Here is a 72,089-nt window from a genome sequence, read left to right on the forward strand (position 1 = left end):
ACAATATTCTCCAAAGTTGATTTGCGTAGTGGTTACCATCAAATTCGTATGAAATTGGGAGATGAATGGAAAACAGCATTTAAAACTAAGTTTGGATTATATGAGTGGTTAGTCATGCCTTTTGGGTTAACTAATGCACCTAGTACTTTCATGAGGTTAATGAACGAAGTTTTACGTGCCTTCATTGGACGATTTGTGGTAGTTTACTTTGATGACATATTGATTTATAGCAAATCTTTGGAGGACCATTTGGAACATTTACGTGCTGTTTTTATTGCTCTACGTGATGCACGTTTGTTTGGTAACCTTGGAAAGTGCACCTTTTGCACCGACCGAGTATCTTTTCTTGGCTATGTTGTTACTCCACAGGGAATTGAAGTTGATAAAGCCAAGATTGAAGCTATTGAGAGTTGGCCGCAGCCCAAAACGGTCACACAAGTGAGGAGTTTCCTTGGCCTCGCTGGTTTCTATAGGCGTTTTGTGAGAGATTTCAGCACCATTGCTGCACCTCTCAACGAGCTTACAAAGAAGGATGTACCTTTTGTTTGGGGTACCGCACATGAAGAAGCCTTCACGGTATTGAAAGATAAGTTGACACATGCTCCTTTACTCCAACTTCCTAATTTCAATAAGACTTTTGAGCTTGAATGTGATGCTAGTGGAATTGGATTAGGAGGTGTGTTATTACAAGATGGAAAACCTGTTGCATACTTTTCAGAAAAATTGAGTGGGCCTAGTCTGAACTATTCTACTTATGATAAAGAATTATATGCTCTTGTTCGGACCTTAGAAACATGGCAACATTATTTATGGCCCAAGGAATTTGTTATACATTCTGATCATGAATCTTTGAAACACATTAAAAGTCAAGCAAAACTGAACCGTAGACATGCTAAATGGGTTGAATTCATTGAGACTTTCCCTTATGTCATTAAACACAAGAAGGGTAAAGAAAATGTTATTGCTGATGCCTTGTCTCGTCGTTATACTATGCTTTCACAACTTGACTTTAAAATATTTGGTTTGGAGACCATCAAAGATCAATATGTTCATGATGCTAAATTTAAAGATGTATTGCAGAATTGTAAGGAAGGGAGAACTTGGAACAAGTTCGTTCTTAACGATGGATTTGTGTTTCGTGCTAACAAGCTATGCATTCCAGCTAGCTCCGTTCGTCTTTTGTTGTTGCAGGAGGCGCATGGAGGAGGATTAATGGGACACTTCGGCGTCAAGAAGACGGAGGATATACTTGCTACACATTTCTTTTGGCCAAAGATGAGACGGGATGTTGAGCGTTTTGTTGCTCGCTGCACTACATGTCAAAGAGCTAAGTCACGACTCAATCCTCATGGTTTATATATGCCTTTGCCTGTACCTAGTGTTCCTTGGGAGGATATATCTATGGACTTTTTTTAGGTTTACCTCAAACAAAGAAGGGGAGGGATAGCATATTTGTTGTCGTGGATAGGTTCTCGAAAATGGCACACTTTATACCATGTCATAAAAGCGATGATGCTGTTAATGTTGCTGATTTGTTCTTTCGTGAAATTATTCGCTTACATGGTGTGCCAAATACTATTGTTTCAGATCGTGATACTAAATTTCTTAGCCACTTTTGGAGATGTTTATGGGCTAAGTTGGGGACTAAGCTCCTTTTTAGTACTACTTGTCACCCCTAAACTGATGGACAAACTGAAGTAGTCAATAGAACATTGTCTACTATGCTTAGGGCTGTTTTGAAGAATAACAAGAAAATGTGGGAAGAATGCTTGCCTCATATTGAATTTGCTTATAATCGTTCATTGCATTCTACTACTAAGATGTGCCCTTTTGAAATTGTGTATGGTTTCCTACCTCGTGCACCTATTGATTTGTTGCCTCTTCCATCTTCGGAGAAGGTTAATTTTGATGCTAAAGAACGTTCTGAATTGATTTTAAAAATGCATGAGTTAACTAAGGAAAACATTGAGCGTATGAATGCTAAATATAAACTTGCTGGAGATAAGGGTAGAAAACATGTTGTGTTTGCACCTGGAGATCTTGTTTGGTTACATTTGCGTAAAGATAGATTTCCTAATCTGCGCAAATCAAAGCTAATGCCACGTGCTGATGGTCCTTTTAAGGTTTTAGAGAAAATAAATGATAATGCATATAAACTTGAGCTACCTGCAGATTTTGGGGTTAGTCCCACTTTTAATATTGCAGATTTGAAGCCTTATTTGGGTGAGGATGATGAGCTTCCGTCGAGGACGACTTCATTTCAAGAAGGGGAGGATGATGAGGACATCAATACCATTGTTACACCCACAGCCCCTACTGTTACATATACTGGACCAATTACTAGAGCTCGCGCACGCCAATTAAATTACCAGGTACTTTCGTTTCTTGGTAATGATTCTAATGTTCATGAGATTATGATGCTGCCTAAATTGGATACATTTGTTTTGCTTTCAAATGAAGGGCCTAGCTTGGAGAAGGATGAACATTGGAGCAAGAACACGCATGAAGTTGATGGCATGCGCAAGGGGATCAAGAACGGAGTTACAAGTGATGATTTCAGGACTTTGAAGCCGCCATAAGGAGTGCATGAAGCCATGGACGAAATATACAAGATGCCACTTCATAATATTCGTCCATAGGCTATTCTAGGTGCTGCGTCACCTTATTAATGGGCCAGGCCCATGTAATTTCGAAATACTTAAGTATAGGCTATTTTTAGAGTCCGTATGTGTGGGGAAACAAGAGTTAGGGTTGGTTTCGGACCCCACCCTCAAGGGCCACGAAATTCCCCTCTCTTCCTCCATATATACAGCCCTTAGGGCGTCGTTTAGACTTTGGGTTTTGTTTAGATTAAAAGTTCGCCATAGCTGCAACTTCGCGTACTTCGTTTGTGTCCAACGACCAGACCAAGACGTCACAGAACCCCACCTTGATCAATAAAGCTTTCATCTTATATTCGCAATATCCAGATTGCAATCTCAGCTTCTTGCTTGTTCTTCGTTTGCTCGCAGGAAACAGGCCCTCGTGGTCAGGTTGATCGTGCTCCGGCGTGGTCAATAACCCCTCGGAAGTTGGTTTAGCGATTGCTAAGGCGCGACGTCTCGCACGTTCGTAGTCGGATCGTCAAGGTCGACTCCCACAGAAAACGATAGCCACCATCTCATCGAAAGATCGGGACACCTTTGCCTCTATCAGCTGAAAGCTTCATAGGAGCCCAACATGCCAACATTCGTCGGGCCCATTCCAATTGGGCTAAAAACGATTACGGTCCGAAATTGGCATGTAGCCCACTAAAAATATCTGGGCCTAAATCAGCATAAGCTTTCATATTTTTCAGGTAGGCATGTGCCCATAGTGGGCCTTTAACAGGCCTAAACATAATTTGGGCCCTCAGTAAAAATAGGCCGTTTATAGGTGTAAATATCTCGAGCCCATAAAATACATGGGCCTTTAATAGACCAAAAGTGAGATTGGGCCCTAATTGTGCCAAATAACCCACTGGACTTTAACAGGCCGAAATTTGGACGGGCCGTAAATGCGCCGACCTAATACACGGGCCTTTAACAGGCCGGAACTTCGGCCAGGCTAGATTATCGTCATTTTTATATGGGCCGTTAATGGGCCCGATATGACGTTGGGCCACATATGGCCCATGGTTTACGTCCGGCGTTAACAGACCGAAAATGACAACATGTCGAAAGTGGCCCAAAGCTATAGTGGGCCTCTAACAGGTCGAATGTCAGACATGGCCGAATATGACCCAAATCCTTCACGGTCGTTTATGGGCCGAAAGTTTTGATGGCCTGTAAATGGGCCCAAATGAAGCCGGACCTTTAACAGGCCGGAAATACACCAGGCTGTAATTCGGCCCAATTACTTAGCGGACTGTTAACGGGCCAGAAGTGACCATGGGCCGCGTTGATGACAAGTTTAGGACAGGCCGTTCACGGGTCGATTTGACAGAAAATGTTGGGCCTTTAGCTGGGCCAGCCCATTATGGTTGGCAGAATCTTGTGGGCCTTTAGCTGGGCCGGCTGAGGGAGTCCTGGATTAGGGGGTATCCGCACAACCCGATTATATCCTTTGGCCAGACTGTTGGACTATGAAGATACAAGATTGAAGACTTCGTCTCGTGTCCGTATGGGACTCTACTTGGCGTGGAAGGCAAGCTAGGCAATACGGCTATGTATATCTCCTCCTTTGTAACCGACCTTGTGTAACCCTAGCCCCCTTCGGTGTCTATATAAACCGGAGGGTTTTAGTCCTTAGGACAACATACAATCATACCATAGGCTAGCTTCTAGGGTTTAGCCTCTCCGATCTCGTGGTAGATCAACTCTTGTAATACTCATATCATCAAGAATAAATCAAGCAGGACGTAGGGTTTTACCTCCATCAAGAGGGCCCAAACCTGGGTAAAACATCGTGTCCCCTGCCTCCTGTTACCATCCGCCTTAGACGCACAATTCGGGGACCCCTACCCGAGATCCGCCGGTTTTGACACCGACATTGGTGCTTTCATTGAGAGTTCCTCTGTGACGTCGTCGTAAGGAAGGATGCCTCATCTCGTTGTTAAAAGCAACATTACCGCCGGGGGAGCTCTGGCTGTCGGCCAAACTCTTCGGCTAGGCAGTTCCGCCATGACTACCAGTTCGGCCGCTGCACCGACGATGACTTCTCGGGTCATCAAAAACAGCCTCCACGTCGGCTCGGAATTCGCCGAGCAGATGGATCCAATGGAGCTCTCTTCCCTAAACGAACTCTTGGATTGCATCGCCGCCTTGGGAGTCGCTATGGACTATGATCGGATTGGGCTTAAACCCGATCAAAGGGAGATTAACTCTCCATCAGTCACCCATCACGTTGCGGTGGTGGAGGAACAATGCGGCAACTCTTCCTCTATTTTGAGGACTAACTATGTCCGGATTCCTGAGCTCTCCGAGCCGGATACCCGCTTACGGGAGGACATCACCCAAGCCCTGAACCTAGAATCAGGCAGCGGGCCAGACTTATCGGGCAACAATCCAGAACCCGAACTTCCAAGATTGGAAACTCCTCGGCCCCTGGGTCTCAGATCGGGTAGGGGTTCGGACTCAAATGAACCCACCTACCCAGACATAAACGATCTTTCCCACATCAGGCAAGAGCCCCATGAAACAGTACATCATTATTGGGCCAGATTCCTCCTTGTGATGAACAAGGTTAAGGACTGTCGCGAGGAAGATGCAGTATCACTTTTCTGCAATAATTGCACGGACAAGGGAATCCTTAACGCCTTAAGTCGCCGTGACATATCACGCTTTGCTGACTTGGCGTCCATAGTACAAAAGTACTGTGCCATGGAAAGCGCCTGGAAAACCGAAACGAAATTTTGGGATAATACGGCTCCGAATATACACCCAGTCCGAAGTAAAAGGGTGCACTATTATAAGACACACGAGCTAGTTGCAAAGAAACAAAAACCCTCTACAGGGCATGGAACCGTACTGGAGGGATGGCTTAACGGACCCTGCAAAATTCATAGTACAGCGGATACAATACCAACGCACAACCTTAGAGCATGTTGGATACTCCGGCAGGTGGCCAAAAGTGGTGAGGATCTTCTTATCCCAAATGCCACAGAGCACCATCCCGTGGATAACAATACGGTGTTAACAGTCTTTGAGACCTTTGCGTCAAATAATAGGCGCAAGCGAACACTCCGCAGCATGGACGAAATCTACCACGTAGCAGCAATAAATCCATGGAGTGACACGGCTATTACCTTCAATGCCAGTGACGAACCTAAATTCCGAACAGCCCGAGCACCAGCCGCACTGGTCCTCAGTCCAATTGTGGACGGCTTTTGACTCACCAAAGTACTCATGGACGGCGGCAGCGGATTAAACCTCATCTATGAGGAAACTCTTCAAAAAATGGGAATAGATTGGAACCGCATTGAGCAAAGTAGCACAACCTTCAGGGGAATCATACCCAGTTGGGAGGCACGATGCGCTGGGAAAATCACACTAGATGTGGTATTCGGTATGCCAGAGAACTATAGGTCCAAAGAAATTACATTTCAAGTGGCCCCGTTCAGCAATGGATACCACGCCCTTTTAGGACGTGAGGCGTTCACGATCTTCCAAGCCGTACCCCATTATGGGTACATGAAGCTCAAAATGCCCGGGCCCAACGTAATCATCACCCTCGCTAGTGATCCGTACACAGCACTCCGCGCCGAAAACAAAACAGCCGCACTGGCCCTCGAGGCATTATCCGAAGCCCTCTCGACCAAGGAATTAACCACGCTACGCTCCACAGTGGACAGGGATGACGTGATACTCGATAAGAGATCCAAGTTCACCTCTTTTAAACCAGCGGATGAAATAGTCAAATTCCAAGTCCACCCAACGGACCCTACAAAAATAGCCTCCATCGGGGCACAGTTAAACCCCACCGTGGCCGTCGCACTATGGGAGTTCCTGCGCGAGAATTGGGACATATTCGCCTGGCATCCCTCAGACATGCCAGGAATCCCATGCAGGCTGGCCGAGCATAGCCTCAATATCCTAAAGGGATTCAAGCCGGTCAAGCAAGCTCTTCGGCGTTTCTCCGAACCCAAGAGACAGGCCATGGGAGAGGAACTAGCCAAGTTTTTAGAGGCCGGATTCATCAGAGAAATAAAACACCCGGACTGGCTAGCAAACCTGGTGATGGTACCAAAGAAGGATAAATCCTGGCGCCTTTGTGTCAATTTCAAGGATCTCAATAAAGCTTGCCCAAAAGATCCCTTCCCCCTCCCCCGCATCGATCAAATTATCGATGCTACCGCAGGACACGAGTCATTGTGTTTCCTCGACGCATACTCCGGTTACCACCAAATCAAGATGGCGGAGTCTGACCAAGCCGCAACAGCATTCATCACACCATACGGTCCCTTCTGTTTCAACACAATGCCTTTTGGGCTCAAAAACGCCGGCGCAACATATCAGCGCATGATTCAGACATGTCTCGAGAAACAAATCGGCAAAACAGTAGAGGCATACGTAGACGATGTGGTCGTCAAAACCAAACACGTCGACTCTTTGATAGACGACTTGAGGCTCACATTCGACAACCTCCGGACATATGACATCAAGCTCAATCCGGAAAAATGAGTTTTCGGCGTACCGGCCGGAAAGCTCCTGGGTTTCATCGTCTCCAGTAGAGGTATTGAAGCTAATCCAGCCAAAATCCAAGCTTTGTCACAGTTGGCTACCCCAACAGACCTCAAGCAAATCCAGAAGTTAACTGGATGCGTGGCGGCTCTAAGCCGCTTTATCTCCTGCTTAGGAGAAAAGGCTTTACCCCTTTATCGCCTCCTTCGGCGCACCAAACACTTCGAGTGGACGGACGCTGCCACAACCAGATTGGAAGAAATAAAGGCCATTTTGGCAACCAATCCAATCCTGGCCACGCCAAACATCGGCGAACCAATGTTGTTGTACATTGCGGCAACTCATCAAGTTGTAAGCGCAGTGCTCGTTGTCGAACAAGAAGCTGACGGACATAAATTCCCTCTTCAAAAGCCGGTATACTATGTATCCACTGTCCTCACTCCATGCAAATCACGGTACCCACATTATCAAAAGATAGCCTATGTGGTATTCATGGCATCCCGGAAGCTGCGACACTACTTTCAAGAGTGTTCGATTACAGTAGCCTCGGAAGTGCCACTTAATGATATTATAAACAATCGCGACGCTACGGGCCGGATTGCTAAATGAGCCATTGAGCTCCTCCCGTTCGACATAACATACAAACCTCGACGAGCCATTAAGTTGCAAGTATTGGCCGACTTTGTCGCCGAATGGATGGAGGCCGAACTCCCTAAAGAGTGCGGCGCATACTCCAATTGGATCATGCACTTCGACCGTTCTAAAATGCTGGCTGGTCTAGGGGCTGGCGTCATCCTGACGTCCCCAACCGGAGATACCGTTCAGTACGTACTGCAAATATTGTATACAGACTCCAACAACACAGCCGAATACGAAGCTCTGTTGCACGGATTGGTGGTGGTATATGGATACTGATCGGTGGTGGTTGATGGCAGGGGCGATGATGATGGTGCAGCGGCGGCCTGACAACTTATGACCAGAACTCGAAACTCTAAAAGACTAGATGCTAAGACCAGCAACTAGACACGACGAGGCAACCTCAAATTCAACAAAGCAAAAACCCTAAAAAGATTATGCAAAGGCTCAGGTTGGTTTGGATACGATGAACTAACCCTAATTTTTTCTGTGGCTTTTTCGTGGACTATAGGTATGAAGAACAGACTCAATCTAAACTACGAAAAACTATAAAATCTCATCGAGCAACCTGAAAATCTGATACCACTTGATAGAGGCAAAGGTGTCCCGTCTTTCGATGAGATGATGGATATCGCTTTGGTGGAAGTCGACTTTGACGATCCGACAACGAACATGCGAGGATGTCGCGCCTTAGCAATCGCTAAACCAACTCCGAGAGGTTATTCACCACGCCGGAGCACGATCAACCTGACCACGAAGGTCTATTTCCTGCAAGCAAATGAAGAACAAGCAAGAAACTATTGCTACAATCTGGATATTGTGAATACAAGATGAAAGCTTTATTGATCAAGGTGGGGTTCTGTGACACCTTTGTCTAGTTGTTGAACACAAACGAAGTACGCGAAGTTGCAGCTATGGCGAACTTAATCTAAACAAAACCCAAAGTGATGAGGACATCAATACCATTGTTACACCCACAGCCCCTGCTGCTATACATATTGGACCAATTACTAGAGCTCACGCACGCCAATTAAATTATCAGGTACTTTCGTTTCTTGGTAATGATTCTAATGTTCATGAGAATATGATGCTGCCTAAATTGGATACATTTGTTTTGCTTACAAATGAAGGGCCTGACATGGATAAGAGGGATGAACATTGCAGCAAGACCAAGCATGGAGATGATGGCATGCGCAAGGGGATCTAGAACGGAGTTACAAGTGATTATTTCAGGACTTTGAAGCCACCATAAAGAGTGCATGAAGCCTTGGACGAAATATACAAGATGCCACTTCATAAATTTTGTACAGAGGCTATTCTAGGTGCTGTGTCACCTTATTATTGGGCCAGGCCCGTGTATTTTTCAAATACTTAAGTATAGGCTGTTTTTAGAGTCCGTATGTGTGGGGAAACAAGAGTTAGGGTTGGTCTCGGACCCCTCCTCCAAGGGCCACGAAATCCCCCCCCCCTCTTCCTCCATATATACATCCCTTAGGGTGTCGTTTAGACTTTGGGTTTTGTTTAGATTAAAAGTTCGCCATAGCTGCAACTTCGCGTACTTCGTTTGTGTCCAACGACCAGACCAAGACATCACAGAACCCCATCTTCATTAATAAAGCTTTCCTCTTTTATTCGCAATATCCAGATTGCAATCTCAGTTTCTTGGTTGTTCTTCGTTTACTTGCAGGAAATAGACCCTCGTGGTCAGGTTGATCGTGCTCCGGCGTGGTCAATAACCCTCGAAAGTTGGTTTAGCGATTGCTAAGGCGTGTCATCTTCGCACGTTCGTAGTTGGATCGTCAAAGTCGACTCCCACAGTAAACGATATATATCTCATCAAAACATCGGGACACCTTCGCCTCTATCAAGTGGTATCAGATTTCCAGGTTGCTCGGTGAGATTTTACAGTTTTTTGTAGTTTAGATCGAGTGTGTTCTTCATACCTACAGTCCACGAAAAATCCAAAAAATAGGGTTAGTTCATCATATCTGTACCAATTTGATCCTTTGCATAATCTTTTTAGGGTTTTGCCTTGTTGAATTTGTAGTTGCATCGTCGTTTCTAGTTGCTGGTCTTAGTGTCTAGTCCTTTAGAGTTTCGAGTTCTGATGAGGAGCGAACCTCGAGGCGAGGGTTGATCCGTTGTTGGCCCGATCTTTCACGGCACAAAAATCCATCACAGCAAGAACTCGTCGCGGGTTTACGAAGAAATTCACAAACTCCGCAAAAACAACACGCCAACCCCTCGATCTGAAGGAATAACGTGGACGAATCGTATAGGTTCAGCTTGTAATCTCCTACGCGTCGCGTCGCAGGGAGTCACACGCTAGTAGAGACTTTTGACAAGATTTCTCAAAACTCGATAATGGCCAACGGCCGAAAACACACACACGTGTCTAATTCATCTCAAAATAACCTGCCGTTACATGACATAGACTTGCCTTATATTGTGGCCGAACACCCTAAGCTAACTTGGAAATCAAGCAATGGAAATAAACTAATCTGGACTCTATGTAGTTTTAAACTACTTTGCCTTTTACATCTCGGCAAAGACCTACTAAAATATGCTTTGACTCTTTATTTGTGTGCCTGTTGATCCGTTTTTCTCAATCAGGTGGCCCCCACCCAGATTCCTTTAAACTGACGACCTTCCACGTGAGAACCTTCTTTGTACATTTGACTATCGATTGTTCAGGTGGCCGTAATCGCCTAAAGAAATAGCCAACGTAATTTCTGTCTCTTGCATCCGAAACAAACCTTACTTTCCTTATGATTTGCTGGACCGTGTCTCCATATTGTAGATGCACATGCATGTTGCATGCATATAGGACTCCACCGTGTGCAATAGAAGCCCAACTTGCTAATCTCTTGGCTGCATGTAATTTAAAACTACCAAAACAGTGACGTACACCAAATGGATCCCATGTACGTATGATTGCATGCGATTCTTTTTCTTGTACTACTTTTAGTTCGTGTATCTCTTGATATTCTTTCGGCTGAATAGAATCCATCACACATATTGTAGCTACAACTCTAGCATTAGATATGGCTGTATCATCCTCTCCCTCTTCAAGCGAAATCGTCCTTGATTTTGGGTTATTCTCTTGAGCGATGTTATCCTCCACAGACTGGGTTGCCGCTGCAATATTTCCCACAGCTATCGCTTCATTCTGCTTTGCTTGTTGTTGCTCTTTCAACTTCTGCCATCGCTCTTTCCTCCGAGCATTGAACAGCTTCTTCTCCATAGACATGAGAACATACTTTTTATCCCGGTCGACAATGTACGTGTTGACGAGATAGTCATGTGTAACATTGTTTTTCTTGTACCATGGCTCTCCCAGTAGCATATGACACGAAATCATCGGTGCCGATATTATGTCACACAAAACCTCACAAGAATATTTGCCGATTGAAAACAATACCGTAGTTTGATGCGTGATGGCGAGCTTGTCGTAGCACCTCCTCAGTGAGTATGGTCGTGGATGAGGTGTCATCGATAGCTCCAGCTTTTCCACCATGTCGATTCCGACCGCGTTGACCGAACTGTCGTGGTCGATCGTCATGGCGCAAGCTTTCTCTCTCACTTTACAGTAGGTGTGAAAGAGTTCAGCACCATAGCCTTTCTCCTCCAGCAAAGAGTCACCGGATAGCCTCCAATAGCTCCTTGGTGACGGTGCGCCGGCCGTCTCCTCCGAAGTGCCGTGAGAAACGTCGGTCCCTATTACCACTTGATGAGGAGCGAACCTCGAGGCGAGGGTCGATCCGTTGTTGGCCCGATCCTTCACGGCACAAAAATCCATCGCAGCAAGAACTCGTCGCGGGTTTATGAAGAAATTCACAAACTCCGCAAAAACAACACGCCAACCCCTCGATCTGAAGGAATAACGTGGACGAACCGTATAGGTTCAGCTTGTAATCTCCTACGCGTCGCGTCGCAGGGAGTCACACGCCAGTAGAGACTTTTGACAAGATTTCTCAAAACTCGATAATGGCCAACGGCCGAAAACACACACACGTGTCTAATTCATCTCAAAATAACCTGCCGTTACATGACATATGGACTTGCCTTATATTGTGGCCGAACACCCTAGGCTAACTTGGAAATCAAGCAATGGAAATAAACTAATCTGGACTCTATGTAGTTTTAAACTACTTTGCCTTTTACATCTCGGCAAAGACCTACTAAAATATGCTTTGACTCTTTATTTGTGTGCCTGTTGATCCGTTTTTCTCAATCAGGTGGCCCCCACCCAGATTCCTTTAAACTGACGACCTTCCACGTGAGAACCTTCTTTGTACATTTGACTATCGATTGTTCAGGTGGCCGTAATTGCCTAAAGAAATAGCCAACGTGATTTCTGTCTCTTGCATCCGAAACAAACCTTACTTTCCTTATGATTTGCTGGACCGTGTCTCCATATTGTAGATGCACGTGCATGTTGCATGCATGTAGGACTCCACCGTGTGCAACAGAAGCCCAACTTGCTAATCTCTTGGCTGCATGTAATTTAAAACTACCAAAACAGTGACGTACACCAAATGGATCCCATGTACGTATGATTGCATGCGATTCTTTTTCTTGTACTACTTTTAGTTCGTGTATCTCTTGATATTCTTTCGGCTGAATAGAATCCATCACACGTATTGTAGCTACAACTCTAGCATTAGATATGGCTGTATCAAGTTCTGTTCACAAGTTTTCATGCCGCCGCACCATTGTCATCACCGTTACCATATACCACCATCGTCATCATCGCTGCCATATACCACCATCGTCATCACCGCTACCATAAACCACAAAGTCATCACCGCTGTCATATACCACCATCGTCATCACCGCTGCCATATACCACCATCGTCATCACCGCTGCATTTACCACATATCCACCGCCATCACGATAATCCGAGTCCACCTCCATCACCGATTCGCCACCAGTCTGAGTTCCACCGCCCTACATATATCCGCCACCAGTCCGAGTTTCCACCAGATTCATCTCCGCCACCAGTCCTAGTCCGAGTCCAGTATTTGTGGCATTGCTTTCGAGTTCCAGATCACGCCATACTTCGAGTCGTGACAGAGTATGACTCCCGAGATTCCGCGCTACCCGCAGTGGAAAAATAGTTCCAAACTCAAAAAAAAACTAAGTCTGGAAAATTCTGGCTAGCAGTTTTTAGACCATTTGTAGACTTCTTCAAAAAAAAATTGTTGCAGAGCAAAAAAAAGAGGAAAAAAGTGAAGAAAAAAATTCAGAGCGTGCTCCTCCCTTGTTTACGTGCAGCACCGTGATTTTGTTAGTGTTCTAGGCTCACGTCTTTAGCACGGTCTAGCCTAGGACCAGCACAGTACCGTCATTGAGTGTTTATTCAACTTTGCATCTCTGAATTGATTATTGCTGGCCCTTTTTGCTACCATATTATAAGCCTTCCCAGCTCCACATACATCTACGTCGTGCGTTTGGCTCTCCTTGGTAATCGCTCTATCCAAGCTTTGAGAGTTTTGACTACGACGGTTGCTGATCACCACCTGTTGCTGGGTAAGAACTGTTAAGAATTTGAGATTTGCTTGACGGATTTGTGACACCCACCACCATCTCTTGTTCGTAGTCTGTAGGATCATATTCTTGTGTGTTTCTATTGCTGCTAACCATGGAAGGATCACAAGCCGACGAGACTGACTGGGAGAACATGACGAATAAGGAGTTGCATGATAAATTTCAGCAAATGATGAGTGGACAGGTGCAAGATGTACTAAACAGATTTGAAGAGGCCATGGAGAAGATAGATGGCATGGAGAAAACGTTTGAAACAAAGCTCGATAACAAGTTTAATGAATTGCTCGCGCGTCTTCCACCACCACCACCGGTTGCACCTAACGTACCTCAACAACAACAACAACAACAACAACAACAACAACAACAACAACAACAACAACGACAACAACAACCACGACGACGACGACGTCGTCGTCGGCAACAATGGCAACAACAACAACAACAACAACAACAACAACAACAACAACAACAATAACAACAACAACAACGACGACGACGACGACGACGACCGCAACAACAGCAACAACAACAACAACAACAACAACAACAACAACAACAACAACAACAACAACAACAACAACGATGACGACGACGACGACGACGATGACGACGGCAACAACGACAACAACGACGACGACGACAATGACAACAACAACGACGACGACGATGACGACGACGACGACGATGACGACGACGACGACGACGACAACAACAACAACAACAACAACAACAACAACAACAACAACAACAACAACAACAACAACAACAACAACAACAACAACAACGACGACGACGACGACGACGACGACAAGAACAATGACAACAACGACGACGACGATGACGACAACAACAACGACGACGATGACGATGACGACGACGACGACAACAACGACGACGACGACAACGACAACAACAACAACAACAACAACAACAACAACAACAACAACAACAACAACAACAACAACAACAACAACAACAACGATGACGACGACGACGACAAAGACGATGACAACGACTACCTCCACGTCGCGAAATAGCCCTCCGCCGAGCGAGCCGTGTCCCTCTTGCGCCTGGCCAAACTGTTGATGTTGTTGTTGATTCTTCTGTGGCTCCTGCTGCTGATGCGGAGGAGGATGATTATGTGGGAGATTACGAGGATGAGGTTGATCAAAATCAGAACTACGTGCAACCACCAGCACCACAACCACTAGGTCGTCCACATGCAAATAATGGCAATGATAGGGCTCCCCCTCAGGTACGAGATCATGACCATCTCCCTAAACTGAAATTGAATATTCCACCATTTGAGGGTAGATATGTTCCTGATATATATCTTACTTAGGAGTTAGAAACTGAACAACGATTTACATGTTTACAATACCCCGAGGAGAGACGTGTTCCTGCTGCTGTTTGTGCTTTCACTAGCTTTGCATGTGTTTGGTGGTCTGAACATTGTAGATTATATCCTATTCCAGCTACTTGGGTTGCTTTGAAAACTGCTATGTGTACTCGTTGGGTTCCACCATATTATCAACGTGAATTACTTCAAAAATTGCAGCGTTTAAGACAAGGAAAAAATTATGTAGAAGAATATTATCAGGAATTACAAACTGGCATGATTAGATGTGGTATTGTTGAGGAGAATGAAGCTATGCTTGCATGTTTTATGGGTGGATTAAATAGAGAGATTCAGACCATTCTAGAGTATAAGGAGTATACTAATATCACTCGTTTATTCCATCTTGCTTGTAAAGCTGAACGTGAAGTGCAGGATCGACAGGCATTGGCCCGAACTAACTTTTATGTAGGTCGATCTTCATCATGGACACCACGTGCATCCTCTACTTCGACTGGACCAGCACCTCCATTAGGTGCCACCTCCAGCCGTGATACAAGTAAGTAGGCACAAGCACCACTATCTGCCAAGAGCACACATGTTGGGCCTGCGCAGAGCTCTTCTTCTTCCATGGCATCAACAGGGCACACAAGTGATATTATTTGTCGTCGTTGTAAGGGAAGAGGACATTTTGCGAGAGAATGCAAATCTCAGCGTGTGATGATTGTTACTGAGGATGGTGGGTATGAGTCCGCTAGTGACTATGATCAGGACACTTTGGCTCTTATTACACATGAAGAACACGGTGGAGATGATTCTGATCGTGAGACGCAATACATGGATGCTGAAGATGCTGAGAGGTATGAATGTTTAGTTGCTCAACGTGTTTTGAGTGTGCAGGTTACACAAGCTGAGCAAAATCAGAGGCATAATTTGTTCCATACAAAGGGAGTTGTGAAGGAACGTTCTGTTCGCGTCATCATAGATGGAGGGAGCTGCAATAACTTGGCTAGCATGGATATGGTGGAGAAGCTATCTCTCACCACAAGACCACATCCACATCCTTACTACATCCAATGGTTCAACAACAGCGGCAAGGTTAAGGTAACACGTACTGTTCGTGTGCATTTTAGTATCTCTACATATGCTAATTATGTTGATTGTGATGTGGTACCTATGCAAGCATGTTCCTTATTACTTGGTAGACCATGGCAATTTGATAAAAAAAATTGTAAACCATGGTAGAAACAATCAGTATACTCTTGTTCATAAGGATAAAAATATTATTTTGCTTCCTATGACTCCTGATTCCATTTTGAAAGATGATATTAATAGAGCTAATAAAGCAAAACAGGAGAAAAATAAGAGTGAAAATCAGATTGTGGCAAAAGAATTTGAGCAAAAAATGAAGTCTAATAATAAACCATCTAGTGTTGCTTCTGAAATTAAATTGAAAAGTGCATGTTTACTTGTCACCAAATCTGATATTGATGATCTAGATTTTAGCAAATCTGTTTGCTATGCTTTTGTGTGCAAAGAGGCATTATTTTCATTCGAGGACGTGTCTTCCCCTTTGCCTCCTGTTGTCACTAACATTTTGCAGGAGTTCGCTGACGTCTTTCCACAAGACATGCCACCGGGATTACCACCTATTCGAGGGATTGAGCATCAAATTGACTTAATTCACGGTGCATCATTACCCAACCGTGCACCGTACCATACCAATCTAGAGGAGACAAAGGAGATTATGCGTCAAGTATAAGAATTGCTCGACAAAGGTTATCTACGCGAATCCCTTAGTCCTTGTGTTGTTCCTATCATTTTAGTGCCGAAAAAGGATGGTACGTCGCGTATGTGCATTGATTGTAGAGGCATTAATAATATTACTATTCGTTATCGTCATCCTATTCCTAGGCTAGATGATATGCTTGATGAATTGAGTGGCTCTACAATATTCTCCAACGTTGATTTGCGTAGTGGATACCATCAAATTTGTATGAAATTGGGAGATGAATGGAAAACGACATTTAAAACTAAGTTTGGATTATATGAGTGGTTAGTCATGCCTTTTGGGTTAACTAATGCACCTAGTACTTTCATGAGATTAATGAACGAAGTTTTACGTGCTTTCATTGGACGATTTGTGGTAGTTTACTTTGATGACATATTGATTTATAGCAAATCTTTGGAGGAACATTTGGAACATTTACGTGCTGTTTTTATTGCTCTATGTGATGCACATTGGTTTGGTAACCTTGGAAAGTGCACATTTTGCACCGACCGGGTATCTTTTCTTGGCTATGTTGTTACTCCACGGGGAATTGAAGTTGATAAAGCCAAGATTGAAGCTATTGAGAGTTGGCCGCAGCCCAAAACGGTCACACAAGTGAGGAGTTTCCTTGGCCTCGCTGGTTTCTATAGGCGTTTTGTGAGAGATTTCAGCACCATTGCTGCACCTCTCAACGAGCTTACAAAGAAGGATGTGCCTTTTGTTTGGGGTACCGCACAGGAAGAAGCCTTCACGGTATTGAAAGATAAGTTGGCACATGCTCCTTTACTCCAACTTCCTGATTTTAATAAGACTTTTGAGCTTGAATGTGATGCTAGTGGAATTGGATTAGGAGGTGTGTTATTACAAGATGGCAAACCTGTTGCATGCTTTTCTGAAAATTGAGTGGGCCTAGTCTGAACTATTCTACTTATGATAAATAATTATATGCTCTTGTTCGGACCTTAGAAACATGGCAACATTATTTATGGCCCAAGGAATTTGTTATACATTCTGATCATGAATCTTTAAAACACATTAAAAGTCAGGCAAAATTGAACCGTAGACATGCTAAATGGGTTGAATTCCTTGAGACTTTCCCTTATGTCATTAAACACAAGAAGGGTAAAGAAAATGTTATTGCTGATGCATTGTCTCATCGTTATACTATGCTTTCCCAACTTGACTTTAAAATATTTGGTTTGGAGACCATCAAAGATCAATATGTGCATGATGCTGAATTTAAAGATGTATTGCAGAATTGTAAGGAAGGGAGAACTTGGAACAAGTTTGTTCTTAACGATGGATTTGTGTTTCGTGCTAACAAGCTATGCATTCCAGCTAGCTCCGTTCGTCTTTTGTTGTTGTAGGAGGCGCATGGAGGAGGATTAATGGGACACTTTGGCGTCAAGAAGACGGAGGATATACTTGCTACACATTTCTTTTGGCCAAAGATGAGACGGGATGTTGAGCGTTTTGTTACTCGCTGCACTACATGTCAAAAAGCTAAGTCACGACTCAATCCTCATGGTTTATATATGCCTTTGCCAGTACCTAGTGTTCCTTGGGAGGATATATCTATGGACTTTGTTTTAGGTTTACCTCGAACAAAGAAGGGGAGGGATAGCATATTTGTTGTCGTGGATAGATTTTCGAAAATGGCACACTTTATACCATGTCATAAAAGTGATGATGCTGTTAATGTTGCTGATTTGTTCTTTCGTGAAATTATTCGCTTGCATGGTGTGCCAAATACTATTGTTTCAGATCATGATACTAAATTTCTTAGTCACTTTTGGAGATGTTTATGCGCTAAGTTGGGGACTAAGCTGCTTTTTAGTACTACTTGTCACCCCCAAACTGATGGACAAACTGAAGTAGTCAATAGAACATTGTCTACTATGCTTAGGGCTGTTTTGAAGAATAATAAGAAAATGTGGGAAGAATGCTTGCCTCATATTGAATTTGCTTATAATCGTTCATTTCATTCTACTACTAAGATGTGCCCTTTTGAAATTGTGTTTGGTTTCCTACCTCGTGCACCTATTGATTTGTTGCCTCTTCCATCTTCGGAGAAGGTTAATTTTGATGCTAAAGAACGTGCTGAATTGATTTTAAAAATGCATGAGTTAACTAAGGAAAACATTGAGCGTATGAATGCTAAATATAAACTTGCTGGAGATAAGGGTAGAAAACATGTTGTGTTTGCACCTGGAGATCTTGTTTGGTTACATTTGCGTAAGGATAGATTTCCTAATTTGCGCAAATCAAAGCTAATGCCATGTGCTGATGGTCCTTTTAAGGTGTTAGAGAAAATAAATGATAATGCATATAAACTTGAGTTGCCTGCAGATTTTGGGGTTAGTCCCACTTTTAACATTGCAGATTTGAAGCCTTATTTGGGTGAGGAAGATGAGCTTCCGTCGAGGACGACTTCATTTCAAGAAGGGGAGGATGATGAGGACATCAATACCATTGTTACACCCACAGCCCCTGCTGCTATACATACTGGACCAATTACTAGAGCTCGTGCATGCCAATTAAATTATCAGGTACTTTCGTTTCTTGGTAATGATTTTAATGTTCATGAGAATATGATGCTACCTAAATTGGATACATTTGTTTTGCTTGCAAATGAAGGGCCTGACATGGATGAGGGGGATGAACACTGCAGCAAGACCAAGCATGGATATGATGGCATGCGCAAGGGGATCCAGAACGGAGTTACAAGTGATGATTTCAGGACTTTGAAGCCACCATAAGGATTGCATGAAGCCTTGGACGAAATATACAAGATGCCACTTCATAAATTTCGCCCAGAGGCTATTCTAGGTGCTGCGTCACCTTATTATTGGGCCTAATGTTCATGAGAATATGATGCTACCTAAATTGGATACATTTGTTTTGCTTGCAAATGAAGGGCCTGGCATGGATGAGGGGGATGAACACTGGAGCAAGACCAAGCATGGAGATGATGGCATGCGCCAGGGGATCTAGAACGGAGTTACAAGTGATGATTTCAGGACTTTGAAGCCACCATAAGGATTGCATGAAGCCTTGGATGAAATATACAAGATGCCACTTCATAAATTTCGCCCAGAGGCTATTCTAGGTGTTGCGTCACCTTATTATTGGGCCAGGCCCATGTATTTTTGAAATACTTAAGTATAGGCTGTTTTTAGAGTCTGTATGTGTGGGGAAACAAGAGTTAGGGTTGGTTTCGGACCCCTCCTCCAAGGGCCACGAAATCCCCCCCCCCTCTTCCTCCATATATACAACCCTTAGGGCGTCGTTTAGACTTTGGTTTTTGTTTAGATTAAAAGTTCACTATAGCTGCAACTTCGCGTACTTCGTTTGTGTCCAACGACCAGACCAAGACGTCACAGAACCCCACCTTCATTAATAAAGCTTTCCTCTTTTATTCGCAATATCCATATTGCAATCTCAGTTTCTTGCTTGTTCTTCGTTTGCTCGCAGGAAATAGACCCTCGTGGTTAGGTTGATCGTGCTCCGGCGTGGTCAATAACCCTCGGAAGTTGGTTTAGCGATTGCTAAGGCGCGACGTCTTCGCACGTTTGTAGTCGGATCGTCAAAGTCGACTCCCACAGTAAACGATATCTATCTCATCGATACATCAGGACACCTTCGCCTCTATCACAAAGTCTAAACGATGCCCTAAGGGCTGTATATATGGAGGAGAAGGGGGTTCCATGGCCCTTGGAGGAGGGCTCTGAAACCAACCCTAACTTTTATTTCCCCACACATACGGACTCTAAAAACAGCCTATAATCAAGTATTTCGAAATTACATGGGCCTGTCCCGAAAATAAGGTCACGCGGCACCTAGGATAGCCTCTAGACGAAATTTATGAAGTGGCATCTTGTATATTTCGTCCAAGGCTTCATTCACTCATTATGGTGGCTTCAAAGTCCTGGAATCATCACTTGTAACTCTGCTCTTGTTCCCCTTGCACACGCCATCATCTCCATGCTTGAACTTGCTCCAAGGTTCATCTTTCTTGTCCAAGCTAGATCCTTCATTTGTAAGCAAAACAAATGTATCCAATTTAGGCAGCATCACATTCTCATGAACATTAGAATCGTTACCAAGAAACGAAAGTACCTGGTAATTTAATTGGCGTGCGCGAGCTCCAGTAATTGGTCCAGTATGTATAGCAGCAGGGGTTGTGGGTGTAACAATGGTATTGATGTCCTCATTAGACTTGAAGTACCAGAAAGAATGCCCGGAAATTGATTGGAATGCTCAAGCCATTTCGTCCTCTGATCCACGTACACAAGAGACCGAACTCCAAGTTTGGAAAATCATTAATTTGCAACATCTTGCAAATAACCTGCCAGGTTCATTTACTGATCTAAAAGGTATTACAAAGTCCTTAAATTCGGCCAGAAATGTGCCCGAAAGAGTGGAGGTACTAATAAAAAACACTCAACTCCCTATTCCTAAAAAGAGGGGAAGTAGTACGACTTCTAACCTGGAACAAGCTTCCAGCAAGCAACAAAGGAAATCGGGGAGAAAAACCTCGGAGTCAGTAAATGCAAGTCAGCTCAACGTTGACAAACACCTTATGGGTAGTATACACCCAGTGGAAGGGCAACCTTCACGACCTAGCTTCAGTTTGCACACACTGGCTGGGCCATCGAAACACCCAAACTCACGCGTATTGGGAAATCATGAAGAGTCACTAGGGTTGCAGGAAATTTCCATCAACTATATCGATTCTGGAGAATCTTTCGATCGTAAGTCTACGATTGTCGACATTTATTTTGCTGAAAAAATTACAGATATCCTTCTCACTGATCATGATCCAAAGACTATCGTTGAGTGTCAAAAACACTCCGACTGGCCTAAATGGAAGGACGCAATACAAGCAGAAATTGCCTCGCTTAACAAAAGAAAGGTATTCACTGAAGCAATACCGACACCTCCCAATGTTTTCCCTTTGGGATTCAAATGGGTTTTTCTCTGAAAACGGAATGAGAACAATGAGGTGGTGAGATACAAAGCAAGGTTCGTAGCACAAAGGTTCATGCAGAGACCGACATTGATTTCAATGAGACATATTCTCTTGTAATGAGTGGAATCACTTTCTGATACCTTATATCTTTGGCAGTGCAAAATCATCTATCTATGCAGTTGATGAACGCTGTGACCGCATATCTTTATGGGTCACTAGATTCGGACATGTATATGAAGGTTCCTGCCGGAATCTCTATCCCGAATACAAGCGCAAAACACAACATGTATTGTGTAAAACTGAATAAGTCATTATATGGCTTAAGACAGTCGGGACGAATGTGGTACAACCGACTCAGTGAGTTCCTTCTATAGAAAGGTTACTCCAACAGTAGTGATTGCCCATGTGTTCTTATAAAAAGTCTTCTACTGGATTTTGCATCATTTCAGTGTACGTCGATGATCTCAACATCATTCGCAACACACAAGACATTGATCAAGCACGCAATCACCTAAAGATGAAATTTGAGATGAAGGATTTGGATAAAACCAAATTTTGCTTAGGTATTCAACTTGAGCACCTTACCTCGAAAATCATGATGCATCAAGCTGCTTATATCCAAAAAATATTGAAGAAATTCAATATGGACAAATCCTACCCATCTAAAACTCCCATGGTGGTTCGCTCTCTAGATGTACAGAAAGATCCGTTCAGGCCAAGGGATGACGGAGAAGAAATATTGGGACCTGAGGTTCCATATCTCAGTGCCATTGGAGCGCTCGCGTATCTTGCAAATTGCACGAGACATGACCTCGCATTTGCCATGAATCTACTTGGTAGACATAGCGCAAGGCACAAAGGATCTTGGCCCATTTTTCCAGTTCCAGAGAAATCGAGACTAATATGATTGGATACGCCGATGCTGACTATTTATCTGATCCCCATAATGCCAGATCACAGACCGGCTTTGTTTTCCTACGTGATGGAACTCCCATATCATGGAAGTCTTCTAAACAAATTCTGGTGACAACATCTACCAATCATTATGAAATAATTTCATTATTTGAGACATCACACGAATGTGTATGGCTAAGCAGAATGATAAACCACATACAACAGTCACGTGGAATTGGTTCTATAGAATCACCTACCATTATGTACGAAGATAATGCGGGTTGTGTTACACAGATGCAAACAGGATACATCAAGAGTAATATCACTAAGCATATTTCTCCTAAGTGATTTTTCCCCATGATCTTTAGAAAAGGGGAAAAATAAACATCTTACAAATTAAATCATGCGATGCTGATTTATTTACCAAGTCTACCAAATTCTACATTCCAGAAATATGTTCATGAAATTGGTATGCGACGACTTCGGGACTTGCAAGAATCAGGTCTCCCTGAATTATACATGTTTGAAATATCATAATACATTTCTTTCTGTCTGTGAGTTTTATGTTTCAGGTTCTCATCAAGAATATTAATGAAGAATTGCTGGAGAAGAATCCTTTTGAGGTGACGATGCAACCTATGCAGTCTTTCATGATGACGATTCTACCTGATGATCATATGGCAATTTAGTATGGACAAACATAGATTAGGGTGAGTGTTGTGATTAATTAGCATGTATTAATTGGAGGGAAAATCTCCACTTGTTTGAACAGCATAGCAACGAACGCGTCTCTCTTTCTAACTGTTGCATCCCTGTAATTAGCAACGGACCTACGATATGACTGTTCGAACCATCGAGCCTGTTCGACGCATCTCTTCCAGTCATATATCAATACAAGTTGATCTTTTGACTTAACATTAACCCCGCCGCCCCATCTAGATGGCTCGCAATCGCAGCCCCATCTCGCCGGCTCACCACGGAAGTGGCACGCGCCCATGGGCCGTAGCTAGAGGAAGTACCACCTGGTCAGAACTCATCAAGCAAGGGGCGCACCGAGGTCGCAGGCAAGCTTGCGGACGGGCATTCCTTTCTTGTCCCATTTCTCTCACCAAGCAAGGTTTAACCTATGGTGGCAACTCGAGAGGGCAAAGGGAAGTGCCCTCCCCATCAAATTTATCATTGCTTTCTTGCAGATCAGTTCTGCTCGGTCTTAACCGAGGACTGAAGCAAAGTTCCAGTGGACTGAAGTCTCGGTTGTACTTTTGGAGGAAACCGATCAGTCTGCAATTTCAGTAAACCAAATTTCTCAATTACCCAAAGCACCGAACCAATCAGTTCGGGGGAACCGAATGCCCAGCCCTAACTGTTATATGTAACATTTTGATGTGGATGGATTCTTCACCCTCCTTTAATATATGATACGCATGCTTGCATATTCAAGAAAAAAAATGCTGCAAGAATCTGGTTTTTCACAATTATTTACCACAATACCAAGTTTAAAACCATCTTTTCGTCATTTTGTACACAACCACAACTTCAGCAGGTCATTCCTATGATAGTCCAGCTAATCCAATGTGATCGTCTTCTTCAGCACTGGGTCCATGGTGTGCTACAGTGCCCCGATTTCGACCTGGATGTGAAATAAAGCAATGTTTGTCAGTGCATGGCAGAGTAAACTTCCAAAATCCGCTCTAGATTTATTTCACAACACAACATAGCATCACAAACAAATCTAGTAAGCGAAAGAAAATGCTTACTGTAGATGGAAGAATGAAAAATGCTAGTCACAGAAATATCACTAGAAACAGAAAAGAGTTCCATTAAACCAACTCTCAATAACAACAGACTAAAAAACTACAGATGGGAAAAAGAAAAGGTGCTGTTTTTTAACTATGTACTGATAAAATAATTGACTCGTCAAATATTATGCAATAAAAATGAAAATCATGTGATTCAGTTTGCTCACTTGTAACATTGGTGATAATATTGGTGGTCTTTTGAGAGGCAAGAGCTTTTAACTTGTTCCCTGTAGCTAGCAGAAGTAAGTTCCTCATATGTTGCTTCTGCTCTTTTGGACTAGCAGTTTTGCTCAAACAATCATCAAAAGCTAGCAAATCTTCCTGCTTCATGTCTGAGAGGGATAGAAGAACCTACATGCAAGTACTTATTATAAGTCTGAATGCTCAACAGTCACAAGATTAAAATGCTCTACTATTAGTAATGAAAAGAACAGTAGTAGCAATCAAGGCACAAGAACATGGCAAATTCAACGTATTTTCACTTACACTGTACCGGAGCCCCTTAAATGTTTCCACATAATCAACCTCTAATAAGGTTTAACCAATGTCATGGCAAGGTCTACAAACACAACTTGCAGCTTACTCACAATAGTATTTATTATTACTCAAAAGTGCAGGATTGTTCCTGTATTTCATAAAGAACCAGGAATGACCCCATTTATAAGAAAAAAACCAGGCCAAAAACCTTACAAATGACCAGTTTATTAAAAAAACGGCTTAACCTACCTCATGTTCCCACCGCAATGTTCGAAAAAACCACACCATGCAAGATCATAGACGACGCCATACCGCAACAGTAGCTGCCTAGGATCCGGGGCATGCTGCCTCACCTCGCGTGGTCGTTGGTATCACGTTTCATGAGTTACGGCATCCCCCCCTATATAGGAGGCTTGGGGTGCCAAGTGTCCGGCACGGACACTGACTTGTACGCTATCCACATGATTATAACTCAAGTCCAAATATAACCCCACATTCTCTACCACCTTGAAGCCATCCATACGTCAGACCTGCACATAGACCGGGCTTTGGTTGTGGAACATCCATGTACATATATCGGACTTTGGGTTGTCTTCTTTGTAGCCCTACCTGGAGGATTTATTTGGTCTCAGACCTGCAGCTACTGTGGGACGCCATTGCTGCTCCTGCAAGTCAACTCTTCATGGCTCCAGTTGCAGTAGTGCTCCCTTGCAACTTGTAACATCATCATGGTCACCTCATCTTTTGACGAGTATTGTTGTAGTAGTGTTGTACCAGGACCTAACTGTAAATACAATACAAATAAAGGTTGTGTCCAGGAGAGGACATGGAGAAAATTCCTCATTTACAACTTAGTAGGGGTGCAGGGCGGCGCCCGAACCCGTCCCGCTTCCAATTCAATGGCAATAGTTCTAGGCAGATTGAAGTGCGTCACATTAATTTATACTAGCTGTGTACTAACATTAGAGGGGAGCAAGAACTGGCAAGGTTGCTCCTGAGCTGAAGCTGAAGTTAATGCCAAATGAGGTCGTCGAGTTAGATGGGAGCAAGAACTACTTGAGTTGGTCTAAGGGCCAAGCTGATCCTTGGGACAAAAGGAGTGGAGCACCACTTGCAGGAAACCTGTGTTGAACCTGTTGATAAGATAAGTACTGAATGGCGTATGTGGAATAGCACTAGTCCAACCATGGTTGCATGGCGAATGGTATCTGTTTCACCATATCCATCGCTAGGATGGTGGAGGCCAACACAAATGCAGTAGCAACATGGGAGACATTGGAAACCATTTACTCTTGGAGCTTGGTGTGATGATGATGGTGGAGGTCCAGAGAAAGGTGGAGGCACTGAGGCAGGAAGAGAAAATTATCCTGTAGTACCCAAGGGCGCAACCACAGCCGCTTAACACTTTGCTAAGCCAACTATGCCCAGGCGGGTGAAGGTACTTAGGCTTAGGCTTAGGGTGTGTTTGGCATTTTGATGCGCAGGTTGAGACATGATGTTCCTCTTTGAGACATGTCAAGTCTAGACATGCTGGGTACACGCATGTGCAGTTGTTTGGTTGTGATGTATGTGTTGAGACATGCTCTGTCGAGACTGTTTGGTAGGCTGTATCTGAGGTAGGCTGCATCAACAAAGTTTTTTATGCTAATACAATTTCGAACAATATTTCTAAATTTCACTAATCATTCAAGCAATAAAACATCACCGTTTCAACATAATCTGAACAATGAAAGATTATTTCGGCTATATATAAATATGAAGAAACAATTACTAGATTCATATCTCAGCATATTGGAGCAATAAACATAATCTCAGCAATATAACATCACTAGATTCATATTAGATAGCTTCATTGGATTCCAGTTAAACAATAACAATTGCATAAAACTGAAGAAATCGATTTCTTCTTGTGCTTCAGTAGTGCTGCTACTACTACTGAACCTACTGAACCGGACGAATGCATCAAGCAGCAGAACTATTACCAATTCCAATCAAAATCAAGAGGAAGGAACAAGTGAAACGGAGTGAAACGGAGTGAGGAATGGATCAACGGGGAGTGTGTGAGGTGCAACGGCGGCAGCATCTCCAGATCGAGGACCACTGTCAGGCACTACGGCGGCACATAGCGCGGAGCACGCGGTCGACCTCCATCCTGTTGACCAGCAGCAGCAGCTCGTTGGCGAACTCCCGCGTCTACTGCGGCCCCACGTCACGCCCGCGTCCGCCGTGAGCGCAGCCCCGCGAGGCCTCGCTCGCCGCCAGTCGCCGTCGCCACGGGGGTGGACGAACTGGCCGGAGCTCAGGCGTGGCAGCTGGAGGAGGAGGGGGTTAGTGGAAGTTAGTAAGGAAGGGGGGAGGGAGAAGGAGGTGAAAGAACGGAGGAAGGGTGGAGGCGCTATCTCCACGGCGGCGGCGACGAGGTTGAAGAGGGGCGGCTAGGACAAAAAATGGGGTCACGAGGGAGCCGGGGTTCGGGAGGGGTGGTCGTTCGAGGGGGGTCGTGGGTCGAACGCAGCTTAGCTGACCCCGGCTCGCCTCGCTTGGGGTGCTCGAGCGAGCATAGTTGAGGGCCCTTTTTGCATCAGTTGAGCACAGCCCACAGGAGCCCATGCACCCTACCAAACAGCGAAAAGTGGGTTCGATGTTGAACTTTTAGGCTCATGCACCCTCCATGCAGGCTACCAAACACACCCTTAGGCTCTTGCTTCAACATACATACAGCCACATGTAGACTGGATTGTAGCTTCAGAAGCTTCTAAGCATGTTACAGGTACCCTTGATGCTTACTCCGTCCGCCCACAAATAAGTGTACATCTAGCTTTTGTCCTAAGTTTTAAAACTTTGACCAACTTTTTAGGGAAAAGTAGCAGCATTTATGGCACTAAATTAGTATCAGTAGATCCGTTTTGAAATGTACTTTCATAATATACCAATTTTGCGTCATATATGTTACTACTCTTTTCTATATAGTTTTTCAAAAATTTAAAACTTTGACTTAGGACAAAAGCTAGATGTACACTTATTCGTGGACGGAGGGAGTATAAAACATATATCCCACTTACTCGGAAACAATTCAGATGTCTGATAGAACATGCCAACTGTTAGATATATGCCCTAGAGGCAATCATAGAAGATTATATTTCAGTATAGCCATGGTTTATTGAATGTTCATTGAATAATATTACTAGTATCCATGGTTTATTAGATGTTCCTTGAATAATATCAGTTGATAGATATATGCCCTAGAGGCGATCATAGTTGCTTGTGAAACTCTATGCTTGAGTGATTATTCTAAACTAGTCCCTAGTCAGAATTCATGTGAGGACACATGACTATTAGACTAGCACATGCATAAGTTGATGGTCATGTTTCACGTCATGGAACAAATAATGTCGAATAAATAATGTTGACATGTGATAAGGAACATGAGGTTCCACTGAAGGAATGTGCGCCCCCGGGTCTAATACCTGCAATGCTCTTCATCCCAGAATAAAAACATCCTGCTTATACAAAAGAAACACAATAAGCCGACCCTTGCGCAATTGAGTATATTTTAACAGGGACATTGTGGGCACCTACTGGAAAAAACAAAGAACCGCCATGGCTGTTCCCCTCTCCAGAAGATCACACCCCAAGTCCCCAATCAAAAAAAGGTGAGCGAGAACGGCGAGACATGTATACAAGGAGGTAGAAGGGTTTGTTGTACTCGGAGTAGCAACCTAGCTTTCGGACTAGATAGAACAATAAAATCGTCCTACTGAGACCCTCCTCTTTCTCGCTAACTTACGAGTCTTTTTTCACATCTGCCCAAAACAGCACCTCGAAATCACCCCAAGTCCCCAATCAAAAAAAGGTGAGCGAGAACGGCAAGGCATGTATACAAGGAGGTAGAAGGGTTTGTTGTACTCGGAGTAGCAACCTAGCTTTCGGACTAGATAGAACAATAAAATCGTCCTACTGAGACCCTCCTCTTTCTCGCTAACTTACGAGTCTTTTTTCACACGTGCCCAAAACAGCACCTCAAAATCTCGAGGCATGCCACGATAAGACATTCCTGGAACACAACTAGTGCTTCAGCTCCGATATCAGACAACATTCGAGAAGAGGATGGGAGGGCTAAGAGGTAAACTACCCTATACTTTCATCCCTACCTTCGGCTGGAAAATGATTGCCCTCGGATAGCTGACGAGAGTGAACCACGGTAAAACATACTGCAGGCAAACTAGCTGTGGAGCGAAATCGGGTATTGCAAGAGCCTTGGGATGGCATCGAAGCCACAACAACCCACTCACGTTCCTCGTGGGACATTAACCACCAAAACCTAAGTATCCTTTGCCCTTACGCTCAGGTGGCCTGAGGCTAGGAGGAAGCACTAGATACACGCTCAGGCATCACCAAGAATCCCAAGGTAAAAATTAAACTCCATTAATCTTTCCTACTTATAAATGTTGGAGTTGGTGGTGAGTTCACATGTGGGATCACACAAATAAACAAATGCACTGCCCACATGTGGGAGTAGCAACCTTCCAAGAGACATAAATAAACAAATGTTACTTCTACTAGGTGTGGGAACCATCCCAAGTAAACAAATACACTGCTACCCTATTGTGATAATAACATTCTTATAGGAACACAAATTATAAATGCAAGTATGCCTCCAATTCAAAATAATCGCCGTGATTTTAGTTCCTCTGCCCAACAAACTCTTTCGGTTCCATGTCATAGCAGAAGAGGGCAAACAAATTACAATTCAATGCAACGATAGATTTTGTCCTCCTATCTAATCTTTGATCTTGTGCATTCAACTTACTCACGCCCATTCTCCTATGTCCCGATTTCAAAATGCATCTCACTAGAATCTTGCAAAGGACCTACTATGGTCGCTCGAGACTCTTTAGCGACTGCAACATGATCTTCTGTTATATTTGCACTCTCTTTTTAATCGTGAACCATGCAATAGGCGCAAGACACCATCATCTTATCATGATCTCCTAAGCCATTGGTGATTCATTGTTTTTATGGCTTCGTAGCAACGCACGGGCATTGCGCTAGTCTAATTAAAATACAAGTGTGCATCATTAATATTAGATTAGCAGGACTTGACGGCCCTTACCACAAACCCTGCTTCTACACAATGATGGCCCGCTCGACGATACCCTTGCGCCAAAGATTGATAGCCCAGGAGGGGCATGCTAGCTCAAGTTGGAAAGGTTGATTGTCGGATGGGCCTCCAAGATATAGCGGCGCAGGGATGCAAGCATGGAGCGGTCTAACCAATGCACGTCGCCCAAGTTGCTTGAGTCCCACAGGGGCTCCACCTAGCGAGTAGAGACCAACGCGAGACAAGAAGGCCGTGCGTTGAGAAGGCCATGGTACCTACAGCGGCCAGCTTTCGCAAGTCTACAAGCAAGGTTTCGAACACTCTTTAATGTCACTTTCGTTTTAGCAGGTCATGAGTCATGACCAAGAAACCACTGGCTTCGCTTGGTGGTAAATTTGCGGGTTCAGTTCCTGTTGGATGCACGCGAAATGAGTTTGAACTCATGTTTAAACAAGGAAATGTACAATTTATCTTCTTATCCCGACTTGAGGTAAGGGGCCAATGGACTTCACTACTCAATCTGCTTTATATAGTCAATAACTCAAGCATTGTATACATCATTAGTCTGATTCTTTGTAGGAACTACCCATAATAACAAACTCGAGTTTTTACTGGCAACTACATACAAGAATTTGTATCTTGGATAGGTCAACCTGCGCAGCATAAAAAACTTCTACAAGAAAGGAAAAAAGACCTCTTACTAACAACGGCTCTTGGCGTTAACGGAAGGGTGTCTACCGAGTCAGTTGATGGATAGTTGGTTAGTGGTAATTATGCCACCATATACCACCCTGATCAATACAGGACAACAGCTATGGATGCTTTAGCGAGTGAACTAGGTTGGTGGGCACTTTCACCATTCAGCCAAGGATGCTTTAGCAAGTGAACTAGGTTGGTGGGTGCTTTCACCATTAAGCCATCGATGCGTTACCGAGTGAATTATAGGTTGGTCGACGCTTTCACAATTCAGCCATGGATGCTTGGCAAGTGAACTAGGTTTTTATTTGAGAGAGAAGTAGGTTTTTAGCAGTATTCCTTCTCAAGCTTCTATTTCTTCGGTTAAGAGAGATCTGGAATACAAAGAACCGGAGAACATCATGCATGGGAGAAGATTTAGGGAAAGGTACCCACCTTTTAACGGGAGAAAGGACAAGTCATTAGAGCAAGCATAGTTAGATACAAGATACTATCACTACCGCCTCGACAATTAGATAGTCAACCCATAACCAACAACAACAACAAGAACAACAACAAAGCCTGTAGTCCCAAACAAGTTGGGGTAGGCTAGAGGTGGAACCCATAAGATCTCATGACCAACTCATGGTTCGGGCACATGGATAGCAAGCTTCCACGCACCTCTGTCCATAGCTAGTTCTTTGGTGATACTCCATTCCTTCAGATCTCTCTTTACGGACTCCTCCCATGTCAAATTCGGTCTACCCTGACCTCTCTTCACATTCTCCACACGCTTTAGCCGTCTGCTATGCACTGGAGCTTCTGAAGGTCTGCGCTGAATATGTCCAAACCATCTCAGATGATGTTGAACAAGCTTCTCTTCAATTGGTGCTACCCCAACTCTATCTCGTATATCATCATTCCGGACTCGATCCTTCCTCGTGTGGCCACACATCCATCTCAACATACGCATCTCCGCCACACCTAACTGTTGAACATGTCGCCTTTTAGTCGGCCAACACTCAGCGCCATACAACATTCCAGGTCAAACCGCCGTCCTGTAGAACTTGCCTTTTAGCTTTTGTGGCACTCTCTTGTCACAGAGAATGCCAGAAGCTTGGCGCCACTTCATCCCACCGGCTTTGATTCAATGGTTCACATCTTCATCAATACCCCCATCCTTCTGCAACATTGCCCCCAAATATCAAAAGGTGTCCTTCTGAGGCACCACATGCCCATCAAGGCTAACCTCCTCCTCCTCGCGCCTAGTAGTACTGGAACCGCACATCATGTACTCGGTTTTAGTTCTACTAAAGCCTAAACCCTTCCGATTCCAAGGTTTGTCTTCATAACTCAACTTCCTATTTACCCCCGTCCGACTATCGTCAACTAGCACCACATCATCTGCAAAGAGCATACACCATGGGATATCTCCTTGTATATCCCTTGTGACCTCATCCACCACCAAGGCAAAAAGATAAGGTCTCAAAGCTGACCCCTGATGCAGTCTTAATCGGAAAATCATCAATGTCAACATCACTTGTTCAAACACTGGTCACAACATTACCACACATGTCCTTGATGAGGTGTCCTTGATGAGGGTAATGTACTTTGCTAGGACTTTATGTTTCTCCAAGGCCCACCACATGACATTCCGTGGTATCTTATCATAGGCCTTCTCCAAGTCAATGAACAACATATGCAAGTCCTTCTTTTGCTCCCTGTATCTCTCCATAAGTTGTCGTACCAAGAAAATGGCTTCCATGGTCGACCTCCCAGGCATGAAACCAAACTGATTTTTGGTCACACTTGTCATTCTTCTTAAACGGTGCTCAATGACTCTCTCCCATAGCTTCGTTGTATGGCTCGTCAGCTTAATTCCACGGTAATCAGTACAAGTCTGAACATCCCCCTTGCTCTTGAAGATTGGTACTAATATACTCCGTCTCCGTTCTTCTGGCATCTTGTTTGCCCAAGAAATGAGGTTAAAAAGCTTGATTAGCCATACTATCGCTATGTCCCCCAGGCCTTTCCACACCTCAATGGGTATACAATCAGGGCCCATCGCCTTGCCTCCTTTCATCCTTTTAAAGCCTCCTTGACCTCAGACTCCTAGATTCGCCGCACAGAACACATGCTGGTCTTATCAAAGGAGTCGCCCACTTCAATGGTAGAACTCTCATTCTCCCCATTGAACAGCTTGTCGAAGTACTCCCGCCATATATGCTTAATCTCTTCGACCTTCACCAGGAGTTGGTCTGCTCCGTCCTTGATGCATTTGACTTGGCCAACATCGCAATTAAAATAAATTTTAAAAATCCTCCTTATGCCCACGTTTAGGCCTTATCGAGACACAAGAGAGGGGGTGTTAAAGTATTTGTGGATTGCCCAACCTTCCCCGTCCGATCGATCTTTTGGTTATACTTGTTGGTGCATGAGATTTAAATAGCGAAGTCGTCCAAAAAAAGAGCAATAGTTATATAAACCGTAGTTATTTACACCAAGTAATTAGCTATAGCTTTGATAGCACTCAATCTTATGTATAGCATAAGAATCACTTCCAGGGTCTAAATACCTCTTGGAGAGGTAGAAACAGTTGTCTAAGATATAATTCTCAAATCACATATTTTCATCAAGTAACTAGATACTCTGTCATGATCTCAGAAAAAATACCTGTTTAGGTGCAGAATCTTTGTCTGACAGATAAAGATATATTTCTCGACAAAGTCCAATAAGCTCTGCACTAACAACGGCATTCAACTCAACAGATAAGCCCTGTATTATAGACGAAAATAGATCGTTCCCAACAAACTGCCTCAGCTCAGCCCGGTTTGTTGCAACGGCAAGGTGAATCAATGCACCACAAAAGGGTATTACTTTAGTCACTGCTTCACTATCTGTCCAACTGAACACTTCAACAGTTATTCTCAAAGCAGGAAGGGCAGTGCCAACATTAAGCATAAGAAATCTGCAAATGATTAGTACCAGTCAGTCTTTGTTCATTTGTTGAGATGTTACTCGATGAAATTTCAGAACTAAGGTAAACACATATATGTGGCAAGAAAATTTCCCAGTACCCGGTAAGAGAGCTGGAAGCAAATGACTCCAGACTTTTAAGAGAAGAATCAATCCGGTTGACAGGTCCAAGTTGTTCCAAAGATGGAAGTCCACTGTTCAAACCAGGTAATGCTAAAACCCAAAGCACAGAACAAACTTCACGAGTCAAGTCTCGTAACAGCTTCTCTTCCATCACCTCAACCTTAAGTTCTGACCCAGAAAGATTACCGAAGCTATCAGGAACCTTAGCTCGTCCCTCGCGTAGAAGACTGGACCATGAATAATCAAGAGCTTGCTGACAATGAACAAATATTGGCTGCAAAAGGTTCGCTGTCCATATCTGCCATAGTTCAGCAGGGCAATATTTAACCAAAGGAACAACAGCAAGGTGCATGAGTTGGCGCAAATGACGAAACTCCATAACTTGCACATTCTCCATAAGAGCAAGGATGACAGAGGAACCATCTATGCATCGGAAAAATGCCTCACCAAGAGTAGCTGCTAATCCTATAAGATTGTACCTGTAGTATGGTATTCTCACTTGGGTCAAAGATGGATTACAGGAGCAATGGCTATTTAACATGCAATATGAAAATTTCTGGTAAGCGTAGCTCGACTGTTCTCGAGTCATCAAGGATTATCAGAACATCAAATTGATGAACAATATAGATGGTACCAATAATGCTCTTTAAGATTGAACGGGGAATCAACAGAACTTCAAAAATACAAAGTGAATATTTGCAGTACTCGAATTAAGAATCCTTACCCACTGTCACGGACGCCTCGTAACCAGTTTCTTATGTTATTTTCCTTAGACTCTCCCTCCCTTTGAACATCCAGTAATCCATCAGCAGGTGCAACCTGGCCCTTGGTAGGTTTACTTGTCTCTCCCAGCAGACTGGCCTGCTCCGAGATAGTCATGCTTTTGGCCGCTTTGATTTCTCCTGTCAGCGACTGAGCAAATGGCTCAGCCCAAAGTGCATGTATACATCTCAGCAGCTGAAGATTGGGCAACAAAAGGGAAACAGAAAGTATCAGATTAGCCTATGTATAATGGCTAAAGAGAAGTTAATGAAAATCTGGTGAAGAGCATGTATAGTCAGCCACCACACTACTGAAGATCATCCAACAAAAGAGACAAATAAAAACTGAGTCCAAACTATAGTCAGTCATCAGATTACTCAGTTCATAAGCTACAGAAGAATTAATAAAGGATCCTGGTTATAAAACTTCCATCCTTGATGTCTTGTCCTTATTATCTAAGCTGATAAAAACAATGTGTCAAATTACCCTTAAGAGAGGGGGCAGAATCCATGATAGATGTGAAGACATCGGATGCAGATAACCAGTTGCTGTTGTTGTGGTGATGGCTGCTTGCGGAGCTGTTGTAGACCTTTTGGTACCGCTCCGTTTGAGTGCCTTCTCAAAGAACGTAACCGTGTGATAAATTGACCACATAAATTGGGTGTCAGCGAACATGTCTGTCAAGCCAGATGGGTCAGACAAGTATGCAGTTTGCCATTCCACTTGGGTCCATGTTTTGTTAAGAGGTTCAAGTAACCAGGCCAGGACTTCCTGTTGCTGTTGAATCCTACAAAGATGTTAAAATATATGAAACTAGTGGAAGCAACATCATGTTATCATAGTTGCAAAAATATATGTGAAAAAGGTGTTACAGCGAAATACCCAGACGAGGAGGCCATAATAAGAAACGCTTCACATAGGTGATCATGCTCAGCCCGTAGTAAGCGGCCCTCTCCTTGAAGGTAAGCCATGGTATCGGCAATGTTCTGCATCATTGGCAAAGCACTTTTAGCAACCAAATTTCTGAAAGAAAACAGATGCGACAGTGAACTGCATTCTGTAAAGCAAATATACATGACGCTGCCGAAATAGGTTAGAATGCAGATCATTCTAATCCAGTTCACGTACTTTTTTCCACCTAGTTGAAGGCTGGCTACAAAGTTCATCGACTTATAAATTGCTGCCAGACGGCCAGCAAGGCGTACAACGTACAGGGCATGCGGTGATGTGTGAATCATGTCCAAGAAATAAAGAAAATCAAGGTAAGAGTCAGCCAGAGGAGAGTCCAGGAGGTGGACGAACTGAATCAGGAACTTGAGTTAAGAGACAGAATTAGGAAGATGACTTGGGAAGAGTTCAGGAAGCATGTATCAAATACATGTTTCAGGATGTTTCCTGATTAGAATACAGCAGGTCAAATTAGGATGTGGTAGTGTCAGCTGTGTAACTTTTGAGGGAATCAAGCAAGAAGAATCACTCTATTCTTCAATCATACCCTATGTATACCTCTCCCCTTGCAGCCACAAGGTAAGGTCCGCACCACTATAATTTAATGGTATATCTTTACAAATTGACTGAACTATACCAAACTGGACGGCCATCAACAGAAATCACCTACACGGCGAGCATGTTTTCCTCATATATACTTCGAGATTATGGAAACCCAACTATTCTTCTTCTACAAACTGGCTTATCCACAAAAGATAACTTTAATCCAAACAACACAAGTGCAATTAACAACTTCAAGATGGTACTGTAAGTACCCTGTCGTAGATTCGCAAATAGATATAATCTGCCATAGCCTCACAAAAATAGTCTGCGTACAAATGTTTTTAAGGCCGCGGTAACCTAAGGCGAGCACCCGCCGTCCTGATGCCTAGGTGTCATAATTGCAAGGCTTAGCTTGCGCTTGCCAGGGTCCTTGCCGCCTAAGCGTCACCGAAGCATCTAAGGCGGGTCACCTTAAAAACAATGCTGTGTAGTGCAGACCTTCATGTAAGATCAAATGGTACTCCTTCCGTTCCAAATTAGTTGAAGTTCTAGCTTTGTCCTGAGTCAGACAAGTTAAAGTTTGACCAACTCTATAGAAAAATGTACTAAAATCTACATATATATTACGAAAACATATGTTAATAGAGAATCAGTCAGTACCGCCATGCTAGCGCTAGCAGCAGCACTGTCAGGTAAGTACAAGCTAAAGGATGTGGCAGATTAGCTGGCCCAGCAGGAGCTTGCGTGCATTTGAAGTTGGAGTATAGGCTTGGGTGTGTGCTGGATAGTGGACTTTTTGTGATAGCCATTGAGGCCCATGGCCCTGTAAAGATGGCACTATAAAATGTACTAAGAAGAGATGACTCGGTACCTAATGAAATGACAAATGAGAATCATTGCCTCGTCTCTCTTCTCTGTTCTTCCCCAGGTTCAAATCCTTCCCCTAGTCCCTGATCTGCTGGATAATCACGGCAAGGACGCTAAAGAATCTAATGAATGTTCTATATGCTATATTTTGATATATTTTCCTATAGGCTTGGTTAGACATAAATAAGTTTGACTTATGACAAAAGTACAACTTCAATTAATTTCGAACGGAGGGAGTGACAGAATCAATTGTGAACAGAGCCTAACCTTCATATGAGGCAGAAGTGCTTTATCAGCAGCTCTTGATATGCGAATGAATGATGAGCAAATCTGTAACCTAGCTTGCCGGGAATTATTTGATGGACCCTGTTGCTACAACAAATGACACAAAACTAGAATTAAAACATAGAATTGTACCAAAACAATTTAAATAGAATGAACAACAGAAGGGAGATAAAATGCATGAAATGGTCGCACGTGGAGATAATTGTTGAGCTCAATATAGCATCAGCATATTACGATTGAACTGGGTGAAGGATTTACATCCAGCATAACATCCTCACCGAATAACAACATCAGGGTAGTTCATTTTATTTCACTGCCATGACGAAAATGACAAAGTACCTGAATTGTAATCGGGAGAGATGTCAATAGTTCAAAAAGCTTGTTCACAACACTAGCAACTACATCTGGATAATGTCTCAAGTACAGACCCAGAGAATCCAAATAATGACCATGAATAACTATGAGGCTAGGTTCTGTCCACTTCAAAGAAAGAAGCTGCTGAAGTAAGCCTGGTTCACAAGCAGAAGAAAGTAAGAGGGCTGTAGAACCAACAATAAATCAGCCATAAAACACAGATCAAACCTTCAAAAGTCCTGTGAATTTGGAATTTTGCCTCATGGTCAGTCTTTGCATAATCACCCGAGCCATCAAATATGGCACTAACAACTGTTTCAAGACCCAGCTGGGCACCTACCATAGCGTCAAGATCCTGAAACAGATAATTAGATAAAAACATGAACTAGAAGGTTACTTTCTTTGAGATAAAGTGGCAAAAGACAAATCATTGAGTTGAAATGGTAAATGTATGCAGGTATTCGACCTGGGGGGATTTTGTTGTTTGATTAGCATCTCCAGAAACAACATTTATTCTCTGTACAATGTTTGCTGCAGCAATAACAGGCCTTTGAGAAGCAATAACTCTTATGAGATCCAGCTGCAGGAAGAATCAAAATACGTGTTTAGTAAAAAGCATCATATGCAGGTTTTATCAGAACATACAGTAAGTAGACTTGTGGCAAATATATTGCTGTTACCACAAATTACAAGGCTAAGCTGAAAGGATGAAAAACGATAACAAGGCAGTAGGCAAATGAATATGATATGCTCGAAGGTAAATGATTACAACTAGCATGCCTTGCCTTGGCATATGTACAAGGTATAGCTGATAACAATTAATAATCATGTCTTTTTAATAGGCATCCTATGGAACCCATGACCTTCTGTTAAGTGTCTCGATGAGAAGATACTACCACGCCACCCATCATTCATTTTATGAAAACACAATTTCTGATTCCTGAGCTCCATCTTTAACATGGAAGAAATTTGCTCATTCAAAATAAACAGATCAATTTGCAACTGTGGAAATTCTGCACTTTTTTAACATAAAGGAAAAAGGAATTGATTTCATCCAGATAAAATTTTGACATTGAACTCGAGCAAGTCAACTATAAATTGCGGTAATTCAGCATTTTAACTAAAATAATGACTTTTAGGTTACGGAATTTTCAATTCAAAATTCAGCTCTCAAACAGAAAACTTTGGTTTCACCTGGTAATTTTTTTTAGCTTCGAATAGCCCACAAAAGGGCAGAGGTCAAAAATTATGGTGCAACAAATCAAAAGGAGGCATATGTAGGGGGCCATTAATAGCACCAGAGAAGAAGCAAGGCAGCTGTGTCTAGGGTTAGGAAAGAAACCAGATAAAAGAAACAGGAAAGGTGGTGTGCCGTGGAAACATGGTGGCAGACGAGCCAGCGGTTGAACAAGTAGGAGGATATGACAGGTCGAGAAGAAGAGGAAAACACAACGTGCGAGCAACAGTACTGGACATCCACAAGGCCATAGCATCCTCTACCCAGCGAACTGAAGTCATGTGTGGACATTGATGTTACGAGCACGCGAGCATCTATTGGAAGGTGATACCGCAGCGCAACAGAGCAAGGGGCATTAACGGCGCCAGGGAAGAAGCAAGGCAGTTCCGCCACAGTCGAGCATGAGTTTCATCTAGGGTTTGGAAAGATATCAGATAAAGGAAACAGGAGGTGGTGTGCCATGGCTTGGCTGGTGGCGGCAATATGGTGGCAAACGAGCCAGTGGTTGAGCGGGTAGAGGGAGAGAATGGCAGGTGGAGAAGAGGAAAAAACGACGTGCAAGCAACAGTACTGGACACCCATGAGGCCATGACATCCTCTACCCAGAGGATAGATGTTACAATCACAGGCGTATCGACTGGCGGTGATGCCGTGGACTCCACAATCTCCTTCACTGAGGTTAATGGACATACATAAGTGTAAACCAGGTGAATGTGTTTCAGTAGACAGTTATACTAACATTTGACACAGAAAAGTTTTATTTGATTTTCACTAATTGTCTGAACAAATATGGTGAAGGCAAATACTGAAAATCAATACTGAAAATCGTTGACGGCAAGGGGCAAGGGCCATATTGAAGCAGCACAAAGGTTGTGAAGGAGCAACTCCACCTTGCTGCTACAATGTGTACAGCACAAGTGTTGAAGGAACAGCTTCAACGTGCTGCGCTAGATATCGCTCTAGAGGCAAATGTAGGCTGATAGGGCAGCAAGAGTTCAATCAGAACTCCTAGGGCACAAGATCTACTCCAAGATCTTAGATAAGAACAACAAGTTCTATTATAGGTAGGGGTACATAGTCTGGGTACAAAGTAGAGGTGAGGACCTCTATTTATAGGGCTTTGGGAAGCCTTCACATGCTTCTACTTATAGCTGGAATACTCTAGAAAACATTATGTAAGTTTCACCATTCTACTCATAGCTACTCACAACTAGAAGACTCTAGAAAACAGTAGGTAGGATAGAAAAGAAAAGGAAAGAAATACTACACTAGAGTGGAAGCATCTAGAAGTAGCCAAACAGATCTGGCATGTGTTTTCTTTCTTCTCATCTAGTGTTCCTCATCATTCTCCCCTGGTTGTTTGGAACTCGCCCTCGAGTTATCTTCATAGAGCGCTTCTTCCGGGTGGTAGAGAGTCAAGTCCGCAACATTGAAAATGTTGGAGATACCCATGTCACTTGGAAGATCTATCACATAAGCATTATCATTTATCTTCCTCACGATAGAGAAGGGCCCATACCTTCGCTGCCTAAGTTTCCCTTTAACACCTAAAGGCAGCCTCTCTTTTCGGAGGTAGACCATCACCTTATCACCGACTTGGAATGATTTTGGCCTCTTTTTGCAATCAGCAAGTTGTTTATATTTCTGATTTTGTGCTTCCAAAGCGCCGCGAATCTCTTCAAATAACTCGATGTAATTATCAGCAAAGGACAATGCTGATTTTGAGTTTCCCCTTGATGACAGCTTCACCAGGTCGACCACATGTGTTGGAACTTTAGTGTAGACAATGGGAAAAGGGCTCCTTCCTGTGGATCTATGCTTGGAGTTATTGTAGGAGAACTCTGCAAGAGATAAAGCCAAATCCCATTGTCCCTTTCTTTCTCCACAAATGCAACGGATCAGATTACCCAAAAACGTGTTCACCACTTCCGTTTGTCCATCTATTTGTGGATGAGCAGTGCTAGAAAATTTCAATTCAGTGTTGAAATGCTTCCACAAAGTGAGCCAAAATGCAGCAAGAAACTTGCTATCACGGTCTGAGACAATGGACCTTGGAACTCCATGAAGTCTGACCACTTCTCGAAAGAATAGGTTTGCCACATAATGAGCATCCGTTGTCTTGCGGCATGGGATGAAATGAGCCATCTTAGGGTGTGTTTGGTTTGAGAACGAAGTGGAATGGAATGTCATGATTCCATTCCATCGGAATGGGTCGGTTCCGTTCCTGTGTTTGGTTGAGCACAATAGGTGGAATGGAACGGTTACATTTAAGGGTTTGGTTGAAGAGATGAAGTGGAATGGATTTGGTTCTTCACCATTTGTGAGATTATTCTCACATCCATTTGAACAATTATAACTTTTTTATGTTTAACAGCAAACTATACAAATGTGCAATAATATTAGAATTGTATTTGTAGTATAGATTATTCATAAATTCACTCACAAGCAAAAATAGTTATCAGCGACAATGATTTATCATCATCATATAACCCGCTTTTTATGTAAATTTTGTAGTCACAACAAATTTTCTGAAAGTAGACAACAAAATTTGTCACAAATCTGAATAAAGAGAACATAGATCTACCATCAAACAAGCTGCTGACCCTGCTGTTATCTGCTTCATGACGCGTCGCTGCTAGCCCAGGAGATCTGCTGCTGTTGCACGCCCTGCCTCCCACTGATGCATGCTGCTGCTATCCCGTTCTCGCGCACCGCTGCTAGCCCAGGAGAGGGACGGGGATGGGATGCCTATTTTCTGCTCGCCGCCGCCGTTGCTCCGCCAGGGATCGTACCTTCTGCCGCCGCTGCGACCTGAGCCGCCCGCCGTCACCCGCCTCTCCGGCCGCCGCCGACCATCTTACCGGCCATGAGTCGCGCGCCCGCCGGTGCCACCAATGTAGGCCGCCGTCGCCCGCGTCTCAGGCTACCGGCTGAGCACTGAACGCCGCCGCCCGTATCCCCGGCCGTGAGTCGCGCAACCGCTGCAGCCGCTGCTAGCCGGCTTCAAGACGACCACCCGGCAGCCGATTGAGGAGACAAGGGAGAGGAGCAGCCGGTAGTGTCAATGGAAGAAGAGGAGCAGCCGAGGAAAGAGGGAGAGGCTCGGTTCCATGTAATTCCACCGATTCGGCGGTACCACTCAATTCCGGATATCAGGGGTATATTCGCTTTCGGGGAACGGATGAGTTCCGGTTCCACTTGACTACCAAACACTAGAACAAAGGTCAGGGACGGGTTAGACCCGTTACATTCCACCCCATGACACAAAGCAAACACACCCTTAGAGAATCTATCCACGACCACAAATACAGCATCACTTCCTGGTCTTGTTCTTGGCAAGCCCAAGACGAAGTCCATAGAGATGTCCTCCCATGGAGCAACAGGAACAGGCAAAGGCATGTATAACCCTGTGTTCTGGACTTGGCCTTTGCAGGCTTGACATATTGGGCACCGTTGAACAAACTTTCCAGCATCTCTCTTTAGTTCTGGCCAAAAGTAGCGAGCTTCTAGGTTAGCGATAGTCTTGTCCCGTCCAACATGGCCACTAAGATCACTTGAATGGAGCTCTCTAACCAACTTGTCACGTAGAGAACTTCTTGGAATGCACAAACGATCATTTTTGAAGAAATATCCATCTTGCATCAAATAGTCATCACCTAATGGTTGGCCCCTTGCGTGCTTTACCCAAACATGGCCAAAGTCTTCGTCACCCTCATACAACTCCTTTATTTGATCCATGCCCGAAAGTTCAGTTCAAAAGAAGTCAAGAGGCATGCACAACGACTCAAAGCATCGGCCACTTTGTTAGTTATTCCAGATTTATGCACGATGAGATAGTTAAACCTCTCCAGATATGCTGCCCATCTTGCTAGCATGCGGTCAACATGCTTTTGATTTCTAAAATGCTTCAAGGATTGATGGTCGCTATAAACAATGAACTCTTTAGGCAGCAAATAGACTTCCCAAGTTTTCAACGCTCTGAAAACGGCGTATAATTCTTGCTGATAGGTTACTTCATTTCTGTCTAGCTTCACTTAACTTCTCACTAAAGAAAGCAATGGGCTTCCTTTCTTGAGATAGGACAGCTCCAATGCCTACTCCACTTGCATCACACTCCAACTCAAAAGTCTTGTTGAAATCAGGTAGTACCAAGACAGGAGCTTGTGATAGCTTTTATTTAATCTCATTGAAGCTAGCTTCAGCTGCTTCTGCCCATTGGAACCTTCCTTTCTTCAAACACTCGGTAATTGGTGCCATGATAGTGCTGAAATTCTTCACAAATCGCCTATAGAAAGTTGCAAGGCCATGAAAGCTTCTTACCTCAAAAATGGTCTTAGGAGTTGGCCATTCTCGGATTGCTTCAACCTTAGAATCATCAACACGAATGCCGTCACATGTTATGACGAATCCTAGGAAAAGAAGTTGTGTTTGCAGGAAAACACATTTCTCCAAGTTGACGTAGAGCTCATTTTCCCTTAGTACTTCTAGCAGCTTCCGAATGTGATCAAAGTGTTCATCCTCATCCTTGCTATAGATCAAGATGTCATCGAAATAGACCACAAGAAAGTGGGATAAGAAGGGTCTACGGACTTGGTTCATTAAGTGCATAAAGGTACTTGGTGCATTTGAGAGTCCAAATGGCATGACTAGCCATTCAAACAACCCTTCCTTTGTCTTGAAGGCGGTCTTCCATTCATCCCCGGGTCTTATACGGATTTGATGATATCCACTTCTTAAATCTAGCTTTGTGAACGCTCCTGCTCCACTAAGTTGATCCAACATATCATCCAGACGAGGAATAGGAAATCTATACCTTACGGTGATCTTGTTAACGGCTCTACTGTCCGTACACATGCGCCAAGATCCTTTCTTTGGCGCGAGTAGGGCTGGTACAGCACATGGGCTAATACTTTCTCGAATGTGCCCCCTTTGCAACAATTCCTCCATTTTCTCCTTCAATATATCATGCTCTTTTGGGCTCATTCGATAGTGTGGAAGATTAGGAAGACTTGCTCCCGGAATTAAGTCAATTATATGTTGAATTCCTCTCATCGGTGGCAAGCCATGTGGCTCCCCAAGTATGTTCTGAAATTCTGCCAATAAACCACGTACCTTTGCTGGAATTTCAACAGTCAGGTGCTCTTCTCCCTTTACAACAAGTGCAGCACACAAATCTGCCTCCTTCAAGTCTTCCATAAACTCATGGGAGGTATGGGAGATAGTTAACATAGTTTTCCCCTCCTTCTTAGAGGTATTACCTTCGGTTTTGTTTGGTAAGATAATGATCTTTCTCTTGTTCCAAATGAAAGAGTAAGAATTTTCCTTGCCCTTGTGTGTAGTATCCACATCAAATTGCCAAGGCCTCCCAAGAAGAACATGGCTGGCATCCATGTCAACCACGTCACACAACACATTTGAGCGATAATGCTTACCCAAAGAAAGTGGCAGGTTGCATTGTTTGGTGATCCTCATATTCACTCCTTTCTTGATCCATCCAATAGTGTAGGGATTTGGATGACCATGGGTTTCAAGCTTTAAATGGTCCACCAACTTCTGGGAGATAAGATTCTCGCAGCTGCAACTATCAATCACTAGTTTGCATACCTTGCCATTCACCGTGCATTTGCTCTCAAATATTTTCTTCCTTTGTGTGTCATCGAGTTGTGGTGTGGAGCATAGGCACGCAGGATCACACATACCACCTCTTCACCTTCTTCTTGACAAACCTCTTGTCCGTCTACATCTTCAGATTCGTATTCTTCCTCATCGCTTTCACTATCATGGATACTCGTGTCAACAAATTTCCTTAGTGGGCAACCGATGGATATGTATCCCTCTTTACCACATTTATAGCACTTTGGGCCTTCATTTGCCTTACCCTTGCCTCTAGTTTGTTTCAGGATGGGCTGTTTTGTCTTTGGTGGAGTGGCCTTTTCTTCCACTCTATTAGGTTGGCTCCTAGATGAGCCTTCGGTATGAGGATATGGAGGATATGGAGCCTTAGTTGTCTTTCTCATCCTCACAAACCTCTCGGCCTTTAAGGCTAGAGCTTGTGCTTGATCAAAGGACCAGATTTGTTGCAGCATCAATCGATCTTGAATAGCATCATTAAGACCATTGATGTACCTTGCAACTTGTTGCCCTTCAATTTCAGCAAGGTTGCACCTCACTTGTAGCCTTAGAAACTCCTCCGTGTAATCTGAAACAGTCCTATTTCCTTGAGCACAATTTTGAAATTGGATAAATAGGATCTGGTCATAATCAGAGGGCAAAAATCTCCCTTTCAAGAGGCCTTTCATTTGTCGCCAAGTTCTAACACGAGGTTCTCCTCTCAGCCTGCGCTCCTCTTGAACACGATGCCACCATGCACCGGCTCCTCCTTTCAGCTTGTATGCGACCAAAGGAACTCTACGATCTTCTGGAACCTCCATGACCTCAAAGAAAGTCTCTACTTCATATAACCAATCCAGGCACCCTTCAATGTCAACATTTCCATTAAAACTTGAGATCTCAGCTTTCACCTTGTATGTATCTCTTGCATATGTAGGGTTGGGTGCTCTCCGATATGCGTAGAGATTTGGTTCCTCAAGGGCATCATCATATTCTTCACCTTCAGAAGCTTCATCATAAATTGGCTTCTTGAAGCACGTTGAACAACATGTTGTTGTGGTGGTCTTGCTCCAAGATTACCTCTCATTCTTCCTTGATGAACATCTTCCTCTTCTTTCGATGAATCTCCTTCATTGGTAGCAGGGGGGACACCCTTTCTTATCATCTCAACCAGCTGGTCAAATCTCCTATTAAGATCTTCACGCAACTCTTTGATTTGTTGTTCAGCAGCATCCATCCTCTTCTCCAATTGCTCCATTGCTTGCTGCAACTTGCTCTCGAAGAGGACAGCAAGAACGATTATGGGTCAACGAGGCTCTGATACCACCTGAAGCAGCACAAAGGTTGTGAAGGAGCAACTCCACCTTGCTGCTACAATGTGTACAACACAAGTGTTGAAGGAACAGCTTCAACGTGCTGCGCTAGATATCGCTCTAGAGGCGAATGTAGGCTGATAGGGCAGCAAGAGTTCAATCCAGAACTCCTAGGGCACAAGATCTACTCCAAAATCTTAGATAAGAACAAGTTCTATTATAGGTAGGGGTACATAGTCTGGGTACAAAGTAGAGGTGAGGACCTCTATTTATAGGGCTTTAGGAAGCCTTCACATACTTCTACTTATAGCTGGAATACTCTAGAAAACATTATGTAAGTTTCACCATTCTACTCATAGCTACTCACAACTAGAAGACTAGAAAACAGTAGGTAGGATAGAAAAGAAAAGGAAAGAAATACTACACTAGAGTGGAAGCATCTAGAAGTAGCCAAACAGATCTGGCATGTGTTTTCTTTCTTCACATCTAGTGTTCCTCATCACATATAGATGCCAAGAAAAAACAAGACATACCAATTTGGTACGATAGTTGCTGAAGTCACTCTTCCCCTCAAGCTCTTCATTCCATAGTTCCAACAGACTTGAAGATGAATTCGCACTTTTCTTAAGCATTCTTTTGAAAGAAACGTCCAATAGTGTACTGTATATTTCATCGGTAATAAATAATGACACCCCTTTTTTCTCCTTTTCAGTTGAACTGACACCAACAGAACCAAAATTTCCAGCAGGAGAGGTATCACCAGAAACACGAGCAACAGACTTAGCTTTCGATGGTTCCCTCAATGCCACCTACATAAATTTTGTGTTAACTTCTTCAGAGTTAAAGAACAACCTGGCACGCGTTTGAACTACACAAGAGACCAGATGCATACCAGCCAAAACAACAAAGATTGGAAATGGAGTGCAATCCTGTAATGTTGGTAATATTCCAGCATCTGTTTGGAACAAAAACAAATTAAACACAAGAAAGTGAACAGCAAGAACCAACTGGTAACATGTAGAGATCTTCGTGTTGATGAGTATTGAAGACATGCACAAACTCAATACAATATCCAACTAGTCATCTGGTGACAAGTCAGCTAGCACTTGGACAAAATTAGAAGGTAAGATGCTACGTAGAACTAATCATTTGGAGAGGTGTATTTGGAAATGCTCACTTGTTGTAGGAAGTGTGAAGTTCTAGCTCCATCAACCAGTATGCACTGCATGTTAGAAGAACCTAGAGCAACTACTGTCTCGCAAATACAAACTCCAAACTCGTATTCACTTTCATCAATAGCCATGGGCTGCATCCTAGATTTGGTTAAAAATTCTTGGGAGATGTTCATCAACACCTGGAAAATGTTGCTCATTGCTGCATCATACTCGCAAACTGCAACATCTGCAGGTCGTTTTCTGAGCTAGGTTGCATTGCACAAGCAAAGAACATGTCAGAAAAGGCACCCATAGAACAAGCTTTTAGTTATGAATGCATCAGTGTTACTATACCTGTGACAAACTATTTTAAAGAACTCGCAAGCAAGGAGGCGAAAATCACTGTAAGAAAGCAAGGACCCACATCTGCAAAATAGGAAGGCACTTGAGATAAATGAGATAGAACATAGTGAAACCTTGAGAATCAGATATTCAAGCCAACAGACCCATGAATTAAACCATATTTGGCAAGATCTGTTACAGGAGCCCATTCAGCGTATGCATTGATGGCATTTAGAACAGCTGTTACTGTCCCTACATGATGTTTAGCCAACTCCATTTGCTGCCTCGTGTGCTCGCTTAAAGCGGCTACAAAATGTTTCTCAACTAGCTACAGAAGAGATATCAGAAGATTCTTAAGTTAGCATGTCCTGTACATGGTGCCCCAAATTTGCTAGACAAAGTGAAGACAAACTTACAGAATATAACAGAGGTAGAATTTGTGGCAGTGCCTCGGTAAGGCCACGCAACAGTGCTCGTCGTTTATCACCTGTTGAATGTAAGTGGCAATTTATAATAAGTAAAATGACGGCAGAGAAACTGCAAAAAACAAAACTGACCTTCTAAATCCTCGTTGTGAACAGTGATATCCTCTGGAAGCCACCTTAGAATCATAGAACCTAGCTCAGCCTACCAGTTATAGACAATACAGTTACAAGATCCAAAATGGGGTGATCAAAGCACAGATCTTTTGCTGCAGTACTGTGAGAAACATACCTCAACAGGGCCAGTGTTAGACAGAGAAACAATAGAGGGAAGTAATGTATTTAACAATGTAACCCCCTCTCTTCTAACTACCTACAGAGATAAGATAATTGCTAAGATATAGTAACTGAAGTACAACAAATGTGAAGAGAAAAGAACACATGAAAAACCTCTGCTACTAATGCAGCTGTTTGACTCTTCAAAGCCCACTCCTCATGAGGACCAATAACCTCTGACAACAAATTGATGGTCAAGTTAGCAAATTCATTTCGTTCTGCAACACTGAGTTCCTCCCATCTCAATCTCACCAAGTGCTGTATACATCAACAAGATAACCATCAGAGAAGGATAGCGGCAAGAGACAAACAGCTTCCTATGTAAAAAAACTGCAGTGGAAACTGTCCCTAATTCAATCATTGCAATGGAAATGACTAATGAGGTCAGGCCATAGTTGTAGTTGGCCTGTTTGAGTCATATTTAGAGTAATATTTACTTTGTATCATTAAGTTGATCATACACACGGTTTTCCTCTACAAAAAGCTCCTAGCCTGACACCATAACTAAGATAAGATAACATTGTGAGTTGGGACAACAACTTGTTGCCATGCCCCACGATGCAACATATGTGCTGTGAGCACATATGCATGTGCAGGAGAAAAAAATGACGTTCATATTTTATATAGATATAAATCTCAACTGGGCATCATATACCGGTTCATTATCCTAGAAAAGCCCCAGGCTGAAAATTTTCCCTAGTTTGAGCTTTCAGCTACATAAAAAAAATCATTTAGGGCCAGTGTAACTGGATTATAAAATTATATAGGGCTAGGCACACAGCTTCTGGTTACCCCACTCTCCTAGACCATATCACACTCAACAATACATACATGGTTAGATCTTTGGGTTTCATCCTAATTGTTTCCAATACATGTCCACCGTGAGATCTCAAAGCATTCACATTTGACCTGGCATGGTTTCTGTTAAAAGTTGCCTCATCAATAATCTAAAGCAAGGCACCAATAGGGACGAGTAGCTATGACCTTCCTCGTGGCTCGTGCGCGCACACAAAAGAGAAGAGAAGGACTTAACTGTAGACACCAACATGTATACAAGTGTTACTACCTCCATCCGGGTTTATTAGGCCCCTCGTATTTTGACAGAGACTTTGACCATCTATATAACTAATAAAATATATAAAGTATAATCTACAAAAAGTGCATTATTGGATTTGTATTTGAAAGAGCTTTCAGACGGTATAATTTTTGTGGCATATATTTTACATTTTATTAGTCAAATTTATAGGTCAAACTTTAGCCAAAAATAAGAGGGGCCTCATAAAGCCGGACGGAGGGAGAACACACCTAAAATCCAAGTGTTACTACACACCTAAGATCCAAACATTCACCACCAAACATCCAACATGTATAGACACCAACATGTATAGGAGAAATTAACTATTTGACGGGACGAACGTCAAAACATTCATTCTCCACCTAAAATCCAACTGTTGCTACACACCAGATTTCGCATGGAACTAATAGCCTAGTAGGAGGACTGTGATTTGCCTTCATAGAAGAGATGTTACGATCACTGTTCCAAATATAGGTCAGTTAACTGCTATTTGGACCCCTCCCGATACAAGAACGTGCTATTCGAGCCATTAACAGTTAGGTCCAGTTAATTTGTCTGACAAGCCGATTTATCAGCTGTCAGGCCGACTTATCGGCTGGGCCAATTAACTGCTAGGCATTTTTTTAGCCCAAAACTGGCCTGAGAATGCCGCCACTCGGATTTGAACCGAGATGCTGAGCACTGCTTCCTAAGAGCAGCGTGTCTACCAATTTCACCATGGCGGCTAACTTCAAATAATAGGTAACGTGTTTCCTCCCTACTGTTCTTGATCAGAACATCAAGGCAACAATTTTCCTTATTGCTATGTGGCCTAGGATTGCATATCTAGACACTTAGGGCGTGTTCGGTAGTGGTCTGGCTTCTCAAATCCTCGAATCCGCGCATGGAGTCCAGCCGAACGCGTCAATTCCTGGAGTTTAGCTACAGAAGCTGGCGCGGAGCGCAGTGCATTTTTTGTGGAGTCGCGGAGCTGGTCATTCCGGGCTCCCAGGTTCTTCAGGAGTTGGAGTTTGGTCAAAATTACCTGTTGATGCCACCGCCAAGTGAACGTACCGGTTCGAGCCTTATTTCACGAGCGATACATACAGCGAGCACCTACTGATTTTCTCTCTAGTGGCCCAGGCCAATCCTAACGACAAAGAAGCTGTGCTTCGCGGCGCTCTCGTGAGAAGCTGGCGATGGGAAGCTGGTGGTGGAGTTCAGGATTTTGAGGCCATGGAGAAGTACCGAACAGGCCCTTACTACACTGCATGTTGCTATATACCCTAGGATATATAGGTATGGCCCTAGTTAACCTCCCGATAAATGGGTTACTGATAAATTCAGTTAAATGGCCAATTCGCCGATTAATCCCTACTCAGCACCTGACCGATATGGTACCAGTTACCAATATCCTGAACATTGGTTACGATGCATGCCAGCAAGCACAGAAATATAAAATAATATCTGGAAGTAAACTATTGAGTCAAGTTCTTTCCTAGATTATTAATCAAAGAATTCTGATGTCTCAAATCAATACACAACTTCTAAGGCAGCGTACACACTAACAGAACACCGATTCTTAAAAACGTCAAATGCTACGTTGTTTTTTCACTTGGTTATTTTTACTACCATAACAGAACACACTCAAAGCAACACCATTTCCAAATTATTGCACTACAGTGATAAATTCACCAATTTAGCATACCTCATTGTGAGAACATTCGAATATTTGCCACTAATAACTGTTACCAATTAAATATTTACCGAACCAGGTGTTTACAGCACACCATCAGAAAACATCAAAGGGTAGTAAAAGCTGCATGGATTCACATTTACAACTTAAGGTAGTTCTGCGTTTAAATATTTTCCTATTTTGCCTTGTCAGCATTATATGAGATCACTAGTCACTTAGACAAATCTGCACCACACTATTCCTCTTACACCTACCACATCAATCACTTGCAACAAATCTACTCACATACGCTAGAATAATTTAGATAGAAAGGGTTTACAACTTTTTAATAGATTAACATGTTTCGGTATATTAATGTGTGTTTTCCAAGTCTGCATATAATCCATTTCTAACTTCTGCAATATGCATGCAATTGCCCCCGTTACATAGAAGTGCATGCTGACTGATGAGAAGTGCATGATTTTTGTAAGGCTAGAAGCAAAAAAAAGAACAACCTTAAGTTCAACTGTTTGCATATTTTTATGTAGTTTACCAGCCGAATAGTTTGGGTTTCTAAAGCAATCAGGACAAGATCAATCACTAAGATCGCAATTTATAAGATGCAGAGTTCACCTGCAACATTTTAAACCCATGTAGTCGGATCTCTGAAGCCTGGTGCTTCCGGACCAATAGAAAAGATGTGCTCGCTAACGCTCGGACATCTCCACTTTTGACCTGCAATTGGCAAGTCTCACTGTCATGCCATTGGCCCCCAACAGCATTACATCTTTAGCAATGGAGCACTACAGTACAAGTTTTTTATTAGTATTACAGAAGATTAGCAATGGACCACTACAAGTTTTTTCATAGTATAACAGAAGAAATGTGCATAGAAATGGAAGGGAATTCAACTATTTGATCAGAGGATTGGCCTTGTCCTGCCAAATACGTGCAGAACAGAGCCGCACGGATGCATCAGCGTTTCTGTCAAAAACATTCGAAGCAGCTCAAAATAGGAAACTTCGAAATCTTAAGTGCCCGGGTAACGACACGACGGCAGCACCACCAACGTCAGTACAGACACAGAAGCACCAATAAGAACGGGGATTAGAAGGAGGACGGGACTAAGCACGGACCGATTCGAGATAGGCGAAGGCGGCGTTACGGGCGTCGGGAGAAGATCGCCAGTCCATCGCAGCGGAGATCGCCGCAGCCACGGAGTCCGCGGCAGGGTCCGCGGCCATCTTTGGATGGGGTATTCCTTCTGGAATGCGAAGGGGGGCTAGCGGGAGGTGGATACCAGGGTACGGGGGCGAGGCATTGGCGTGCGGAGCCGGGGGGGTGCTAGGGTTTCCGTGCTCGTCGTGGCCGGAGATGCGTTGCGTGGGTTTAAGGGGAGGAAGTAGAGAGAGAGAGTGGGTGAGTGTGACGGAGGAGGACAAGCTAGGGTTTCGGTGTTCGTCGCAACCGGAGATGCGTTGCGTGGGTTTAAGGGCGGAAAGAAGAGAACTGGCCCAGAGCGTGGAATGCGCAGCAGGACAACACAGGTCGGTGGTCGTCGCCTCGTCGGCTCGTGGGTCGCGGCGGTCGTGTGGCCCGTTTGCCTCGGATGCGTTCGTGCGCTTGACGCGTGTCTTGTGCCGTGTGCGTGTTCTTCTTTGAGGTAAAGGCATCGGGTCCTAAGGATGATGGTTTGGTCCTACAACTTACAAAATGGACTTAACCAGTCCCACAACTTGCAGCCAATGTGTAATTTTAGTCTTGAACCAATCAAAGCTCGACAAGTGGACTTCTCGGATTCGAGTCGGTCAGCGTCCACATTTTTGCAAAGAGCCCCCTGCCTTTCCTTGTTATCAACCCGCGGTACAGGCTAGATAGCCACGGGGAGTACCTGAATTTATTATGTCGGGGAACTCCTATAGCTTATCCTCCTCACTCTTCCCCCCCCTTCTTCATTCTTCTTTCTATCGGGGGACGCGTGGCTGTTGCTGACGTCAGCAACCATGGCTGCCTCGTAGAAGCTCTTCGGCGGTCCAGTGCCGCCTCCCTCCGCTCACCTAGTCCGGCCGCCTGTTGTCTTCCCTCCAGACTATGGTGGGTCGGCCTCTGCTCTGCACCTCCTCTCCCATGTTCCTTTTCTGCTATGTGCCCGGTCAAGTACGGGCTAGTACAACAGATCCGTGCGATTTGGAGGTAGATCCATGGTTTTGTATTGCTTTGATCTTGCAATGTGGCATTCCTACCATGAAAGTAAGCTAGGGTTTTGAGTTATGCATTTAGTCTAGGGTTTCTGCAAAAAGGTGTGGGTTTCGGGCATGAAGATAGTGTTGTTGCGTGGAAGCACCCTATATGGTATTTCTTTTGTGAATTTGGTAATTGTTTTCTGTAGATTCGCTTGTAGTCCCTGTAGTGGTGGATTTCGAAGCATGTTGTGTTCTATCACTATAATAGTGAACTATCAGTTAGGGTTTTGATGAAGAAGGTGGCTCAGTGGCTATTAATTCATTCCTATGGTGCTTCTATATGTAATTTACACTATTGCAGGATGCTGCTAACGCGACACTATGATCAGAGACCCTTCAAAAAACTGTGTGCGATGCAATAATCGCAAACGGTGGTGTACAAAAACCGTAAAAAATGTGCAAAACATTTGCGATGAAGGATGCATCAAACACGGTTCAGATTTTAGTTGCGTGTGCGATTCAGGCCACACGGTTAACCCGTTCGAACTGTTTGCGATGAGGCGGAACAAAAGAAACGGACAGCCATATCAATGTGTGTGCGATATACGGCATACAGTTCGCTCTGATAAATCGTTTGCTATTAGGGAGTGCGACATAAACGGTTAGCCAGATCAAGGTGTGTGTGATATAGGGCATATGGTTCACTCGGACGAACTGTTTTCGTTTAGCGAACGCAATAGAAACGGTTCAACTTAATAAGATGTGTGTGATACGTGGCAAACAGCTGACTCGGATGAACCGTTTGCGATGAGAAATTACAACACAGACGATTAATACAGTTAGTTCGTGTGCGATTCTGTGTGTACAAAAAACTTTGAAAAATGCAAACTAGTTGCTTGCGGTGGCTAGGAGTATCGCACACGATACGTCTACGAGTACTCGTGTGCATGATTAGTAAGTTACACATATGTTTCCTTATATTAACACTTGTGTGATAAAGAACACGTGGCACCGGATACGGTATTCAGGTTGTGTGTGCGCTCCACTTAGTCTTTCCGCGCTCTAGCGAATGCTTCCCGCGCTCCACATGGATGAATTGTAAAATCCACGCATATTCCCTCACCGGTTTCCTGCCACCAACTAACGGCTTGCTGCATATAACCCAGGCGGCAATGCACCGCCGCGACACTCTGCGAAGATCTAGTCCTCACTCATCTACCATTAGTTATTCCAAGCATGCTAGACAACGACCAAAGCTTCAACGTCGACGCCTACCTGCGTTACATCTTCGGCGAGGAGAATGAGCCGAAGCAGGTCGAGGAGCAAGAGCTTCATCGGCCGGTGCAGGCACCATGGCCCATCGGCAGCGATATCGGCGTCACAGTCCTTGGGAGCACAATCGATATATTGCAGAGGAGATGTGATGAGCAGTTTGCCATCCACCGTGCAAAAAATCCAGAGCTGCTCGGCGGCATGATCGACGACCCACCCGAAGAGCCGCCGTCACCAGTGCTCATCGAGAGCCTGATGCCCCGTAAGGAATGGGCAGAGGACCTCTGCGATTTAGTCAAGATAAAGGCAGCCTACGGCTTCATCATTGCCCGTGGCGGCCGTGTCAACCTCGATCCCGATGATGTGGTGGCCAGGCTCGAGCGCATCCTTGGCGGAGTTGACGTCCCCGACAAAGTAGAACATCGCCAACGTGATATCTTGAGGATGCAGGTGATCGATGGAATTTGCTACCAGGCTAGAGACATGGAAATGGAGTGGTTCCGCAGAGTTGTCATGCGCACGATTGCACGCTGTCAAGCTCTTCTGGAAAAGGCCCAGTAGCCCCAAGAGCCTCCCAGCGCCAGCAGCTCCGTAGGCGGAGGCGGGTCGGAACACTCTGAGTGAACGGACGCAAGGGTGCTATGCTGATCATGGAGTCCGAGAAGACCATTATCGGAAGGCCGCTAGCTCAGCCTTTTAGCTTATATTTTATTATAATTGTATGCATATGTAGGTCGTGAGTGTTCTGGGCCTTGCGGCATTTGGCATTTTAAATTATCCTGAATATGTAAGACAATTATTAACAGTTGCCATTGTAACTTTGCCTCAACGGCGAGCAGAGCGCATGCAGGGACGTCAGAGCGGAGCGCGCCACGGCCGCCTCAACGGTGAGCAACCACGTGGTCAACCTTCTGCCATCAATAAATTTTGACCTTATTTCTCGTCACATGGCTGATTACAACGCAATAAGTAATTGCAAATCTATTCACACCTATCAAACTAATATGTGTTCACACTTAGCACTGGGTTATAAAAACTACCCACTCGAAAATTACTTCACAGTTCCTCTCCTCATCACCCACAAAACTGGTTTCTCTGTCAAGTCATTCCGCCATGACCGGTAGGAGGAGTTTAGGGTGGACATATAACCAGGCAGCAAAGACCAAGGCCGCGGAAGCACTAGAGAGGTCCCGTAGCGAAGCCGCAGCCGCAGTAGAGATGTCCGAGCGCGTCGCGGAGCCCTCAAACATGCTCTCACGGGCACGCGAGGGCTCTCACAAGCACATTCGCGGTGTCGGCCATCGCGACGAGCGGGCGTTCCTGAAGTCCTTCGCCGGCGACGATGACATTCTCGCTGGCGTCACTACGCAGCAGGAGCTGGTTGACGGCTTGATGAAGCTGCTCAAGATCAGCGATGCCTCGGTGGACAAGGCGACCGGCCTCGTCGAGCAACTCATGGATGACAATGCGAAGCTCCTCAAGTTGGTGCCGAGAAGGAGGAGGAGGCCGCCGGCTGTAAGATGTTGCATGAGCAGAGCAGTGCCTCGGAGATGACGCTGAAAGTGATCGTCGAGGAACTGATGGGTGGCTTGAGGAAGCTCCCGATCGAGCGCGAGCAAGAGGTGGAGGAATCCATGGCTGCTTTCAAGCAAAGTCGTGAGGAATTGAAGAAGGAGCTGGGGGATTTCGCCGCCCTGCGATCCATTGACGAGTAGAGACAGTAGCGACCCAGATCGTTGTCTGCAATTTCCTTCTTCTCTTGCCCCTGTGTCTTCCGGGCTTTGCCGCATGTGGCATTTTAAATTATCCGGAATATGTAAAACAATTATTACGTGCGCCATTGTAAATTTGTCATCGTATTATCTGTTGCCATTTTATTTGTGGTCGTATTATCCGTTGCCCTATGTGGCAATTTAAATTAGGGCGAAATACTAGTTGAAAACACGAACAAAGCAAATGCTGCCATGGGATCACAAGCAAACACCCTTTGTCCAGATGCTTTAATTAACCCATTAATGGAGAAGTTATGAGCGAGGCGGACGGCGGCTGGTGCATGGAGGTCAAAGAGCTCGCTTCCCAGTGAGCATGGGCAGCCTTGCTGCTCGCACGTGTCCCGTCGAGCCTGCGAGGTGGACAGGATGCACGCGTCCCGTCGAGCCAGCACGGCGGACTGCTCGCACGCGTCCTATCGAAGATGCACGGCGGACTTCTCGTGCTCGTCCCGTCTAATCAAACAGTTGCACGCACGCCACCGAGTATGGTTAAATTCCGACACGGTAAAATATAACACAGTCGTTTGCGATATTAACATGTCAGCTTTTTGTTTCAAAAAGGACTTCGTTGGCTACTAATATGTGCGCCTCTTCTCAAATTGGACGTTTTTTTTACCACGACATATATGTGCTATGTCATGAAACCATGCCAAGTTTTATGTTTTTTGGTGACTTTTTATTTACTAGGATTTAAAAACCGAGATTCTCATTATTTCAGGACAACGACAAGTTTGTAATTCATTCTCATTCCTTAAACGAGACCTAAACATGCACCCAATGACACATATACGATTTCCCACCTATTTTGCTTCACTGGAGCATGTGGTTGTAGTTCAAATTTGAATTATGGACTACATTAAATGCATAGAAAACTTAGTAATTAATAATATATATACAATGGCCAAACGAACCCTGAACAGTTTCAAAGTTTAGCCCGACACTCCTATTATTCTATGTTGCATGTAGAAAACAAAGTTCAAGGCGAGAAGAGACATCGATTATCGTTTCGCCCACAAGAGGGGCATGTTTCCCTACCGGAACCATGAGGGTTGCGACAGGCTCCGATTTGTAAAAGGCTTGTAATATAGCTTCGCCCAAATTGGACAATTATATATACCATGTAGTGACACCATGCCAAATTTCATGATTTCCTAGTGAGTTTTGGATTTACAGACATTTAAAAACCGAGATTCGCAATGTTTGTGGCCAGGCCAGGACGGCGAGATGGTTGAATTCATTCTCATTCGTTCCATGGGACCTAAACATGCACCCCAAGGAAATATGTACGTTTTTTCTAGCCATTTTGGTGCACTGGAGCATGTATTTGTAGTTCGGATTTGAATGATGGACATTAAATGCCTAGAAAACTCAATTAATGAATAAAAAAGGTCAAACGAACCCTGAATAATTTCAAAGTTCAGCGCGAATCTCCAATTATTCCGTGTCGCGTGTAGAAGAAAATACAAGGCTAGAAGATGGAGTGATTATCATTTGGCCCACGAGGGGACACGTTTTCCTATCGAAACCACGAGGGTTCTTGCGACACGCTCCGGTTTGTAAGAGGTTTGTAATAAAGCTTGGCCCAAATTGGCAATGTTTTTACCACGACATATATGTGTGCCATGACATGACACCTTGCCACCTTTGATGACTTTCTGATGAGTTTAGGATTTATGGGCACTTAAAAACCGAGATTCAAAATGTTTGAGGAAGAGCCACGACACCGGTACGGTTGTAATTCATTCTCATTCCTGGCATGAGACCTAAATATGCACTCAAGGACACATGTATAATTTTTCTAGTCATTTTGGTGAATTGGACCATGTATTTGTAGTTCAGATTTGAATTATGGACATTAAATGCCTAGGAAACTCAATTAGTGTATAAAAAGGCCAAACGAACCCTGAATAAGTTTAAATTTCAGCACGAATATCCTGTGGTTCCATGTTGCCCGTGGAAGAAAATACAAGGCGAAAAGAGCCAGTGATTGTGTTTCGCCCACAAGGGGAACACGTTTCCCTATCAGAACCACGGGGCTTCTTTGAGAGAGGCTCCAATTTTCATAAGAGGTTTGTAATAAAGCTTGGCCCAAATTGGATAATGTTTTTACCACGACATATATGTGCCATGACGTGACACCATGCCACCTTTGACGACTTTCTGGTGAGTTTAGGATTTATGGGGACTTAAAAACCGAGATTCGAAATGTTTGAGTACGAGCCATGACACCAGTACAGTTGTAATTCGTTCTCATTCCTGGCATGGGACCTAAACATGCACCCCAAGGACACATGTATATTTTTTCTAGCCATTTTGGTGAACTGAAGCATGTATTTGTAGTTTATATTTGAATTGTGGACATTAAATGCCTAAGAAACTCAATTAGTGTATAAAAAGGCTAAACGAACCTGAATAAGTTTAAATTTCAACACGGATATCCTGTCATTCCATGTTGCTCGTAGAAGAAAATACAAGGTGAAAAGAGGCAGTGATTACGTTTTGCCCACAAGGGGGACACGTTTCCCTATCGGAACCATGAGGCTACTTAGAGGGAAGCTCCGGTTTTGTAAGAGGCTTGTAATAAAACTTGCGCCACAATGGACGAAAAAAATTCCTCGACATATAAGTGCGATGTCGTGACATCATGGCAGGTTTCACGATTTTCAGCTTAGTTTTGGATTTACGGGGATTTAAAAACCAAGATTCTTCTCACGAAATATTTTCAAATAGCACACGGTTCACTCACGAAAGCCGATATTCAATGAAAATTTCGTGGAAACCATATTTTAAAGTTTCATAAAAATCTGAAAAAATGTGGGATGTTAAGAAGGTGATGTTTTATTGCGACACAAAATTTCAAGTTGAAAAATATTACGAGATGTGAGCTATGAAAAAGACAAATTCCGTCTTGAATAGTGACATTACTATTCGGCACTATTCAACACTGATTTTGTCTTTTTCATAGCTCACACCTCTTAGTGTGTTTCAACTTGAAATTTTGTGTGCCAATAAAACATCATCGTCTTAACATCCCACATTTTTTGATTTTTTTAAACTTCAAAACATATTTTTCTCGTGGTTTTCACCGGTTTCCACCGAATGTCGGTTTCTGTATGATATCCCCACACCCCCCCCCCCTGCTGCCCGCGCGATCTGAGTCCTGTGTTCTGACTGGCCAGAAACCAAACCCCACGGATCATACGTGTGCACCGTTGGATGCTCCCAGATCGAACGGCAACCCTGAGCCCTTTCGACAGCACATGCAATACATGGGTAAGCACTGTGCGCATGCGTCGTATAGTTCACGCTTCCTTCTCTACTAGATTTTCATTCAAAACAGACTACCGTTTCTCGCCACTCCTCTCATCGATTTTTCGCCTCTTCTCCCAGATATGCATGATGTAGATGTTCATTTAATTCTTATAGTTCATCTCATCCAAAATCAATTAGTTATTCAAAAAAACTATTTTAAAATTCATGGAATTGTGCATTGTAAAGGTAAAAACAAAAGGTGACAATTCATTTAGGAAAAAAAGGTTTGGGCAATTAAGATATGGAAGATTCTAGAGAACTAAGGAGAAGTGCTTGTGTTTAAAGGTTTGTGCATTATGCTTAAGTTCAACCATGGAGTCTGATACGTCTCCAACATATCTATAATTTTTGATTGTTCCATGCTATTATATTATCTGTTTTGGATGTTAATGGGCTTTATTTTACACCTTTATATTATTTTTGGGACTAACCTATTAACCGGAGGCCCAGCCCAAATTGCTGTCTTTTTGCCTATTTTAGTGTTTCGCCGAAAAGGAATATCAAACGGAGTCCAAACGGAGTGAAACCTTCGGGAGCATTATTTTTGGAACAAATGGTTTACAGGAGACTTGGAGTGGATGTCAAGAAACAATCGAGCAGGCCACGAGGCAGGGGGGCGCGCCCTCCACCCTCATGGGTCCCTCGTTGCTCCACCAGCCTACTTCTTCCTCCTATATATATCCATATACCCCGCAGAGATCCAGGAGCACCACGAAACCCTATTTGCACCGCCGCAACCTTCTGTACCCAAGAGATCCCATCTTGGGGCCTTTTCCGGAGCTCCGTCGGAGGGGGCATTGATCATGGAGGGCCTCTACATCAACTCCATGGCCTCTCCGATGATGTGTGAGTAGTTTACTTCAGACCTTCGGGTCCATAGCTAGTAGCTAGATGGCTTCTTCTCTCTCTTTGGATCTCAATACAAAGTTCTCCTCGATTCTCTTGGAGATCTATTCGATGTAATCTTCTTTTGCGGTGTGTCTGTCGAGATCCGATGAATTGTGGGTTTATGATCAAGTTTACCTGTGAACAATATTTGAATCTCCTCTGAATTCTTTTATGTATGATTAGTTTATCTTTGCAAGTCTCTTTGAATTATCAATTTTGTTTGGCCTACTAGATTGATCTTTCTTACAATGGGAGAAGTGCTTAGCTTTGGGTTCAATCTTGCGGTGCTCGATCCCAGTGACAGAAAGGGAAATGACACGTATTGTATTGTTGCCATCGAGGATAAAAAGATGGGGTTTACATCATATTGCATGAGTTTATCCCTCTACATCATGTCATCTTGCTTAAGGCGTTACTCTGTTCTTATGAACTTAATACCCTAGATGCATGCTGGATAGTGGTCGGTGTGTGGAGTAATAGTAGTAGATGCAGAATCGTTTTGGTCTAGTTGTCGCGGACGTGATGCCTATATACATGATCATGCCTAGATATTCTCATAATTATTCGCTTTTCTATCAATTGCTCGACAATAATTAGTTCACCCACCGCAATATTTATGCTATTTTTGAGAGAAGCCACTAGTGAAACCTATGGCCCCCGGGTCTATTCTCCATTATACAAGTTTCCAATCTATTCTATTTTGCAATCTTTACTTTCAATCTATATCATAAAAATACCAAAAATATTTATCTTATTATTATTATCTCTATCAGATCCCACTCTTGCAAAGTGGCCGTGAAGGGATTGACAACCCCTTTACCGCGTTGGTTGCGAGGTTCTTATTTGTTTGTGTATGTACGAGGTGACTCGCGCGTGGTCTCCTACTGGATTGATACCTTGGTTCTCAAAAACTGAGGGAAATACTTACGCTGCTTTATTGCATCACCCTTTCCTCTCCAAGGGAAAACCAACGCAATGCTCAAGAGGTAGCAAGAAGGATTTCTGGCGTCGTTGCCGGGGAGATCTACGCCAAGTCAAGACATACCAAGTACCCATCACAACTCTTATCCTTCGCATTACATTATTTGCCATTTGCCTCTTGTTTTCCTCTCCCCCACTTCACCCTTGCCATTTTATTCGCCCTCTTTTTCTGTTCCCCTTCACTTTTCCAGTTTGCGTCTTTCGCTTGCTTTGTCATTATGGCTAGTCCTTTATCTACTCCTTATCTCCCGAGAATGAGGTCCTTAATTTTAAACAAAGGGAGGGAGAAAATCTAAAAGATGCTTGGTTCAGCATTTGCAATGCGCAAAATAAATCTACTAGGAAACAATCTACTTCCGTTCTTCTTCGCAATTTTTATGTAGGCATACTCCTTGGAATAGATATATTCTTGATACCATTACCGGAGGAAATTTCTTGGGTAGCCATACTTTTGATTCTTATAATGCTATGATAGATTTGTTTGGCACACCACCTCTTTTGGTTAATGGAACTATTTTAACTTTGGAACATGTGATGCAACGGCTTGAAATTATTGAAAATAAAGTTGCCACCGTAGAGTTAATTGAAAATTTGGATAGAAAGATTCATAACCAAATTACCCAATACGGATCTAAAGTAGGAGTTGCTCTTAATTTTTTTAAAGAAAAGGTACCTATGGTTAATGAAAAGATAGATCAAGATTCCACTAGAATTGATAAAATTAAGGATGTTATTACCAACCTAGGGTCTGCCTTTTATTCCGTGAAAAACACTCCTCCTAATGCTAATATTGCCAAATTGATGTATGTTCCTGAAAATAAGGGTGAAACTTCTAGTAATGGAAATGCGGACCTCAAATCCATAAATGTTCACCCCAAGTTTCTCACTATCCTTAAGGAACCTTTTGCTACAAATGTTTTTCTCGATTTTGTGCCTAGGAGCTTGATAATTAATAAAAATAAAGAAACTCCTAGGAGTTATAGGTGTCTTATTGAAGAATTACCTACCAAAGATGGCAATACCTAGATCTATCCTTGCTTTTATGCCTAGCTAGGGGCGTTAAACGATAGCGCTTGTTGGGAGGCAACCCAATTTTATTTTTATTCCTTGCCTTTTGCTCCTGTTTAGTAATAAATAATTTATCTAGCCTCTGTTTTGGTTGTGTTTTTTGTGTTTAATTAGTGTTTGTGCCAAGTAGAACCGTTGGGAAGACTTGGGTAAAGTCTTTTTGATCTTGCTGTAAAAAACAGAAACTTTAACGCTCATGAGAATTGCTGCCATTTGTTATTGGAGAGTGCTATTTAGTTAATTCTTTTTGCAGATGATTAATAGATAAATTCCTAACGTCCAGCAATTTATTTTAGAATTTTTGGGCTTCCAGAAGTTTGCATTAGTTACAGATTACTACAGACTATTCTGTTTTTGACAGATTCTGTTTTTCGTGTGTTGTTTGCTTATTTTGATGCATCTATGGCTAGTAAAAGAGTTTATAAACCATAGAGAAGTTGGAATACAGTAGGTTTAGCACCAATATAAATAAAGAATGAGTTCATTACAGTACCTTGAAGTGGTGTTTTGTTTTCTTTCGCTAACGGAGCTCACGAAGATTTTCTTTTAAGTTTTGTGTTGTGAAGTTTTCAGGTTTTGGGTAAAGATTTGATGGATTATGGAACAAGGAGTGGCAAGAGCCTAAGATTGGTGATTCCCATGGCACCCCAAGGTAAATCCAAGGACACCAAAAAGCCTAAGCTTGGGGATGCCTCGGAAGGCATCCCCTCTTTTGTCTTCGTTCATCGGTAACTTTACTTGGAGCTATATTTTTATTCGCCACATGATATGTGTTTTGCTTGGAGCGTCTTGTATGATTTAAGTCTTTGATTTTTAGTTTATCACAATCATCCTTACTGTACACACCTTTTGAGAGAGACACACATGAATTGGAATTTATTAGAATACTCTATGTGCTTCACTTATGTCTTTTGAGCTATATAATTTTTGCTCTAGTGCTTCACTTATATATTTTAGAGCACGGCGGTGGTTTTATTTTATAGAAATAATTGATCTCTCATGTTTCACTTATATTATTTTGAGAGTCCTTTAGACAACATGGCAATTTGGTTTTAGGCATTATAAAACTTTCATATAAGTGTATTGAATACTAAGAGAAGTTTGATACTTGATGATTGTTTTGAGATATGGAGATGGTGATATTAGAGCCATGCTAGTTGAGTAGTTGTGAATTTAAGAAATAGTTGTGTTGAAGTTTGTGATTCCCGTAGCATGCACGTATGGTGAACCGTTATGCGATGAAGTCGGAGCATGTTTTATTTATTGATTGCCTTCCTTATGAGTGGCGGTCGGGGACTAGCGATGGTCTTTTCCTACCAATCTATCCCCCTAGGAGCATGCGCGTAGTACTTTGTTTCGATAACTAATAGATTTTTGCAATAAGCATGTGAGTTCCGTATGACTAATGTTGAGTCCATGGATTATACGCACCCTCACCCTTCCACCATTGCTAGCTTCTCTAGTACCGCACAACTTTCGCCGGTACCATAAACCCACCATATACCTTCCTCAAAACAGCCACCATACCTACCTATTATGGCATTTCCATAGCCATTCCGAGATATGTTGCCATGCAACTTTCCACCGTTCCGTTGTTATGACACGCTTCATCATTGTCATATTGCTTTGCATGATCATGTAGTTGACATCGTATTTGTGGCAAAGCCACCGTTCATAATTTTTTCATACATGTCACTCTTGATTCATTGCATATCACGGTACACCGCCGGAGGCATTCACATAGAGTCATATTTTCTTCTAAGTATTGAGTTGCAATTCTTGAGTTGTAAGTAAAAAAGAAGTGTGATGATTATCATTATTAGAGCATTGTCCTAGTGAGGAAAGGATGATGGAGACTATGATTCCCCCACAAGTCGGGATGAGACTCTGGACGAAAAATAAAAAAAAGAGAAAATATGCCAAAGCAAAAAAAAGGGAAAGAAGGCCCAAATAAAAAAATGAGAGAAAAAGAGAGAAGGGACAATGTTACTATCCTTTTTCCACACTTGTGCTTCAAAGTAGCACCATGATCTTCATGATAGAGAGTCTCTTATGTTGTCACTTTCATAAAATAGTGGGAATTTTACATTATAGAACTTGGCTTGTATATTCCAATGATGGGCTTCCTCAAATTGCCCTAGGTCTTCGTGAGCAAGCAAGTTGGATGCACACCCACTTAGTTTCTTTTGTTGAGTTTTCATACACTTATAGCTCTAGTGCATCCGTTGCATGGCAATCCCTACTCACTCACATTGATATCTATTAATGGGCATCTCCATAGCCCGTTGATATGCCTAGTTGATGTGAGACTATCTTCTCCTTTCTGTCTTCTGCACAACCACCATTCTATTCCACAATAGTGCTATATCCATGGCTCACGCTCATATATTGCGTGAAAATTGAAAAAGTTTGAGAACATCAAAAGTATGGAACAATTGCTTGGCCTGTCATCGGGGTTGTGCATGATTTAATATCTCGTGTCATGAAGATAGATCATAGCCAGACTATATAATTTTGTAGGGATAACTTTCTTTGGCCATGTTATTTTGAGAAGACATGATTGCTTAGTTATTATGCTTGAAATATTATTATTTGTATGTCAATATTAAACTTTTGTCTTGAATCTTTTGGATCTGAACATTCATGCCACAATAAAGAAAAATTACATTGAGAAATATGTTAGGAAGTATTCCACATCAAAAATTCTGTTTTTATCATTTACCTACTCGAGGACGAGCATGAATTAAGCTTGGGGATGCTTGATACGTCTCCAATGTATCTATAATTTTTGATTGTTCCATGCTATTATATTATCTGTTTTGGATGTTAATGGGCTTTATTTTACACTTTTATATTATTTTTGGGACTAACCTATTAACCGAAGGCCCAACCCAAATTGCTGCTTTTTTTGCCTATTTTAGTGTTTCGCCGACAAGGAATATCAAACGGAGTCCAAACGGAATGAAACCTTCGGGAGCGTTATTTTTGGAACAAACGTGATCCAGGAGACTTGGAGTGGATGTCAAGAAACAATTGAGGAGGCCACGAGGCAGGGGGCGCGCCCACCCCCTGGGCACGCCCTCCACCCTCGTGGGCCCCTCATTGCTCCACCGACCTACTTCTTCCTCCTATATATATATCCATATACCCCGCAAACATCCAGGAGCACCACGAAACCCTATTTCCACCGCCGCAACCTTCTGTACCCAAGAGATCCCATCTTGGGGCCTTTTCCGGAGCTCCGCCGGAGGGGGCATTGATCATGGAGGGCCTCTACATCAACTCCATGACCTCTCCGATGATGTGTGAGTAGTTTACTTCAGACCTTCGGGTCCATAGCTAGTAGCTAGATGGCTTCTTCTCTCTCTTTGGATCTCAATACAAAGTTCTCCTCGATTCTCTTGGAGATCTATTCAATGTAATCTTCTTTTGCGGCGTGTTTGTCGAGATCCGATGAATTGTGGGTTTATGATCAAGTTTATCTATGAACAATATTTAAATCTCCTCTGAACTCTTTTATGTATGATTGGTTTATATTTGCAAGTCTCTTCGAATTATCAGTTTGTTTTGGCCTACTAGATTGATCTTTCTTGCAATGGGAGAAGTGCTTAGCTTTGGGTTTAATCTTGTGGTGCTCGATCCCAGTGACAGAAAGGGAAACGACACGTATTGTATTGTTGCCATCGAGGATAAAAAGATGGGGTTTACATCATATTGCATGAGTTTATCCCTCTACATCATGTCATCTTGCTTAAAGCGTTACCCTGTTCTTATGAACTTAATACTCTAGATGCATGCTGGATAGCGGTCGATCTGTGGAGTAATAGTAGTAGATGCAGAATTGTTTCGGTCTACTTGTCACGGACGTGATGCCTATATACATGATCATGCCTAGATATTCTCATAATTATTCGCTTTTCTATCAATTGCTCGATAGTAATTTGTTCACCCACCACAATACTTATGCTATCTTGAGAGAAGCCACTAGTGAAACCTATGGCCCCGGGGTCTATTCTCCATTATAAAAGTTTCCAATCTATTTTATTTTGCAATCTTTACTTTCAATCTATATCATAAAAATACCAAAAATATTTATCTTATTATTATTATCTCTATCAGATCTCACTCCTGCAAGTGGCCGTGAAGGGATTGACAACCCCTTTATCGCGTTGATTGCGACGTTCTTATTTGTTTGTGTAGGTACGAGGTGACTCGCGCGTGGTCTCCTACTGGATTGATACCTTGGTTCTCAAAAACTGAGGGAAATACTTACGCTGCTTTACTGCATCACCCTTTCCTCTTCATGAGAAAACCAACGCAGTGCTCAAGAGGTAGTAGAGTCTTCTAGATTGTACATGTGGCAAAATCTGGTGGAATGTAGATGATATCCAACCGCCAGCAGTGCTCGGATTTGCCATCTCCGTACCGTCGGATTGGCTTCATCCAACGAGCAACTTTCATAGTTATTCGCACACTATATATGTGTATAGATGTATAGATATATATAGATGTGTCCCATGCTAGACAAATGAAGTTTGAGCGCATGCGTGGGACGACCCCCCCCCCCCCCCCCGTTGTCGCCTCGAAGTTGGGAAACTGACATCATAGGTATTGAACCAGGCTTGGAGTCGGGTACGGTTTTCGGTTTGTAATGTACTTGGTGTGGCCCATCGAAGTTGTGCATTTGGGATTTAAACACATCATACACCATCGTACCCATACATATTTTCGGGCCGCATGCAGTGTACACGGGGTCTTCTGATCGACCACGTCTCCCTTGTGCGGTTTTTTGTGACGACACGGATATCTGTGGGCTCCCCGAGTGTATATATATCATCCCTTTGACCGATAATGAGGGGCATGTGTTGGCCATGAATGGATTCCTCCTAGTTCATGTTAGGGCCGGCCACCGTCAAATGTCAGTCAACCAAAGCTCGAGCTCATGCGTTGTTAGGATTCCCTCCCAGATGCTCGGATTGCTGGGTTCGACCTACATCAAACCCTGCGTACGTATCTCGTCCTTAACTACCTTGCCTTCATGGTTGTTGTCTGTATTGAGAGGTAGGAACCACATCTGAATTGTACATTATTCTATATTGAAAACATACATCACCCCTTCCCAACGTACATGATTTTGGGCTACATGCAAGAGGTGCTAGCTTTGTGGTCCCTCTCGTGCGATGTTTATGATGGTTCAATCTATTGGCCCAAGCGGTTTATCGACAACAACACCTGTCATTTGACCAAACGAAAGATTCATTTGTCCGTCTTATGGTAGGTCATGGTGACATGCATGTATTGAAGGAAATATGCCCTAGAGGCAATAATAAAGTTATTATTTATTTCCTTATATCATGATAAATGTTTATTATTCATGCTAGAATTGTATTAACCGGAAACATAATACATGTGTGAATACATAGACAAACTTAGTGTCACTAGTATGCCTCTACTTGACTAGCTCGTTAATCAAAGATGGTTATGTTTCCTAACCATGAACAAAGAGTTGTTATTTGATTAACGGGATCACATCATTAGGTGAATGATCTGATTGACATGACCCATTCCATTAGCTTAGCACCCGATCGTTTAGTATGTTGCTATTGCTTTCTTCATGACTTATACATGTTCCTATGACTATGAGATTATGCAACTCCCGTTTGCCGGAGGAACACTTTGTGTGCTACCAAACATCACAACGTAACTGGGTGATTATAAAGGAGCTCTACAGGTGTCTCCAAAGGTAGATGTTGGGTTGGCGTATTTCGAGAATAGGATTTGTCACTCCGATTGTCGGAGAGGTATCTCTGGGCCCTCTCGGTAATGCACATCACATAAGCCTTGCAAGCATTGCAACTAATGAGTTAGTTGCGAGATGATGTATTACGGAACGAGTAAAGAGACTTGCCGGTAACGAGATTGAACTAGGTATTGGATACCGACGATCGAATCTCGGGCAAGTAACATACCGATGACAAAGGGAACAACGTATGTTGTTATGCGGTCTGACCGATAAAGATCTTTGTATAATATGTAGGAGCCAATATGGGCATCCAGGTCCCGCTATTGGTTGTTGACCGGAGATATGTCCCAGTCATGTCTACATTGTTCTCGAACCGTAGGGTTCGCACGCTTAACGTTACGATGACAGTTATTATGAGTTTATGCATTTTGATGTACCGAAGTTAGTTCGGAGTCCCGGATGTGATCACGGACATGACGAGGAGTCTCGAAATGGTCGAGACATAAAGATTGATATATTGGATGACAATATTCGGACACCGGAAGCGTTCCGGAGAAGTATCGGATAAAACCGGAGCACCGGGGGGTTATCGGAACCCCCCGGGCGGTTAATGGGCCTCATGGGCCTAAAGTGGAGAAGAGGAAGGGGCTGCCAGGGCAGGCCGCACGCCCCCTCTCCCCCTAGTCCGAATTGGACAAGGAGGGAGGGGCGCCCTTTCCTATTCTCCCTCCACCTCTCCTAGTTGGACAAGGAACGGGAGGGGAGTCCTACTCCCGGTAGGAGTAGGACTCCTCCTGCGCGCCTCCATAGGGCCGGCCGCACCCCCCCCTTTGGATCCTTTATATACGGGGGCAAGGGGCACCCCTAGACACACAAGTTGATCCACGTGATCGTTCCTTAGCCGTGTGCGGTGCCCCCTGCCACCATATTCCACCTCGATCATATCGTTGTAGTGCTTAGGCGAAGCCCTGCGTCGGTAGAACATCATCATCGTCACCACGCCATTGTGCTAACGGAACTCATCCCCGAAGCTTTGCTGGATCGGAGCCCGGGGAGCGTCATCGAGCTGTACGTGTGCTAAGAACTCGGAGGTGCCGGAGTAACGGTGCTTGGATCGGTCAGATCGGGAAGACGTACGACTACTTCCTCTATGTTGCGTCAACGCTTCCGTTGCGGTCTACGAGGGTACGTAGACAACACTCTCCCCTCTCATTGCTATGCATCACTATGATCTTGCGTGTTCGTAGGAATTTTTTTGAAATTACTACGTTCCCCAACAGTGGTATCAGAGCCTGGTTTTCTGGTTTGATGTTATATGCACGAGTAGAACACAAGTGAGTTGTGGGCGATATAAGTCATACTGCCTACCAGCATGTCATACTTTGGTTCGGCGGTATTGTTGGATGAAGCGGCCCGGACCGACATTACGCGTACGCTTACGTGAGACCGGTTCTCCCGACGTGCTTTGCACAAAGGTGGCTTACGGGTGACTGTTTCTCCAACTTTAGTTGAACCAAGTGTGGCTACGCCCGGTCCTTGCGAAGGTTAAAACGGCATCAACTTGACAAACTATCGTTGTGGTTTTGATGCGTAGGTGAGATTGGTTCTTGCTTAAGCCCGTAGCAGCCACGTAAAACTTGCAACAACAAAGTAGAGGACGTCTAACTTATTTTTGCAGGGCACGTTGTGATGTGATATGGTCAAGACATGATGCTAAATTTTATTGTATGAGATGATCATGTTTTGTAACCGAGTTATCGGCAACTGGCAGGAGCCATATAGTTGTCGCTTTATTGTATGCAATGCAATCGCGATGTAATGCTTTACTTTATCACTAAGCGGGAGCGATAGTCGTGGAAGCATAAGATTGGCGAGACGACAACGATGCTACGATGGAGATCAAGGTGTCGCGCCGGTGACGATGGTGATCATAACGGTGCTTCGGAGATGGAGATCACAGGCACAAGATGATGATGGCCATATCATATCACTTATATTGATTGCATGTGATGTTTATCTTTTATGCATCTTATCTTGCTTTGATTGACGGTAGCATTATAAGATGATCTCTCACTAATTATCAAGAAGTGTTCTCCCTGAGTATGCACCGTTGCGAAAGTTCTTCGTGCTGAGACACCACGTGATGATCGGGTGTGATAGGCTCTACGTTCAAATACAACGGGTGCAAAACAGTTGCACACGCGGAATACTCAGGTTATACTTGACGAGCCAAGCATATACAGATATGGCCTCGGAACACGGAGACCGAAAGGTCGAGCGTGAATCATATAGTAGATATGATCAACATAGCGATGTTCACCAATGAAACTACTCCATCTCACGTGATGATCGGACATGGTTTAGTTGATTTGGATCACGTGATCACTTAGAGGATTAGAGGGATGTCTATCTAAGTGGGAGTTCTTAAGTAATTTGATTAATTGAACTTAAATTTATCATGAACTTAGTACCTGATAGTATCTTGCTTGTTTATGTTTGATTGTAGATAGATGGCTCGTGCTGTTGTTCCGTTGAATTTTAATGCGTTCCTTGAGAAAGCAAAGTTGAAAGATGATGGTAGCAATTACACGGACTGGGTCCGTAACTTGAGGATTATCCTCATTGCTGCACAGAAGAATTACGTCCTGGAAGCACCGCTGGGTGCCAGGCCTGCTGCTGGAGCAACACCAGATGTTATGAACGTCTGGCAGAGCAAAGCTGATGACTACTCGATAGTTCAGTGTGCCATGCTTTACGGCTTAGAATCGGGACTTCAACGACGTTTTGAACGTCATGGAGCATATGAGATGTTCCAGGAGTTGAAGTTAATATTTCAAGCAAATGCCCGGATTGAGAGATATGAAGTCTCCAATAAGTTCTATAGCTGCAAGATGGAGGAGAACAGTTCTGTCAGTGAGCATATACTCAAAATGTCTGGGTATAATAATCACTTGATTCAGATGGGAGTTAATCTTCCAGATGATTGCGTCATTGACAGAATTCTCCAATCACTGCCACCAAGCTATAAGAGCTTCGTGATGAACTATAATATGCAAGGGATGAACAAGACTATTCCCGAGCTCTTCGCAATGCTGAAAGCTGCGGAGGTAGAAATCAAAAAGGAGCATCAAGTGTTGATGGTCAACAAGACCACTAGTTTCAAGAAAAAGGACAAAGGGAAGAAGAAGGGGAACTTCAAGAAGAACGGCAAGCAAGTTGCTGCTCAAGAGAAGAAACCCAAGTCTGGACCTAAGCCTGAAACTGAGTGCTTCTACTGCAAGCAGACTGGTCACTGGAAGCAGAACTGCCCCAAGTATTTGGCGGATAAGAAGGATGGCAAGGTGAACAAAGGTATATGTGATATACATGTTATTGATGTGTACCTTACTAATGCTCGCAGTAGCACTTGGGTATTTGATACTGGTTCTGTTGCTAATATTTGCAACTCGAAACAGGGACTACGGATTAAGCGAAGATTGGCTAAGGACGAGGTGACGATGCGCGTGGGAGACGGTTCCAAAGTTGATGTGATCGCGGTCGGCACGCTACCTCTACATCTACCTTCGGGATTAATATTAGACCTAAATAATTGTTATTTGGTGCCAGCGTTGAGCATGAACATTATATCTGGATCTTGTTTAATGCGAGACGGTTATTCATTTAAATCAGAGAATAATGGTTGTTCTATTTATATGAGTAATATCTTTTATGGTCATGCACCCTTGAAGAGTGGTCTATTCTTGTTGAATCTCGATAGTAGTGATACACATATTCATAATGTACAAGCCAAAAGATGCAGAGTTAATAATGATAGTGCAACTTATTTGTGGCACTGCCGTTTAGGTCATATCGGTGTAAAGCACATGAAGAAACTCCATACTGATGGACTTTTGGAACCACTTGATTATGAATCACTTGGTACTTGCGAACCGTGCCTCATGGGCAAGATGACTAAAACACCGTTCTCCGGTACTATGGAGAGAGCAACAGATTTATTGGAAATCATACATACAGATGTATGTGGTCCGATGAATGTTGAGGCTCGTGGCGGATATCGTTATTTTCTCACCTTCACAGATGACTTAAGCAGATATGGGTATATCTACTTAATGAAACATAAGTCTGAAACATTTGAAAAGTTCAAGGAATTTCAGAGTGAAGTTGAAAATCATCGTAACAAGAAAATAAAGTTTCTACGATCTGATCGTGGAGGAGAATATTTGAGTTACGAGTTTGGTGTACATTTGAAAAATTGTGGAATAGTTTCGCAACTCACGCCACCCGGAACACCACAGCGTAATGGTGTGTCCGAACATCGTAATCGTACTTTACTAGATATGGTGCGATCTATGATGTCTCTTACTGATTTACCGCTATCGTTTTGGGGATACGCTCTAGAGACGGCTGCATTCACGTTAAATAGGGCACCATCAAAATCCGTTGAGACGACGCCTTATGAACTATGGTTTGGCAAGAAACCGAAGTTGTCGTTTCTAAAAGTTTGGGGCTGCGATGCTT

General features: G+C 43.4%; 1 protein-coding gene across 6 annotated transcripts; it reads right to left on the reverse strand.

Annotated features, from left to right (window-relative positions):
- Positions 1-23,663: 23,663 nt before the first annotated feature.
- LOC125543891 (ARM repeat superfamily protein) lies at positions 23,664-51,916 on the reverse strand. Of its 6 annotated transcripts, XR_007299007.2 has the most exons (24): positions 51,489-51,916; positions 50,986-51,087; positions 47,738-47,881; positions 47,580-47,660; positions 47,423-47,492; positions 47,282-47,352; positions 47,030-47,193; positions 46,878-46,949; positions 46,547-46,784; positions 46,262-46,324; positions 45,903-46,178; positions 37,676-37,789; positions 37,438-37,564; positions 37,195-37,364; positions 36,838-36,942; positions 35,095-35,198; positions 34,699-34,999; positions 34,175-34,407; positions 33,429-33,929; positions 33,025-33,319; positions 25,185-25,359; positions 24,825-25,105; positions 24,266-24,449; positions 23,664-23,929 (listed from the first exon to the last, which is right to left on the reverse strand). XR_007299007.2 is itself a non-coding variant. In XM_048707388.2 (22 exons), exons 1-22 carry the CDS (start codon positions 51,594-51,596, stop codon positions 23,850-23,852), a joined length of 3,597 nt encoding a protein of 1,198 aa, XP_048563345.1. In that variant the 5' UTR covers positions 51,597-51,914; the 3' UTR covers positions 23,664-23,849. The 6 variants fall into 6 exon arrangements, 3 of the variants coding, with proteins under 3 accessions (XP_048563345.1, XP_048563344.1, XP_087403132.1); XR_007299008.2 differs by lacking the exon at positions 23,664-23,929 and having other exon boundaries at positions 24,313-24,449; positions 24,929-25,105; XR_015618834.1 differs by lacking the exon at positions 23,664-23,929 and having other exon boundaries at positions 24,316-24,449; positions 24,888-25,105.
- Positions 51,917-72,089: the final 20,173 nt, after the last annotated feature.

Source organism: Triticum urartu, chromosome 3A (assembly GCF_056163025.1).
Source record: "Triticum urartu cultivar PI428250 chromosome 3A, HENAU_Tu73, whole genome shotgun sequence".
NCBI classification, from domain to species: domain Eukaryota; kingdom Viridiplantae; phylum Streptophyta; class Magnoliopsida; order Poales; family Poaceae; genus Triticum; species Triticum urartu.

Bases quoted from the DNA above. Each gene is read 5' to 3' on its own strand.
- LOC125543891 (XM_048707387.2), bottom strand. From the start codon at position 51,596: ATGGCCGCGGACCCTGCCGCGGACTCCGTGGCTGCGGCGATCTCCGCT. The intron at 51,088-51,488 runs GTCCGTGCTTAG...TGCCAATTGCAG, and splicing joins CCTTCGCCTATCTCGAATCG to GTCAAAAGTGGAGATGTCCG. The intron at 47,882-50,985 runs GTGAACTCTGCA...TGATGTATACAG, and splicing joins ATGGGTTTAAAATGTTGCAG to CACTTGGTGAGATTGAGATG.